The sequence below is a fragment of the Rhinopithecus roxellana genome, chromosome 8 (assembly GCF_007565055.1).
Source record: "Rhinopithecus roxellana isolate Shanxi Qingling chromosome 8, ASM756505v1, whole genome shotgun sequence".
Taxonomy (NCBI): Eukaryota; Metazoa; Chordata; class Mammalia; order Primates; family Cercopithecidae; genus Rhinopithecus; species Rhinopithecus roxellana.
Window position 1 is genome coordinate 37,924,223 of NC_044556.1, and position 72,089 is coordinate 37,996,311.

The 72,089-nt window shown below is 40.6% G+C and overlaps 2 pseudogenes; one reads left to right on the plus strand and one right to left on the minus strand.

Annotated features, from left to right (window-relative positions):
• The first annotated feature begins 25,186 nt into the window (after nt 1-25,186).
• LOC104669069 lies at nt 25,187-25,826 on the plus strand (annotated as a pseudogene).
• Nucleotides 25,827-52,439: 26,613 nt separating this feature from the next.
• Nucleotides 52,440-53,327, minus strand: LOC104665943 (annotated as a pseudogene).
• Between the last annotated feature and the right edge of the window lie 18,762 nt (nt 53,328-72,089).

Consider the following 72,089-nt stretch of genomic DNA (forward strand, 5'->3'; position numbering starts at 1 on the left):
ATTGTAACGCATTAGCATGTTAAAAGACACTCCCACAGCACCGTGATGGCAATGTCAGGAAGTTACCCTATATGGTCTAAAAGAGGGAGGAACTCTCAGTTCTGGGAATTGCTCAGCTTTTTCCCAGAAAACTCATAAATAATCCTCCCCTTGTTTAGTATATAATCAAGAAATAACTATAAGTATTATCAGCCAAGAAGCCCAAGCTGCTGTTCTGCCTATGGAGTAGCCCTTCTTTTATTCCTTTACATTCTTAGTAAAGTTGCTTTCACTTTATTCTGTGGCCTTGCCCCGAATTCTTTCTCGAGCAAGGTCCAAGAATCCTCTCTTGGGGGTCCGGATCTGGAAACCTTTCTTGTAACATTATAGCTTAAACACGAATCAAAGATGCTCTAGAAGTCTAAGTCTTTACACTATGCATGAATCTCTTCTATAAGACTCTTAATAGTAGTTACTCTCTTCCATATGACAGGACCTTCTTAATCATGTTGTCAGGGCCAAACAAAAACTTCCACTTCACCCTCTGAAGGTTTGTCAAAAAATCAACTGAAATAAGGCAGATTAATTGGAGAAAAGACATACAAATTTATTAATGTGCATGCAGGGGAGAGTCACAGAATAATTGCCTAATATCCCAACGAGTCTCAAATACTTATATAGCTTTATTTCAGAGTGGAGGGGGAAGATGGGGAATATAGATAACTCTGTTGAAAGGCAATAAATGATTACTAGGGAGAATGAATGGGTCTAGCAACAGAGATTAACTTGTAAATGTTTCTCTTTGGAAATTGAGTCTAAGAGAGGGACATTATCTTGTGAATGCATCTGTTCAGGTGTGATTACCTTCTTGGTCTTCTTTTCTGTAATAGATAATGAGAAAACCTGAAGAGGAAGGAAAAACAGTGTTCTCTTTGGCAGGTCCCTTCAGTTTTTATGTAGACAGGGGAATAATCTCCTCTAGAATCTGTTGATTTCTAAGGGCCTTTAATTTAAAACACTCATTACACCAGGGAGTCATATTTTAGAATGAAGTTTTCTGTGCTCCTTCAATGTTCCTACAGTTTATTTCCTTTTCTGGCTCAGCCTTAGTATTCTTACCATTCTTGAAAATGTCACACACTTCAGATCATCAGCCTCCTGGACACTAGACCTTGATCATTTTGTGAATATCACTCTTCAGGTATGACATCCTGAATTGCATATCATAACCCTCTACATTGGACTGATAAATGAAATCTAGGGAACTATCAATCACCTTTCTTATTACAGAAAATGTTCTTTATTCAGCCTAGGATTGAATTAACTTTCTTGATAGTTTTGATAATTGATGACAAATATTACTCTTGCATGCAAACAAAAAAAGAATCATGTTTTTTACATAGGTATTATCTGTTTTACTACTTCTGGTTTTCTCCAGTCTTTTTGGCAGAAATGAAACAGAAATATGTGGCACAGATTTAAGGAATTCATGAAAGGAGGGCAGCAGCTCAGTGCAGTCTCTGCATTTATTTTGATTTACAAAAAAGGAAAGATATCCTTTGTAAAGTAGTTACGTTAAGGCAGCCAGCCAGTAAAGGGTCCTAGAGGACAAAAGATGTGTAAAAAACAGAGACCACAATTTGATTCACATAGCCTAGGAAATATATTAATGCAGATAGTCATTTGAAAGTTTCAAAGTGAATTCCTGAACTGTTAAAATATTGCAATGACCAAAAATAAAACTGTATTTTTCAAAACAAACCTGAATTTTGAAAACAAGCCATTTGTGTTTGGTTCCAAAAGAAGTTTAATTACAGGGGGGCTACTTGTTTTAACAGCCGGATGCTAATGATTGCATTAGGACAATGATAATACATGTAAATGCAATAAAGTCATCCTTTATAGCAAGAATAGAACTAACCTCACCTGAAATTGGGGCATCTAGCTGAGTATATCAGGATTCTTCTGGTTGCAGAACCTATTCAGACTTTTTTGTCAGACAGAGGTTTCATCTGCCTGCAGGAAGTGTTCCTGGACCTAACCAAGGGTCAGCCTACTTATTCTCGTGGCTCTATAATGAGATGCAGATGAACTGGGAAAGAAGAGGGTTTATTTCCGTAACCAGCTTCAGGGAGAAGGCTGGGAAAATATTGCCAGACCAGCTCAAAATTACAAAGTTTTCCAAAGCTTACATACCTTCTAAGCTATATGTCTACACATAAGTGTGCATTCATCTAAAGACATAAGTAACTTCTTCTAATCTGTAACTAAGGTCTGAGTCCTGAAGATCCTCTTCCAGAGCCTCAGTAAATTTACTTAATCTAGATGGGTCCAGGTGCCAGGAGTGATTACCCTTATCTTGTCTCCTGCTAAATCATGGAGGTTTGGGGAGTTCCTAATAAAATTTGTTTGTGGAGGTCTGGGGAGTTTCTTCAGACCCCCAGTAAAATTTGTTTAATCCTAAATGGTCCTGGTAAGAATTCCTTTGTTATCTTGTCATGCTTCAAGGCCCATGATGGCCTGGGCGAGACTCTTGGTGGGCCTTTATTACTCGTTCCAGCCTCTATGTAAAGGCACTCGTTCTCTCAGGCTTAAATATTTAACCTAACCATTCAGTCAGTGCTGAAACAGTTGTTATGGAGTCCTGCCTGTTCAGCTTTTTTGAGACCTGGTCTGTCACAGAAGGGCCCCAGAGTTGCCCATTGAGCTGCTTTGCAAGTTGGCATCCATTTCTTTTGCAATGTGATACAGTCATCCTATAGGTTGACATCTCTACACCCAGAGATCTGAGGCTCACAAAGTAATTTCTGGAAGGTTCTCCCATTGGTCCATCTTAGTGATAAGAACAGGAGACAGAAAAATTTCAGGCAGAAAAGGGCAGGGTCCCTGGCCAGGACCCCAACCACAGGCCTAGAACCGCAGACCAAAGTCAGAACTTTACATCCCTGTTTTCCCACTTGAATGTTGCCTTTTCCAAAACCACCCCACACCCCATCCTGTACCCATAAAAACCCCAGGCTCCACTGGCACAGAGCAGAGAAGGAGAGAAGAGGAGAAGCAGCTGGACATCAAAGATTGCAGTTTGACATCAGACAGAAGCAGCTTCACTTCAGAGGGACAACTTGACATTGGGACATCAGGGGAAGAATACCTTCTTCCTACTCCATCCCCTTTCCAGCTTCCTCTCTCACTGAGAGTCACTTCCGTCAGCACTAAAATCCTCCACATTTACTATCCTTGAATTTGTGCAACCTGGTTTTTCCTGGACACCAGACAAGAGCTTGGGATACAGAAAACTGTCACGCTAACCCTCTGCCCTCGTGAAAAGGCAGAGGTTCCACTGAGCTGTTAAACATTGAAACTGTCTACAGACAGCAAAGCTAAAAGAGCACTATAACACACTCCCTCTGGTGGCTACATGGAGTTTTGCTCCTGCCAGTACCCCAAAGCGCTGACTCCAGCTTCTGCGCCTGCTCACCTGCATGCGCCCCCTCCCACGAGGAGTTGAGAGCTGCGGGCTGAGTAAGTGAGGCACCCCTGTCACAAGGCTTGAGAAGGAATCGAGGAAGATTTCCTGTTTCATTACGCTCTGTTCATGCCTATCTCTGGACAAGCAACTATGGCCAGGGAAAAGGGGTGATATAATATGCTCAGAAGAGAGGAAGCTACTCTTTTGGCCATTTTGAACAATAGCCAATTCACCACACAGGACAATTAATGGTTTAGAATTTTTCTTCTTTTATTTTTTTCTTTCTGTAGAGACAGTATCTCATTATGTTGCTCAAGCTGGTCTCAAACTCTTGGACTCAAGCAATCATCCTGCCTCAGCCTCCCAAAGTGCTGGGATTATAGGCATGAGCCAATATGCCCCAACTAGAATTTCATTTTTATTCATTAAAAATACACCAAATGGTTTTTATATTACAGTAAAATCACTCTCTATTTCAAATGATTATTCCATGTATTTTATGTGCAAAAGTAAGAGCTGCCATATTGTCTTTAAGGGTCTGCAGGTATAGAAAGGACTCATTGCTTTTTATGAGCACTTCTCTCCCATTCACACCTCCAAGAGTTATTGCTTCTTGGCAATCCTCCATTAAGCCTTTGATTAAATTCAAGGTAATTAGATTATTAATGCTTTAGTCATGTACTGGTTGGCCTATCCCCCTACCCCTCTCCATTCTTTTAATCACTGCTCTATTCATTCACCCAACAAATATTTAATGAGTGCCTATTATATGCCAATTCTATAGATACTAAACATATATAGAGATAAATAAAGCATGATCTCTGCATTTAAGGGCTATATCAAAGATGGGACATCAGACAAATAAACAGATTATTACAATACTGTGTAGGAACCAAGGGAAAATTTCCCCTTCATTCTCTGAAAGTTCACTGAAAATCAACCGACAAAGGGGAGCCTAATATGAGAAAAAGCACACAAATCTATTAACATGTCATAGGCAGTTTACAAAATAAGATATCTTAAAAAGGCAAATGATTGACCCATTTATGCCATGTTGAGGTTACAGAAATAATAGGTGTTTGGATCATGGGAAAACAAATTACAGGAGAGGGAGAAGAGGAGGCCTGGCTAGCAAAGGTGGTCTTGTTCTGTAGATGAAACCTCACAGGCCTCAGCCCTCAGAAAGAATATATGGTAAATGTTTATTTTAGGCTTTTAAAGGTGTCAGACTCTTGGCCAATCTTTCCTAGATCTCAGACAAAGGCTGGCTGCATCAATGTAGATTCTCTACAGATGCAAATCACTCCCTCAAAACACAGTTTTACAGAGCTGCATCTGTTTGCAGACCCTCTGAATGTTACAGGTAATTAGGCATGAGCGGGGCAGGAGAGGGTTCTCCTCCACCCACCAGGAATGTCAGGTGATGATTCAACAATTAGCACATTGCCTCTCTACAAATGATAATTTGGCAGCAGGCACCAGGGAGAAGCAAAAATAACTTCCAATAAAATCTCAGGTGTTGGGTGAATGAGTCCAGACATGTAGATTAAGAGACAAAATGGCGGAGCATGACTTTCCGGGGGAAGTCCCCCAGAAAAGAGAAGAAAGCCTGAGATGTGCGTGTGTACAGCCTCCTGAATACACTGCGCGTGCTCACTTCCCAAGCATAAAGAGGGCACTCCGCACGCGGGCAGTCCACCCTAAGGGAAGAATCATGGGAAAAGGGGATGTGAGAAACAAGTGGTGGGCCAGTCTATAAAGTCCTGGGATCAAGGTTAAACACCACACTTGACCTCGATGCCTGGTTGGGTCTCTTGCAAGTGTATATTTCTTTCTTTCCTGTTCTAAGGTCTTTCTAAACAAACTTCCACTCCTCCTCTGAAATTTGCCTTGGTCTCTTTTTCTGGCTATTCCCCTCAGTCAAATTCTTTCTTCTGAGGAGGCAAGAATTGAGGTTGCTGCAGACTCATATGGATTCACTGTCGGTAAGTCAGATACCTGCCACCGGTAACATTTCGTGCCAAGAGACTCAGATATTTGTCACCAGTAACATAAACAGCCATTTCAAAGTATGTCAAAGTAGTGTATCTTGAGGAGAAGTATAATATTCTCCTTCAACTATATGATAAGTGCTGTGATAGATCTTTTCTATTTTTCACTAGCCTCTGGGCCACAAGGAACAATCTATCCCTTTGCATCTCAGAATGCTTGCTCATCCTACCCAGTTAGAAATTAAATAATTCAAACTTAAAATAATTCAAATATAAAGCTGTTGGAACTTTACATTATTCTGAGCCTTGGGAAGAATGTGGCTATGCGGCCTGAATCACGTACTCAGCAGCTACAATTTCTGCCTTTTATTTCTGTAAATAATTAGGAAGAACAAGTGGCACAAGAGATAAGACCCCTTCATATTATTGCCCTTCCTTATGGAGCAATAAAGTAATCTTCCTCAGAATCTAGAATCTGCAACCAATCAAATTGCTGTGGTGTATGCATTGATCTTATATGGGAAATGCAATCTTGCTGGAACTTCTCTGTCTGCCTATATAAGTGAAACCTTAACTTCTCCACTTCTCTACTCCAAATGACTGCTGACCCCATTCATTTGGAGTTGGTGTTTCCAAGTGACCATCCTCAAGCTTTGCACTAGAAACAACTCCATTCTGAATCATATCTTTTTTTCCAAACAGGATCTCACTCTGTTGCCTAGGCTGGAGTGCAGTGGTGTAATCACAGCTCACTTCAGCCTTGACTTCCCAGACTCAAGTGATCCGCCCACCTCGGCCTCTTGAGTAGCTGGGACTACAGGTGCCTGCCACCACATTCAGCTAATTTTAAATTTTTTCTGTAAAGATGGGGTCTCACTATGTTGCCCAGGTTTGTTTTGAACTCTTGGGCTCAAGCAGTCCTTCCACCTTGGCCTCCCAAAGTGCTGGGATTACAGGTACAAGCCACCACACCTGGCCCCAATCATATTCTTTGAATTTCATTATTTAAGGTTGACACCAGTGATGTCTACATCTTTTCAAGCAGAGACTAACTTCTATTCACAATTACAGATAAGGATTTAAGGTGAAAACACCCTTGAGGACTAAGCGTTTTTAATTCACACTGACGTAAAATGACTGATCTTATATCCTTTCTTGTAAGCAAGTTCCCCCACCCCTGCTCCCTGCCTGCTGTCTGAAGTAAAACCAGGAGTCCTCTGTGAAATTACCACTAACCAGGCACCATCTTAACGTGTTGTTAAACATCATCTGTTTTCCTCTGGGTACCAGCAGTCACTGAGTTCTTTCTCACTGAAAAAGCGAAGTTGCGGATTTCATCCACTTGCTTTTATGAGTCCTTTGGCTCTTCTAGGCTTTCTTTTTTTGTTTTAACCAGCCCACAAACCAAAGTGAGTATCTGTTAATATTTCCCCAGACCACTGTTCAAGGAAATGAACCACTTGACATTAATCATGATTGCAGAACTCCTTGACTGACAGTCTTCTCTCAGAATTCATGAGGCTACAGTGCCTGTGGATCACTACTGTGCAAACTTTGCTAGCCAAGATACTCCCTGAGGAGTTTGTGAGTGGTTTGTTAGCAAGTCATGTCCCTCAAAGGCTCTGATTCAGTGGGTCTGGGGAAGAACCCAGAAATCTGCAGTGTTACCAAACCTACCGGCTGATTCTGGAGCAGGTGTTCCAAGGAACAAATTTCAAAAAACCTTGCAATATAGAGGCTTTTTTCTTATTAACGGGCTAAATTTAAGTGTTTAATTAATGGAGTAAATTCATTCATTCATTCAAGTACTTATCAAGCACTCTCTATGTGCCTCCTAACTTGATTTTTTATTTCTAATTATGTTTAATTTAAATTCCATTGTCAAGTTTCACTTTTCTTAGGAGAGTTGCCAAGGGTGAGGCTTGTAAGAGACAAAGTGGAATTGGCTGCAACAGTGGTCACTCCAGCTGCAGGCAAGGAGGCAGGAGGGATGACATCCAGGCAGTTGGAAACCATCTGGTAGGAAGCAAACCCAATGATGACCCTCACCTAAGGAACTTGGCTATTTGTCTAAGCCTCCAGAGGGAGTGATCCCTGGCCTCATAATGTGCTGAGGCAATTTCAAGAGTTATGAGAGGATGAAGATTTCAACATGTGTGATCAGAAAGATGAATACGATCTTTGTTTGGGCAGCTAGCAAGCCTTCTTCTGTTTTCTTTGCTATTATACTATGACTAACAATTGGGTGTTTGGCTTTCGTTATAACTTGAAAATTGTTGTGATCCATGTGAAGTAATGTCTTGTGAATATTCCACATGGATGCAGCCCCTATATCGTCAGATCTCTCCAGGTATTTCTGAAAGATTCCAATCCCTCAGCTTAAACACAAGTTCGGTTTTAGGGCCAACCGCCAGATGGAGGAGTTAGATGTACATTCCATCAAAGAGGCCCTAGCCAGCCACCCCAAAGTTTGGAGCATGCGAGTGAGGCAGTCTGGAACTTTTGTGTGGTTGGTTTCATTTTTTTAGTTTTCTTTTTGGGACTGGTGGTAGAATTTTACAAAGACTTGGTGGGGGAAGATGGGAAGAGAGCTGTCCCAGAAAGGAAGATTTTATACTCCATACCATCTTCTGACTTTCCCTTTTTAAATGGTCTTGTGATTTGTCTCCAGAGAAGAATTGGGTAAGTCAAAACCATGAGTGTGTGTGTGTGTGTGTGTGTGTGTGTGTGTGTGTGTGATCACTGTGTTTGTGAGGGGAGGCAACATATGAGTGAGTGGGAGGTAGCATTCCCAAATCTGCTGTATTAGTCTGTTTTCATGCGATGATAAAGGGATACCCGAAACTGGGAAGAAAGAGGTTTAATTGGACTTACAGTTCCACATGGTTGGGGAGGCCTCAGAATCATGGCGGGAGGTTAAAGGCACTTCTTACACGGTGGCAGCAAGAGAAAATGAGGAAGAAGCAAAAGTGGAAACCCCTGATAAACCCATCAGATCTCCTGAGACTTATTCACTATCAGGAGAATAGCATGGGAAAGACCAGCTCCCATAATTCAATTACCTCCCCCTGGGTCTCTCCCACAACATGTGGTAATTCTGGGACATACAATTCAAGTTGAGATTTGGTGGGGGACACAGCCAAACCATATCATCTACCATCAGGTGCCCCATCCACCGTCCGTAGTACAGAATGTACCTTGTGTTTGGCTTGCCTTCTGTAACTCTGGAATGTTCAGAGTCCTCCTTCTTGAAGTAGATGGAGAAAAATGATTTTAGCTGGGATAAAGGAAAATGACAGACAACAAAAATCCAGGCAGGAAAGGGAATCCTCATGGGTGATGCAGTCTCACCCAGCTGCTAAGCAGTAGAGCTTGTGTTCTTCCCACCCCACCATAATAAATGGGGATGCCCATGAGGACACGCCACCCGCACAGGAAGGTGGCACATACAACGGCTCAGTCCTAGGCCCTTCAGGCAAATGGGTATTCAGACACGTAGGCTCTGCCTTCTGAGAAGTTTTGCCCATGAGTACCCTCCACCTTCACTCCTTCCACTGCCATTCCAATCATTAGCACAACTCAGGAGAAGTTCTCACTCCCAGGGAAGTTCTCTGGCAGCCTCACTTCACAGCCTCACTAATATGGATTTGCAAGGCAGAACCAGCTTCCTGGGCATGACCTGCAAGGTGCCACAGGGTCTTACACTTAGAAGGGCCTTGTGCTTGGTTCAATGCTCCACTATCACCATCTTGAAATTCTTAATAATTTTTTAACATGCAAATTGCATCAGCAGGGCTGCTTGCTGGGTCAGGAGGATGCTTCAGGCTCTGTGAAGATCTTCAGTGCAGGGAGCGAGGGGGTCTTCCCATCTTGTCCCCCATAGAATAGGTCTGTGAATCTCTATTAGCTTTGTTTCTCATCATCTGTCTTCTCCGTTCCTATAGAAACACAACCTAGAAAGCAGAGGGGCAGCTTTGTTGAAATTTATTACTGGTTCTGGTAAAATTAGGCAGCGGGAGTGGAGGGATGGAGGAAAATAGTGAGTGTTGGACTGAATGAACCTTAATTAGGAGAAGTGACAAGAAATGACCCTGTGAACAGGCCTCAAACACAGGGGTGAGTACTGCTCAGCAGGGCAGAGGCCAGCCGCCTATGGGATGAGCCCTGTCTGCCCACCTTTACTAACAGACTCTCCTTCCCCTGCTCAGCACAGGCCCTGGCCCGGGTCCCAGGGACATCAGGGACCCGGGGCTTGTCCTCACCTGGCTTGTCTAGGTTTGAGGTGCTGCTCGGGATGAGCCTTTGCTGCTGCCCCGAACACTGCCTGCCAGCACCCCAGCCCACCGCCCTGATCTCATCACCCCGGAAAAGAGCAAGCTCGTCAAATAGGAGAGTGCTTGGGGTCTTCGCCAGTAACTAGCACTGGCTGCTGTTTATGAGCATCTGTTATGCACAAAGCAATGGAGCATTCTCACATTTAATCCTCAACACAGTGCTGTCAGGTAAGTTATATTATCCTCCTCATTTCACACATGAGAAAGCTGACGTTTAGAGGGCATATATAACTTTCTAGGGTTGAGAGAGCTTATGTTGGAATTCAGGTTTTTCTGACAACAGAAAACAGTTACACTCAGCTGAACTTAATTGTGAATGAACTGAATTGATTTTTCCCCATTAGATTTTACTGTCTCTCTAATATCTACCCTTCTTATGGGGACTTTATGGCTGATAAGAATCCCATATCAGTTACAGGTACATAAACATGTGTGTCAGTCGCGTGCCTCCTCTGCCTCCCTGTGACATGTGCAGGGGGCCATAGTTTTATCCCCTGTGAGCCTGAGAGATCAGGAGAAGAAAGTCTCCTTGTCCCTTGTCTCTTCAAATGGTGCTCACACCTGGTTAGTGAGAACCCTTAGTGATGGTGACAGCGATGATGACGACTAACATTTATTAAGCACACTTCACCAGCATCTTCTCATTGAATACTCACAAGAACCCTGGGAGGTAGACACTGTCATCACATCCATTTTCAGATGATGAAACTGAGGAATGGAGACATTAAGTGCCAAGTTCATACAGCTAGACATGGCGGGTGTCATATATTGATTTATTTAACAAACATTCTAGATCAGGAGGGTACAGAATATGCAAGAGAATCTCAGCCGAGGGGCGGGTCTGTGCGAAGCGTGTGGTAGGACACAGCACAACCTATTAAAGGAGCTGAAGGAAGGCCAGTGAGGCTGGAACGGACAGAAGGGTAGGGGCCTAAAGCCAGACAAGCCCGAAGAGAAAACGGGCTGCCTTGAGAGGCCTTTGAGAACTTTGGTCTTTATCCTTAGATCAATGGAAAGCCATCGGTGAGTTTGAAGCAAAGTGATAGGAACCAGATCGTAGTTTAAGAAGATCATACTGAGTGCTGTGTGGAGAACACATGGAAGAGAGGCAAGATTGGAGATGAGTGACCACATAGCCAGCTATTTTAGAAGCCCAGAAGAAACATAGCAGTGGTTTGGGGGTAGTGGTGAATATGGAAAAAATGAAAAACTTGAGAGGGAGTAAAAAGATGAAACCATAGGACTTGACTGTGATTGAATGCGAGTAGAAGGAAAGGGAAGGACTTGTTTTTATTTTTATTTTTTAGAGATGGGGGGGGGTCTCACTATGTTATCCAGGCTGGCCTTGAACTCTTGGTCTCAAGAGATCCTCCCGCCTCAGCCTCTTGCATAACTGGGACTGAGGGAACATACCACTATACCCAGTTACTTTCAAGGATTTCAATTCAGGTCTGTTAGTCTCCAAATAGTATACTTTTAACCACTACCCCTTAAGAATTTGGTCATTCAGGATTAAGCTTAGCTGCATAACCAGAAACTCCAAATAATAAAAGTTTAAATTAGACACAAATTTATTTTCCATTCACATGAAGAAGTTCAGAAGCAGTCAGGTTGTGGCTAGTGAATTCTATTAGGGGTTCAGGCATCGTCAACATTGTTGCTTTGTCCCCCTTAGCAATTCTATCTCCATTCCAGCCAGCAGGAGTAAGGACGAGGAGAGAGGGCATGTTTCTTCCCTTTGAGGGCATGTTTTAGAAGACACACACCAAACTTCTACTTGCATGTCATTTGCCATAACTTAGTCAAGGCCATACTGGCTGCATGGGAAGCTAAAAAATGTGACCTTTGTTTTGGGCGGTGAAGCGACCAGCTTAAAATTAAGAAATTGATTATTAAAAAGGGGAAAATGGATATCAGGGTACAATTAGCAAGCTGAACTACAACTGTTAGGTGTAAGTCTGCAATGCTAAGCCACATAGTAAATGATGAAAAGTCAAAAGTAGAGACTTGAATATATGATGCAAATTTTTCTAGGTCGCTATTTGATGCATAGTTTAATGTTTCATTTCTGCCCAGTTGTTAAACTCTTTGCTAGATTAACAATACTCATCTCGAATGTAAAATGGTATAGCCACTATGGAAGACAGTTTGGTGGTTCCTCAAAAAGTTAAATCTAGAATTGCCCTATGACCCAGCAATTTCACTCCTAGATATATACCCAGGGCAGCTGAAAATATATGTTCACACAAAAATGTGTACGCAAATACTCATAGCGGCATTATTCAAAATAGACAAAAATGGAAACAGCCCAAATGTCCATCAACCGAGGCATGGATAAACAAAATGTGATAAGTCCGTACAATGAAATATTCTGCAATAAAAAGGAATGAAGTACTGATACATGCTAAGACATAAATGGACCTTGAAAGCATTATGCTAAGTGAAAGGGGCCAGACATAATGGCCACATATTGTGTGATTCCATTTACATAAAATGTCTAGAATAGGGAAATCCACAGAGACAGAAAGTAGAGTAGCGATTGCCAGGGAATGGTGGGAAGGAGGCACAAGGGTGAGGTTTCTTTTTGGAATGATAAAAACATTCTAGAAGTAGACAGTGGTGTTGATTGCACAACATAATGAGGATACTAGAAAGCACTAAAGTGGACACTTTAAAATGGTGATTTTCGGCCAGGCGTGGTGGCTCACGTCTGGAATCCCAACACTTTGGGATGGTGAGGCGGGCGGATCACTTGAGGTCACGAGTTCAAAACCAGCCTGGCCAGCATGGTGAAACTCCATCTCTACTAAAAAAAATATATTAAAAAATTTAGCCTGGCATGGTTGCGGGTGCCTGTAATCCTAGCTACTCGGGAGGCTGAGGCAGGAGAATTGCTTGAACACAGGAGGCAGAGGTTGCAGTGAGCCAAGACTGTGCCATTGCGCTCCAGCCTAGGTGACAAGGGCAAAACTCCATCTCAAAAATAAATTAATTAATTAACATAAAACAAAATGTTGATTTTCGGATATGTAAATTATATCTCAATTTAAAAAAAATTATCTTTGGTTCCATATGTAGTTCTTTAAAAAGGCAAAAAAAAATAAATAAATAAAAATCCTGATAAACGTTATGTGTATGTGTGGCCGGAGGCAGGTGTTTTATACACATAATGGTTTGGTTAATTCTGATGTTTGTAAATAACAGATTAATTCCAACTTTCGCTTAATGTCCTCAGAATCGTATTTTAGCTGTAGGAAGCCAAACCATTTACAATTTTTGCTTGTATTTTGAATTTTTCCTAAGGATGCCTGTTATGGTCTGAATGCCTGTGTCCCCCCAAATTCACATTTTGAAACCCTGCCCCTTAATGTGACGATAGCAGGAGGCGGAGTCTCTGGGAGGTGATTAGGATAAGATGAAGTCATGAGGGCACAGCCCACCTGAGTGGAAGTAATATCTCCCTAAGAGACTTTGTTTCCTCTCTCTGCCATGTGAGGACACAGACCAACCCTGGGACAGTGCTGGAGGGAAATGCAAAGGCAGCAGGATCCCCGGGAGCCGTTATGGAGGCTGCTTGTCCCATGGAGACAGCAGAAAGCAGGCTTGACAGACCCAGAAACTGGAAATTCAGAGTGATGGTTGCCAAAGTGCTGTCACTCAGCCAAACAGGGACCTGGCTCAAATGCTGCAAAGCGAAGGCCGTATCTGCTCCGCAGGAGCCACAGGCCAGAGGACCAGCTGTTGGTGCTCCTCTGGGACTATCACGCAGGACAGCAGGCACAGGTGAAAGGCGTCAGACCCGGAATGAGACCTCTCTGAGTGCCCCCTGCCCCTCACTCCCTCCATGAGCCTGGAGAAGTCTTGTTCCCTCTTCAAGCCCCCTTTTGTAAAACAGACAAGGTAACTGGGCCAGTGTTTTTCCATCTGGGTGCTCTGGGCCTCCAGGGATCTGAGGATGGAGGACCAAGGTAAGCTGTAGTTTCATCAGGTCTCTTTGGAGTTCATTTGAGAAAAAAATAAATAAAAGTGTACTGCTGATCATTGATAACAAAAAGACAGGGCAAGCTTGAAGGCCACGGTACTATGTGATGCTGACGCAACCTCTGTCTTCGCTTTGAATACTCTGATCTCAAACTCAGGAAAGCCGTGGCTGTGGGATCACTCTTAGTCACGGTGAAGGTATGCGAAGAATCTGCAGTTATGTTCCATCGCGTGGTTTGCTAGCCAGGGGGAAATTACCCCTGTATCAGATGCCACAATAATTGTCATTCGATCATTTTCTTGTTGCCCAGAAGGGGAGTAATCAGAAAGGAAGGGTGGTGTCGGCGGTGTTGACATGGGGCCAACATATCTGGATGGAAAGTGAAATCTCAGTCAATCTTCCAGGCTCAAAGCCCAAGCAGAGAGGCCCCGGGAAGGAGCACAGGGCTGGGAGTGAGTGTGGGGCTGAGAAAGGGCTGTGCCAGGAGGCCTCTCCTCTCCACATTCCTCACCTGCAATCCCTCACAAGATGACCAAGACAACCTAGTGAAACTGTCTTGCTTGGAATATGCATAAGAGAGGAAGTGCCCTAGCCACAGAAGGCTGTAATACACTAGAGGGCAGTGGCCCCCAAGACCACAGGGAGGAAAAGTCCCATGGAATGTGGGCCGCCTTTCCCTGACTCCCTCTGACCATTCCCGGGGGGAAATGCAGGCCCGGGGTTGCCAGATTTTCTCATTTTCCAGGAGAAGCCAGAAACTCAGGGTTTTTTTTGTTTGTTTGTTTTTGTTTTTTGAGGCGGAGTCTCGCTCTGTCGCCCGGGCTGGAGTGTAGTGGCCGGATCTCAGCTCACTGCAAGCTCCGCCTCCCAGGTTTACGTCATTTTCCTGCCTCAGCCTCCCGAGTAGCTGGGACTACAGGCGCCCGCCACCTCGCCCGGCTAGTTTTTTGTATTTTTAGTAGAGACGGGGTTTCACCGTGTTAGCCAGGATGGTCTGGATCTCCTGACCTCGTGATCCGCCTGTCTCGGCCTCCCAAAGTGCTGGGATTACAGGCTTGAGCCACCGCGCCCGGCCGAAACTCAGGTTTTTATGTGACATTTTCCGGTTTTTAAAATACTTTGCAAATCAAACAAAACATTTTGCTAGGCCAGAACTGATCCATTAGCCATCAGTCTACAATCCCTGAATTCCAAATGAGTGACTGCATTTTAATGAAAACACCAAGAAAATTAGGTAAAAATGTTCATTCTCCTGAGAATTTGGCCCCTGGGAGCACATTATTTATTCAACCATCAAGTGCCTACTGTGTGCCAGGTACAAACAGAATGCTAGAAGTTTTCTATGTTCTCATCCCTTCTCTGACCATAACTCTGTTTCATTCATGAAGTTTTCTGTATATGGGAAAGTGGGAAGGAAAGAAATAGAAGGGAAGAAAAATATTGGCCTGGAATAAAAGTTTAGCAAGGTATCATTCCAATGTGGAGGGTAAAATTGTGTCTCCAAGTCCACTGTCTTAATACACTGAGCAACTAGCACAAAGCTGGCCACCTGGTTGTTGAAAGACACAGCAACAATTGTAGCATATGTTGGTCACCCATTACCTGCCAGACTCAGCGGTGTTATTATGTTACTGGGCTGTGAATTTTAGTCCTCATTATACTTCTATGATTCAGGGACTTCCTTTTATCACAGAAGGAAACTGAGGTCTAAACAGACTAAGTAACTTGCCCAAGTTCATAGAGCTCTCAAGCTGTAGGCCTTAGATCTTAATCAAGGTGTGCCTGACTCCAGAATACACATCTTCACATTGTACTGAATGAATGAATATGAAGAGTGAGTGGATGAGTGAGCTGAGGCCCTGCTCCCTCTCCCCATCATCTTTCACCCTCCATTCCCACCCTGCCCTCCCAACTCATGTGCTGGTTCTGAGACTGAAAGATCAGAATTACATTTTTGCAGATTTCCCAAAGGAACATTGAGGCCATCACTCCCCTTAGTGCCTCAGGACACTAAGCTGGCTGGGGCATTACCAACTGCCTTGGCCCTTCAGGAGCTGTCAATGTCTACATATCCACTTAGCTTCCTTCCTGTCACATTGATACACTCAGCATCATTTGCCTCTAAAATATGGTGTGTGAAGGGGAAAGAGAAAGCAGCATGTTTTACAGATCAAGAAGTTTTCTTATTTACCAGTGTGCTAGTTTCTGTTATTTTTTTCTGTACCCTAGTGTATAATCAGAGCTCATAAAAGTGCTACTGTGTGGGAGGTCTACATTTCCTCTCGATTAAGCATCCCCAGATGTTCATAGATCCTGACACTTCATGCCTCCTGCCTGCTTTGGTTCACCTTCCAGCCTCACGGCTCCTCTTTGCTTCAGTTGAGGAGCTCAGCATGTCCCACTCTGTGGTTCACTAATCAGTCATCATTCCCCAACATCGCAACTCAATGTCTGCCTATAAGTCTGTTTCCCCTTGATGTGGTCAGGTGTCTGTTGTCTGCTCATATTCAGAAATCCCTCTTTTATGAGAACCTGACTCCCAACTGCAGATGGATTTCCTTGCTGCTTTTGGAAATCACTGATAGCACTTCCTCCTTGGTGCAATCAGAGGAGTCCCTGTGTGGTACATGCTGACCCAGTGGCTAGACAGGGGTTCATCAAACATTTTTATACATTGCAGTTGGCAAACTCTCAATTTCAGGATATGCTGTGATGAAGCAAGGAAACACCGTGGTCCTCCAGATATGTCTGATGGTCTATGTTTGCAAAGTATCATACCCAAAGGATGCTCGGGATGGCCCAAGTAGGGGTTCTTTGCTTTTCCCGTGAATCCACTCAAGGACCAGCTCCGCAGGCTTACGGTTCTGGCCTGAGGGCTTTGACCTTTATAATCTTGGAAAGGACAATGCAAGGGTTTGGGATGATCCAAGACTTGGAGTCTGCAGAACTGGGATCGAATTCTCACTCTGACGTGTTCTAGTTCTGTGATATAAAGAAAATCACTGAATTTCAGGGCTTCATTTTCCTTACTTATGAAATGGGAATAACAAGGACAACAATTACTTCACAAAATTATTGTGAGAATTAAATAAGTGAGCATGCGTGGATGTATTTGGAACAGAGCAAGCTTTTATCAAATATTAAATGAATTTCTGAAGTGAAACAAATGAAGATGTCCTCTTTCATTTTCCCTTCTCACCATTAGGGAGAGAAATAGCATCACCTCAGGTGAGGGGCCTGCACCCAAACTCAAGAACCACTCTGTTGGCACTATGGTGGGACTCAGGCCATCCTAGTCCTAGTTTCTTGACTCTACCTAGCTAAGAAGTCTGGTGTCATTTCTTTACTCCTTTATTTTAAAATTTTATTATAAAAATTTTTAAACATAGAGAAAAGTAAAATGAATGACATAATGAAGAATCTACCAGCTAGTTCCAATTATTAGCACTCTGGCATATTATAATATGAATGCATATATATGTATGTATAATATGTACATGTGTATACACACACACATATCTATTTGCTAAACTGTTGCAGACATGTTTCTTCATTCCCAAATACTTCATCAAGCATCTCTAAAAGTTGTCATTATTTATATGATTACAGCAATATTATGTGGTGACCACATTAATAGTTCCTTAATATCGTTTATTATCTAGTTCATGTTAATACTTCCCCAATTATTTCCAGAATGTGTATTGTAACATTTTTAGGAATGGGGATCCAATCAAAGATGGATTGGTTGTTAAATCTTTCAAAATCCGTAACAGACCACTTCTCCCACTCCCAGCCTACTGCCACACACTTTGTTTGCTTTCATACTAAATTCGACCCCAGGGCTATGACAGTGATTCATCAGCTGGCATCAGCTGGCACTTGAGCTGGCTTCTCAAACTGGCTTGGATTGACAGAGCACAGCAGTGTGTGAAAGAGGACTGTCAAAGGCAGCAGCATAGGTAGAGACACAGAAGGAGGCAGACCTGGAGTGTGTATAGGACACTCTGAACCATTCCGTCTAATTAGAGGGCGGGAATGTCCTACTGATACAACCCGTCATGGTGGAAAATACAAACTTGTAGTCCATTTCCAGAAAGACCTAACTTGTTGTCAACCATGGATATACTACGTATCCAGAAGTCAGAACAAATATTTCTTCACTGTTCCTTGGAGTAGAGCTGCCTTTTCCTCAAAGAGTTACTGGGAGGTCTCTTTCCCCTCTAGTCTTCCTCCTTCCTGTTGGACTCCTCAGCCTCTAGGACCTTGGCTTAACTTCACTGCTACCTTCTTAACCTTGGTTGCCAAGCCCTATGTCCCTGGAGCTATGCTTTCATTAAAGAGCAGCCTCTACCAGGCAAACCGGTATCTCTCCGAGGAAACCGATTGCCCCTCATAGCTTTGATTCCTTATCATGCTAAAATGCACTAAGGATGAGGATGGTGAGAGGCAAGAGGGGTGAAGGGAGCAAAGAACCCTGCACTGATAAGTGAGACAAGCAGAATTCTCAAGTGGTAGAAAGTGGGTTTGGAAGCATAGGTTGAATTTGGTCACCAAGAATTTCTGAGAAAGGGAAAGACCTAGTATGAACACTTGAAATGTGTCAATCTTGGAGTGAAACATAAAGTAGGCTGGAAAGAAGTAAGTCAATGTGGGGAGATTACTGTGGAGAGGCTAGCTGGGAAGTGGTAGGTAGCTGTGAAAGCATGAATACCCACTATCCAAAGAGAGAATGCTGAGATAGAGAACACTGCTAAGGGTGACTCTTTAGGGCACACACACAAACTGGGAGGTCAAAAGAAGCACCGAGGAGAAGGTAGAACCAACTCATTCTGAGAGGGAGGAGGAGAACCAGCCCATCCCTGTATAACAGAAGCAAGTGAAGAGATTTTCCAAAAGGAAAGATTGGTCACAGTATCCCATGATGAACTGCTATTGTAGAGATAAGACCTGAGCAAGCTACTTTGAATGGGGTGTCCAACAGGTAACTTCCTTCAGGCCACCACTGGCCCATTGGCATCTGTCTTTCTTTCTGGGGTCCTCCTCTGCCAGCCATACTCATCTCTCCACTGAACTCTGGGTCCCATCCCCTTCTGCCCCCTCGCTCAATCAGTCTCCCCTCTCCTGTGTTAATCCTCAGCCAATAAAGAGGCCCAAGACTCTTCTATCTTAAAAATGCAAACCAACCAACCTCCCTCAATCTTACATCTGCATCCAAATCTTGTCTTCACTCTCTATTATGCCACATTCAAGCTCTTTGAGGAACTTACCTGTGTCCATTTCATCTCCTTTCATTCCTTCCTTACTGCTGTCCCTTTCATCAATGCTATCCTCATTAGGTTCACTGATGCTCTCCATACTTTCCAGTCCAACAGGCAATTTTCTATCTGTATCTTATCTGGCCCTGTAAGTCATTTGATAATATTAATTAATTTCTTTTGCTTATGATCTCCTCCGGCCTTGCTTCCAAAACAACACTTCTTCCTATTTCTCCTCACGCCTCTCTGTGTGTTCCCTCTCCATCTTCTCTGCCTTGAAATATGTTGGACTCCTCAGCCTCTAGGGCCTTGGTTTCACTTCACTACCACCTTCTTCATCTTTCTTGCCAAGCCCCATGTCCCTGGAGCTATGCTTTCATTAGAGAGCATAGCCTTGAGGTCTGTCCTCAGTCCTCTTCTCTCTTTATGCAGTACAGCCCTCTTGGGCACCCTCTCTATAGGCCCATGTGGCCACCACCATCTTTATGCTGATGAGCCCCAGATCATGTCTCCATCTCCAGGCCTCTCCCCTGGGTGGAATCTAATTGTCTACCAGACAATTCAGTTTTTATTCAGCTAACACTTATATACTATGTGGCAGGTACTGTTCTAAGCACTTTATAAAATATTAGCTTACTCAGTGCCCTATTTGCTGGAATTTGAAAGTTTGTCCTCTTCCAAATGCGTGTTGAAACTTAATTGCCATTGCAACAGTATTAAGAGGTTGGACCTTTAAGAGGTTATTAGGCCATGTGGGCTCTGCCATCATGAACGGATTAATGCTGTTATCAAGGGAGAGGGTTTATTATTGTGGGAGTGGATCTAAAAAAGGAACATTCCCTATCATTCTTTTTTTTTTCTTTTTTTGGAGGTATGCAGCATCTTTTGCCAGTTGTCAGCAACTTGCTATTGGACTTCTCAGCCTCCAAAACTAGGAGCCAATAAACTTCTGTTCTTCATAAATCACTCAGTCTCAGGTATTCTGTTATCGCAGCACAAAATGGACTAAGACAACATTCAAAGTGGAAAATTGCCGTCACCAAATAATGAACGCACCCCCTTTCCATCAAACCTCCTTCTCCTCACTCCCCTTTGAGGTTGGTCTTAGAGAGAGGCATCTACCACTCATGCAATGCTCCAGCCAGAAATGAGTGGCTCCTCCTAGACACATCTTTCCTGAACCACCCATTCCTTCACCCCCTCTGCTCCACAGTCAGCAAGTCCCAAGACCTGCTTATTCCTCCTCTTTCTTACCCACCCCTCCCACATCCACTGCCACTGGTTTGATTCTGCCCCTCACCACACCTGACCTGGATTCTCACAACAACTATCTGGAGTCTCCTGCCTCTGATTCTTTCCAAATGCTTTCTTCTTTTTTTGGAGACTGAGTCTTGCTCTGTCACCCAGGCTGGAGCACAGTGGCGTGATCACAGCTCACTGCAGCCTCAACTTCCCAGGCTCTAGTGATTCTCCCACCTCAGCCTCCTGAGTAGCTGGGAACATAGGCACACACCACCATGCCTGACTAATTTTTGTATTTTTGGTAGAGTCAGGGTTTCACCATGTTGTCCAGGCTGGTTCCGAACTTCTGAGATCAAGTGATCCACCCGCCTCAGCCTCCCAAAGTGCTGGGATTACAGGCAAGAGCCACCACACCCAACCTCCAAATACTTTCTTCTAAAATACATTCTGATCCTGTCTCCACCTGTACTCTCTGCTCTCCTGCTTAAAGTCTTCCTATTTCTTCCCCAGATTACAGAATGAATAAAACTCAAAGTCACAGGAAATAAGATGGGAAAGTCCAGGGAAGCTCCCAGATGGCTATCTCATGCTTCTGCACTTTCCTACTAAGCCCTTCACCTCTTCTCTTTATAACAATCACAGACTCCTCCCAAAGTGAATTTTTCTCTCAGAAGCCTTCTTTATTGCTTTGACCAACCCCATTGGTACTTTCACAGCACACATTATGTATTTATCTATTGTTGCGTGTATTGTTCTGTCCTTCCATTGTTTATTTGCTGGTCTCATCCACCAGCTGCAAACTTCTTAAGAGGAAGGACTGAGCCGTATTGAACTGTGACTCTCTAGTACTTCAGAAGCTTCTGTTGAATGAATGAATTAATGACAATAAAATTGTGTGATATTATAATTGAATAACTGACTGTTCAAGGGTCTGTGATCTAGGATCAGTCCACTTCATTTAAAATCCTATTTCAACTGTCATTTACAAGATCTGTTCATTTGGGCACATATCTTAATGCCCTATGGCTCAGTTTTCTTGTCTATACAATTAGGATTAATAAGATAACCCATAGGTTCACTGTGGTAATTAGATACTCTATAAATTATTAGTAAAATATCTAACATGTGAGTACTTAATAAATGTTTGCTATTACCATTTTTAAATTGGAAATCAATTACTTTTCAGGTGCTTGGAAGTACTTTTTTAAAATGCAGATTGACTATTCTTCCTGCAAAAGTTGTTATGAATTTTAATACTTTCTATAAATTGTCTTCATTTTTGTTAATTTGCAGTATTAAAATTTGATCTATAGCAAGGAAAAGCTCAGCTCAGCTCTTGGCATAATTATCGCAATTTCCAAAAAAACAGGAGATGAGTTAATGAGATGATCTTACCCTGTTGGAGGTCCCAGATTCAGATGACTGAGGGATATAATCTTTCATTCCAGGAACGAAGGGAGGAGGTGGGAATCTTGCCACTCACTTATGTTTACTGCTGTTTCCTGAGTCAGAAGAAGCTTGAAGATCAAGGTGTACACTCCAGAGACCTACTAAATGTGTTCACCCTGCTCCCCAGCACATTTCGGGCACAACCCTTTCTTTCACTGGTTGGAAAGAGTATGAAGTTGCAAGGGTGTTTAATATTTGTGAATGCGATGTTAGGAATACTGCAGATCACTTAAATATCCTCTGAGACTAAATACAAATAATTTCTGATTCAGCCACAGATTTGAAATATAATACAGGTGAGGAATAACCCCCTCAAGCATACGGGAAGCCTGACTGCAGAATTTTGAAAGCCTGTCTTGGCTACTGAGAGATCATTTCAACAAATAATTAACCAGTATCACAAACTTAGTTGAAAAACCACTGATCAGTTCAATTTTTTCTATTAGTACCCCTTTACCTGCATGAACATTTATGTTTGGACCCAATCCAGCTGTTGCTACTACCAGATGGTTTATAGATGCATGCTGAGACACATCTAAGAAGTAACATCTGGAAATCTTTGAATCGCATTCTTCTTGCTAAAATATCCCTGGGGGAATAGGGGCCTCAAAATAGAGAAAAATCCAAACCTTTAATGGTTCTTGTGAAGGGTGTGAGATATTAGAGTTTTTCTGTCTTAATTAAAACTTCCAGAGAACAAAACAGAAATCGACCTAAAATTCTAATTGAAAAAGCATTAATTCTATGTGTAAATGAGTATCACCTCTTCAATTGTATTATTAATGTGTCATTCTTCATCTTTATGAGATTAAAGATTATGAGGGCATCATCTTTAATACAAGTTTATAAAAACATTCAACCACTTGAAAGATGTGTGTTCAAAATCCTTTGTCTAGCAGTGGTGACAGATTTGCACTGCCCCTTCATGGGTATGTCTGCACCAAGGGACCTGGAACAATCTCCCTGGATTGTTGCAAGGTTTAGTGAGATAATGTACATGAAAGAACTTGCAAAATGAAGAGGACTTTATAAACTGTAAAGGTCCACATCAACACAGACTGCTTGGACCAGAACTCACAGTACAGAAAAGAGTAGAGCAAAGCAAAAATGATTTACTCAGGCAGGTACAAAACCACAATTCAGGGTTTACAAACCAGTGCTCAAACTACCAAAGTAATATATTGGCTTGCATCATAGACCTGTTGTGGGGGGTGAAGGTGGGTGTAGTTTTTGTTGTTGTTGTTGTTGTTTTTCATTTTACAGCAGTTTTATTTTTTCAGACAACTCGAACAGAGTACAGAGTCCCCATGGACTTCCCCTCCCTCTCTTCCCCTGCCACCTCAGCAGTTTCCACTAGTAACATCTCCCGTTATTGTAGTACATTTGTTACAATAAACAAATCAATATTGATATATTATTAGCTAAATTATTAGTTTCCATTATTAACTAATTTGATACATTATTAATTATAATCTAGATATTGATATATTATTAACTGAAGTCCACAGTTTACACTAGGTTTCTCTTCCTGTTATATAGTTCTCTAGATTTCATCTAAACTTTGAAATTACTCCATGTAAGGCTGGGCGCAGTGGCTCACACCTGTAATCCTGGCACATCAGGAGGCCGAGGTGGGAGGATCACCTGAGATCAGGAATTTGAGATCAGCCTGACCAACATGGAGAAACCCTGTCTCTACTAAAAACACAAAATTAGTCAGGCGTGGTGGCACATGCCTGTAATCCCAGCTACTTGGGAAGCTGAGGCAGGAGAATCGCTTGAACCCGGGTGGAGGTTGTGGTGAGCTGAGATCGTGCCATTGCACTCCAGCCTGGGCAACAAGAGGGAAACTCCATCTCAAAAAAAAAAAAAAAGAAAAGAAAAGAAAAGAAATTACTCCATATAGAATGTTATTCAAATTTGGGACTTCCTTCTCTATTTGTGGGTTTCAGATTTTCTGAGGCTGCAGAATTTTTACAGAGGATCCATAGATCCTATGCAAAGCTAGCCTTTAGGGTAGACTGGACAATGTGCTTTTACTGGGCCCTGGAAAAAATATTTATTAATGAATGAGTGAAAAAGCAATTCACTTACTCATTTATACACTGCTATATTTCAAATTTTGTAAATGCCATTATATTTCAGTTATCTATACTGTGTTACAAAACACACCACAACTTAATGGTTTAAAACAACGATTTTTTATTTCTCAGAATTCTCTGCATCTACTAAGTGGTTCTGCTGGTTTTGTCTGGGATTATTCACGTAACTGCATTCAGTCAGCAGAGAAGCTGGTGACTGGGCTGATGGCTTATCCTCAAGGAGACTAGATCAGCTTCCTCACATAATGGCAGCCAGGTTCCAAAGCAAACCCCAGTGCGCAAGTACTTATCAAGTCACTACTTGTGTCAGGTTTACTGATGTCCCCTTGGTCACAGTGCTAACAGAGTCAAGTCCAGAATTAATGTGGCAAGAAATTGAACCAGGAGGTTTGATTTTCTGTGGACAAACAGTGTAACAATCTACATACAATGTTGTAATTAATTAATTTGTAAATTCATGTAAAGGAGTTATTGAGGCTGGGCGTTGTGGCTCACACCTGTAATCCCACCACTTTGGGAGGCCGAGGTGGGCAGGTGGATCACTTGAGGTCAGGAGTTAGAGACCAGCCTGGCCAACATGGTGAAACCCGTCTCTACTAAAAATACAAAAATTAGCTGGGTGTGGTGCTGCACGCCTATAATCCCAGCTACTTGGGAAGCCGAGGCAGGAGAATCATATGAACACGGAAGGTGGGGGTTGCAGTGAGCTGAGATCGGGCCACTGCACTTCAGCCTGGGTGACAGAGCGAGACCCTGTCTCAAAAAAAAAAAAAAAAAAAAAAAAGGAGTTACTGAATCCCTAATAGGTTTTCATCAGAAGTTTTATCAATCATCAGAATTTTCATTAAAACTTCAGATACTCTTCTGAGAATCCATTAAATTGTCTGGCATTGTAAAGAGATCTCTGTAGTTAAAAGGGATGGGAACCTCTAAATAAATGCACCATCTGCTAGGAATTTAAAATATTTGGTCTTGTTGATGTTTGGGATGAGATTTGACATATTTGGCAAATGCTGCTTTAATGTTTATTATGTTTTCCGCCTTACTTAGGATCATGAGTATTAAATAAAGAATGTTTAAAAAGGTAATTTATTACTGCTCCTTTGCTAGAAGAATAAAATGGGGAATTTGTTATTTCTCATCCAAGGCAGACTATGTCACCTGAATGTGTCAGGCCCACCCCTGGCTCCTATGGCTTTAATGTGGCAGACATGAAGGATAAAGCACCCAGTCAGGAACCTACGGCGGCAGTCAGCTGGGAGTATAGGGGCAGCCCTGGAGTAGCGGTTGTGGCAGTGCACATGGACGCAGCTGCAGTGGCTGTGGGGCTGACTACTAACGTTCCTGGTGATGCAATGTAGAATTTCATAAGAACACATAGATGGAAGGAAAAAAACCTATGGTGACCGTGAAGGCCCTGATGCCATGTATGTCAAATTGATATCGTCTGTTGGTCACAAAGTTATTGTATAAAGAGAATACGCAGTAACATCAATAACAATAAAGGCTATGTTGAGTGAACCAGATCAGTTTGCTGAAAATGAAATCAGTGAGGTCGGTTTTAGAGAAATCTCTTCACAAGTGCTATCAAAAGTATGCACGTAAGCTGCATGCTCTGGCTCAAGCCTATAATCACAGCAGTCTGGGAGACCTAGGTGGGAGGATTGCTTGAGCCTAGTTCAAGACCAGCCTGGGCCACAGAGTGAGACCCCATCTCTCCAAAAAACATTAAAAATCAGCTGGGTGCAGTGGCATACACCTGTAGTCCCAGCTACTTAGGAGGCTGAGGTGGAAGTATCCCTTGAGCCCAGGAATTCAAGGTTGCAGTGAACTATGATCACAACACTGCACTCTAGAGTGGGTAACAGAGCAAGACCTTGTCTTTAAAAAAAAAAAAAAAGTACGAATATATTTTACATACAATGTTCACTACACTAACAGCTCCACAGAGATTCTCAGATTCGCAACTGCACCTCAGATTGCACCAGAATTGCTGATGACTGTGAACTTCCTAGATTGTTAAATAAATTATAATAATTTTTAAAAGTACCAAAAGTTAACCTTTGAACAATGCAACAGTGCAGAAAGCTGGCAACCAACAAATATAAAATCCCTACTTTAAAACGCTGTTTTAAATTATGAAACCAAGAATATAAAATGATGTAACATAAAGTTTCTTTTTTTTTTTTTTTTTTGAGACGGAGTCTCGCTCTGTTGCCCGGGCTAGAGTGCAATGGCCGGATCTCAGCTCACTGCAAGCTCCGCCTCCCGGGTTTACACCATTCTCCTGCCTCAGCCTCCCGAGTAGCTGGGACTACAGGCGCCCGCCACCTCGCCCGGCTAGTTTTTTTGTATTTTTTAGTAGAGACGGGGTTTCACGGTGTTAGCCAGGATGGTCTCGATCTCCTGACCTCGTGATCCGCCCGTCTCGGCCTCCCAAAGTGCTGGGATTACAGGCTTGAGCCACTGCGCCCGGCTATAAAGTTTCTTTATCTTCATATCTGCTTTCTAAAGTGCCAGACAATGACTGTAAAATGAGAAGGGCATCAATCGGTAACAGAACAGGCAAGGGAAATAGAGGGTGAGTAAATTGTTACATTGACCAAGAATCTAATAATCTTCTTGTTCACAAGGGTGAAATCAAAAGTAGGAATTTAAGTTTCCTGGTGAGTTGGATACCATTCCATCTTCATTGGTGATAACGAGTCAGTACTCTGGGCAATCAATGATCTCACCAGGTGGGCAGACTCAGAAGGAGGAGCCTTAGTTCCTCTCTAAGGGAGCCTCCCTGCAAGGATCTACACTACACAAGTGATTAAAAGGCAATTCATTGGCTCGTGGCCACCTGCTGACACCATAGTTCCAGCAGACTCTGACAGCCTGCTGGAGAATTGCATTAGTTGTTGTTTGTCCCCATCTTTATTGATGCCTCCCTGGGGTGTCTGTACCCCAACCCCACAGTTTTCTAGCTGGGCCTGATGTTTCTCTTTAGACATTTCTAGCAGACCATTTTCTCAGTTTATCCTACGTGGCTTAGCAATTCTCTCTAATGTCCTTTTTGTTTCATAGTTCTTTTCATTAATTTACTCAACGTGCATTGAATGGCAGGTGTGTTCAAGGCTCCATGCTAGAGGAGTTATACAGTGGAAATGCAGTTGGTTAAGAGAGAGATATCAACAAATAGTTCTCAAAAAAGTAGTGCATGCTAATCTAGGAGGACAGGTATCCGGACAGTGTTGGCCAACCCAGCTTTCTCCCTTGTCACTTACAGAATGCAGTGTCCTGGGATGAAGAGGAACTGTCCAGAACAACCCAAACTTTGCCCTTGTTCCTACTAGAACAGGATGTTCTGGAATCCTTGTGTTCGGTGAGCCCAGAAATGCTCAGGGTATAAAACCCATGGCAGGGTGATTGCAGGGTCTCCCAGCTGCAGAGTGACATGGAACACAGGCAGACAACTAGAAAGTTGTATTGAGCCTTGCTGGACCAAATCCTTGGTTTCCTTTTTTTCTTTTTTCTTTTTTTTTCTGTTTATCTGTCAGTAACAAATCTGCTTTGACTAACTTGGTGAGCATGGATTCTGTCTCACTGGACTAGACCTACAAACCTTTGCAGTAATAAATGTTCCAAGTGGTAGAATGAAGGGTCAGAGGAAAGAACTATTCCATTATGCTCCTCCTTCGGTTAACACTGTTTTCCAACTTCCTTCAAGAGCTCCTTTTCCTTTTTGCCGGTACTCACTTTCCACTGTCTCTCTTCTTACTCACTAGGTAATGCATCTATTCATTTGGCTTTAACACCTAATTCCCAGCCCCTACCATTCTCCTTAAACTCCCACCCGTATTTTCAACTATCTGTTAGATGTTGCTACTGAAAGTTTCTAGGTCTTCTCTTATGCAGTATGTCTAAAACCAAATTTATTTTTCTGGTACTTACAGATCCTCCTGTATTCCCAGACTCCAACAATGGCTACAAGCTAGAAACCTTAAGTAGTTTTGATACATCCTATGCCTGGACTCCTAAACCTAATGCTTTGCCAAATGTGGTTGTTTTTACCTTGGTTTTAAACTTTTTGTTTAAACTAATACCTTGGTTTTTAACTTTTTGTTTAAACCAATACCTTGGTTTTACCCCTTAAACTCTTCATCTTATCCCCTTACTGAATTATCTGGTTTTTCTTTTTCAGAACCGTTATACCAACCTGTTAACTGGACTCCCGACCTCCATTTCTTTCTTCTCAAACTATCCTCCACTGATACTAGAGTGATCACTTTAATATATAAAGTGATCATGTCACTTCCCTGTTTCAGAACCTCATTATTGCACAGAGTAAAGCCCAGATTTTTAGCATGCCAGAGAAGGCTTTCATAATCTGGTCTAATTGGTGATACATAAATACCCACCCCCACCCCAACACACACACATACACACATACATGTTAACTCTTCCAAAAGCATCCTAGCTTCTTAGGGAGAAAAACTTGTCAAATATTTGAAAATGAAGAAAAGTAATCACTAGCAGTGTCTTCCATGAAACGCTGGCCTTGTCTAGTAGGGCCTTCAGGGATGATCTGATTCTATAGGGTTGTATGCCTTTGATTGCCTAACTAGGCTATCTTACAGTTCTGTACAAGTAGAGATTAAATTGTAGAAAATTGATAGTAATAAAAATATCTCTTCCCAAATGTTCACTCTCTCTGTCTTAGCTAGGACATCTATCTTCTCCTGCCCCTGGGACATAGGCATGCCTGGTTCTCTGGCCCTCAAACTCAGACCAAGGCTTACACTATTTGCTTCCATGGTTCTTAGGTTTTGGGGCTCAGAATAAATTATACTGCCAGCTTTCCTGGCCTTCCAGCTTATAGACAACAGATTGTGGGAATTCTCAGGCCCATACTCACTCCTTAAATCTTCTGCTAAAGTCTTCTATTTGTCAAACCCAACCAGAAGCCAGAGGACAAGAGACCCCAAGTAGTGTGCTACGTAATGACATCCTGCCTGATGCACCATGAGGGGAAAAGCCAGCTGGTAAAGGCCACCCACAGAGATAAGCAGAGGAAAGCCGACAAAGCCTGGGCCCCTGATGACATCATCTGGTTGCTGCTTCATCGCATCATCCCAGAACCATGTTCTACAGCCTTCTCGTCAGTCCCAGTGCGATAGATGTCTACATATATAAATATGTAACATATATAGACAGATGTTTGCATATATATGTAATATATATGTTACACACATGTGAGTGTGTGTGTGTGCTTCACCACATCACATGGTGAAAGCAGGAGCAAGCAAGAGAGAGTTGGGGAGGGAAGGTGCCACATTCTTTTAAATGACCAGATCTCATAAGAACTCCCTATTGCAAAGACAGCATCAACCCATGAAGGATCCACCCCTTCATATATATATTTTTATATATAGGCCACCAGTGCCATACTCACCTTCCAGGGACCTGGGAATCGATCTGCTCCACCTGATGCAGCTGGCACCAACGTCCACACACATTAGCCATGGGCCTAGGGACTGGCTCACCCCACTCACCACTGCCCCACTCACCACTGTCCACCACTGTGGACACTGAAAACAGGGGCCTGAGAACAGCCTTTTCTACCCATTGCTGCCACCACTGGTGCCTGAGGATCAGCCCACCTAATATTCCCATGCCCAGAAAAGCTTCATCATAACCTTCACTAACGACTGCAGTGCAAGCCACTGAGGAACTCCCAAATTTCACGAATGCTAATTATCACTGAAGAAATCACATGGAAATTACACTACTGCACATGTGCAAAATCAACGCTGAAGCACCCTGGCTGACCAACACCATAGATAAATCTATAAGTAAAAAATCTTCCCTATGAAAGCCAATTTATAAAATTGGAAGAAGTGACTGTTAGGCCAGATGCACAGACATCAGTGTAAAGACACAAATGTTAAAAACTAAGAAAGCATGGCACATCCAAAGGAACACAATAATTCTCCAGTAACAGATCTCAAAGGAAAGTTAGGAAATGCCTGAAAAATAATACAAAATAATAATATTAAAGAAACTCAGTGGGATACAAGAGAACACAGATAAATAATACAAAGAAATCCAGAAAATAATTCATGATCTGAATGAGAAATTCAAAAAGATATAGATATTATTGAAAAGAAACAAACATCAATCTTAAAACAGAAGAAATCAGTGAATGCAATAAAAAACTACAACTGAGAGCATAAACAACAGACTCGCTCAAACAGAGGAAAGAATTTTTGAACTCAAAAACAGGTCTTCTGAAGTAATCTAGTCAGACCACCCCATTTAAAAAAAAAAAAAAAAAAAACGGAAAAGAAATAAAAGAAGAAAAGTAAGTAATAAAAAAGAAAAAAAGGACTGAAAAGGCCGCATGACATATAGGACACCATAAAGTAACCAAATATTCAAATTCTGAGAGTTCCAGAAGGAGAAGATAGAGGCAATGACATAGAAAACCTATTTAACAAAATAATAGCTGAAAACTTACTGATATCATTTGGATGATTGTCCCCTCCAAATCTCATGTTGAAATGTAATCCTCAGTGTCAAAGGTGGGGCCTAGGAGGTATTTGCCTTATGGCTTGGTGTTGTCTTTGTAATAGTGAGTTCCCACAAGACCTGGTCATTTAAAATGTGTGGCGCCTTCCTCACAGCTCTCCCTCTCCTGCTTCTGCTTTCGCCATGTGACATGCCTGTTCTCCCTTTGCATTCAGCCATGATTGTAAGCTTCCTGAGACCTCCCTAGAAGCCAAGAAGACACCAGCACCATGCTTCTTGTAGTTCCTGCTGAACTGTGAGACAGTTAAAACTCTTTTCTTTATATATTACCCAGTCTCAGGTATTTCTTTTTTCTTTATATTTTTTCAGACAGGGTCTCACTCTGTCACCCAGGCTGGTGTGCAGTGGCACAATCTCAGCTTACTGCAACCTCCACCTCCTGGGTTCAAGCAATTCTCGTGCATCAGCATCTCGAGTAGCTGGGACTACAGGCACGCACCACCACACCAAGCTAATTTTGGTATTTTATAATTCAGTTGCCTAGAATGGTCTCGAACTCCTCAGCTCAGGCAATCCATCCACTGTGGCCTCCCAAAGTGCTAGGATTACAGGTGTGAGCCACTGTTCCCGGCCTCAGGTATTTCTTTACAGCAATGCAAGGACAGCCTAACACAATGAGTGAGTTCTTGTTCTGAGTTCACACAAGATCTGATTGTTTAAAAGAGTGTAGCACCTCCCCCTCTCCTTGCTCTCGTTTTTGCCTTGTGACATGCTGGTTCCCTTTTCACCTTCAGCCATGATTGTTAGTTTCCTGACAGCCTCATCAGAAGTAAATGCTGGCACTACGCTTTCTGTACAGTCTGCAGAACTGTGAGCCAATTAAACCTCTTTTTGTTATAAATTTTACAGTCTCAGGTATTCCTTTATAGTAACAAAAGAATGGACTAACACTCTTTCCAAGTCTTGCAAGACAAGTAGACATTCAGATATAGGAAGCTCAAAGATGACAAAATAGATTCAACCCAGGAAGTTCTTTTCAAGGCACATTATAGTCAAACTGTCAAAAGTCCAAGAGAAAGAAATAATTCAAAAGTCAGAAAGAGAATAGCATCAAGTCACATATAACAGAATCTCCATCAGGCTAACATCATATTTCTCAACAGAAACTTTACAGGCTAGTAAAAAATGTTATGCTATATTAAAAGAGCTAAAATAGCCTTTCCCAGAGAAGTAAAAACTGAGAAATTATCATCACTAGACTGATCCTACAAGAAATGCTTAAGGAGTCCTATATCTAGAAGTGAAAGGATGATATCTACCATCATGAAAACACATGAAAGTATAAATCTCACTGGTACAGCAGATATACAAATGAGAACAGAAAGGAGTCAAACATTACCACTACAGTAAACCACCAGACTGCAATAGTAAGCAATAAGAGACAAAGAAAGGAATAAAGGATCTACAAAACAACCCCAAAACAATTAACAAAATGACAGAAATAAGTCCTCACCTATCAATGACAACTTTGAACATGAACAGATTAAATTCCCCACTTACAATTTGTAGACTGGCTGGACAGATTAAAAACATAACCCAATTATATGCTACCTATAAGAAACTCACTTCACCTGTAAAGACACATATAAACTAAAAGTGAAGAAATGGAAAAAGATTTTCACACAAATGGAAATTCAAAATGAGCAGAAGGGGCTATACTCCCACCAGATAAAATAGACTTTAAGTAAAAAACTGTAAAAAGAGACAAAAAGGTCATTATTTAATGATAAAGAGATCAATTCAGCAAAAGGATATAATAGTTCTAAATATATATCTTTTATATTTTTTGTACATTTTGTACGTGTATATTTTTGTAAATTTATTTACATATAAATGCATGCATATTTATAAATATATATATATACACATACACACACACACACACACACACACATATATATATATATATATATATATATATATATATATATATATATATATATATATCTGAACTTGGAGCACCCAGATACATAAAGAAGCAAATACTATTAAGTCTAAAGGGAGATAGACTACAATACAATAACATTTGGGGACTTAAACATTTCACTCTTGGCATTGTACAGATCACCTAGATAGAAAATCAACAAAAACATTGGACATAAACTGCACTTTAGAAAAACGGACCCAACAGACATTTACAGAACATTTTATAAAACAAATGCAGAATGTACATTCTCAGCAGCACATGGAACATTCTTCAGTGTAGACCATATGTTAGGCCATAAAACCAGTTGCAACAAATTTTTAAAACTTGAAATTATATCAAGTATCTTATTTGGCCACAGTGAAATAAAACCAGAAATAAATAACAAGAGGAACTTGGAAAACTGTACAAGTACATGGAAATGAATCAATATGCTCCCAAATGACTATGGAGTCAATGAAGAAATTAAGAAGTAAATCAAAAGTATTCTTGAAACAAATGAAAACGAAAATACAATATACCCATATCCCATAGGTATAGGATACAGTAAAAGCAGTGCCTAGAGAGATGTTTATGGCAATAAATGCCCACATCAAAAGAGTAGAACAATTTCAAATAAACAACCTAACAATGCACCTCAAGGATCTATTTATAGCCAAAATCATAACTGCTATGAAATAGCAACCATTTGACCCCTTCATAGAGAAGCACTCCCGAAGTCATAAGTTCAGCAAAGTACTAGGTCTCAATTTCTTCCTCCCAATGTTTTTTATACTGGATATCAGATGTTGTTAGTAGCTCTATAGAGTGCTGGGTACACATGTCCTCCGTCAAATTAAATTTAAAATTAAGCTGCCAAGTTGAAATTCCTGGAGGGTTTTCTACTTGCTCATTCATAAATGTCAGTCCTAGTTGAATTATCTTTAACAAGTCTACATTACACCGCAATAGTTGATACTGATAATCAGGATTGCTCCTGAATTCTCTAATAGGTCTTGCAACCACACCTGGAAACAGTCATGACATGAAACAGTCCTTTTATTTTTATTTTATTTCGAGCTACACACATGCTTATATATAGATTTTATCTCTGTTGAATCCTTTGAACGACAGACAGTACCTTCCCCCACCTTTCATGGCCCATTTTATTGTCCGCCTTTCAGTACTAAGTATGACCATTCCTATCTCAGATCTTAAGAAAAAGAAACACAGTCAGGTAAATTTGGCCTTAATTTAATATAATTTAATGGGGAAAGAGACATCGTATTGAATATTTTGATAAACTTTACCTACTTGAGTTTGGTTTATTTTTCCCTTTTCCTAAATTAACTAGAACTGACTGTAATTTATTTCCCTGTTTCATATCTCTCCATTCCATTCTACAGGCGTTTTAGCTATTTGAGTTGGTGAACCATCAATTTTGCACTTTAGAGAGTGATTCTGACTCAAAACCTCTGTTTTATCAGAAATTTTGTTTTCTCTTTATCTTAGCTGGAAAAAATGACCATCTGCCAACTTTACACAGTATTTACTTGTTTTTGACCCACAGAATATAGCCCATTCATTGTGCAACTGTCAATTCAGCAAAACCAAAAAAAGGAAAGACAAGAAACTACTGAGGAGCTTAATAACTGCTGTTTCTGTACATAGCATTGAATCTTCCAAGTGCTTCTAGTGTCTGTCAGTTTCTAATTGGCATGTGTAGGCTGCTCTGTGACTAAAGAATTTTCAAACCAGCTTTACACTCTTCAGGAAAAATTCTTTGTGATTGGATGTTTAGTATCTGTCAGGAAACTGGTACTCAAGATGTTGAAGCTACAGTTATTTTATGATAGCACACTTCCCTTGATCTGCTTACTTTTATTCCATCACTGTTTACCCTTTATTTTAATTCATTTTGTAGCCATACTTATGATGCTCTTGATTTATTGGTTACACAAATCAATTTTATTAAAATCCAAAGATAACAAGTCTTTAGGTATATTTTGTACCAAATTAAAGACAAAAATTGTGCTTTCATAGTTGCTACAAAGATAAATAATGAAGAAATTTGGTACAAAACAACAAAATACAATATATATGCATATCCATATATATATATATGGATATATATATATAGCTAATAAAATTACCTGAGGAGTGTAATGCTTGTTTTTTTAGTGTGTGTATATCTTTGCAATCTATTTTTTATATGTATTGACAAAAGAGATTGTGAAATATTTAGCCATGCAGAACATGTGACCAGACCAGAGCATGTGTAGGAAGACCTTTTGGTAATCATTAACTCTACCCTGAAATGATGGACTACAAGTTATGATGTGTGTTACCTACACTTCAATCGGTAATATTAGCAAATCTCCAAATGTTAGCCACATTGGTTTGTCTCCCTTGTACATTCTTTATTCATGATATTACAGTTCTGTAACTGGGTAATCCTTTTTAAATAAAAGATTATTTACAAAACAGAGAGTGTTATTTGTTTTTAGAGCTTTTGTAAATAAAGGCTTCAAATATATTTTCTTACAAAAAAAGTTAAAAAGTACAAAGGATTAATCAAATAAAAAATTGGTTTTTTTGAAAAGAAAAAAATTGATAAACCACTAGCTAGAGTAACAGAAAAAAAGAGAGAAGACTCAAATAAAAGCAGGAAAAAAGGAGACATTACAACTGATACCACAGAAATCTAAAAGACCATTAGAGACCATTATGAATAACTATACAATAACAAATTGGAAAACTTAGAGGAAATTGATAAATCGTTGGATACATAAAATCTACCAAGATTGAACCAGGATGAAATAGAAAACCTGAACAGACTAATAGGATTTAATAATATTGAATCAGTAATAAAATTATCCCACAATAACAAAAAAGCCCAGGACCAGACAGCTTTGCTGCTGAATTCTACCAAACTTATAAAGAAGAACTAACACCAATTCTTCTCAAACTATTCCAAAAATCTGAAGAATAGTAGGGAATTCTTCCTAAGTCATTCCATGAGGCTAGCATTAGCCTGATACTGAAACCAGATAAGGACATAATAAAAAATAAAACGACAGGCCAATACCTTTGATGAACACAGATGAAAAAACCGTTGACAAAATACTAGCAAACTGAATCCAACAACACATCAAAAAGATAATATACTATGACCAAGTGGGATTTATCCCAGAAATGCAAGGATGGTTCAATACACACAAATTTGTTGTGTGATACATCATATCAACAAACGAAGGACAGAAACAGAAACCTTATGATCATCTCAATAAAAACAGAAAAAGCATTTGATAAAATTCAACACCACTTCCTGATCAAAACTCTCAACAATTCAGGCATACAAGGAACCTACCTGCTATGGTTTTGTTTTGTGTCTCCACCCAAATTTCATGCCAAATTGTAATTCCCAATGTTAGGAGAAGTACCTGGTGGGAGGCGATTGGATCATAGGGGTGAATTTCCCCTTTGCTGTTTTCATGATAGTAAGTGAGATCCAGTTGTTTAGAAGTGTGTAGCACTTCCTTGTTCACTCTCTCCCTCTCCTGCTCTGCCATGGTAAGAGGTACTTGCTTTCCCTTTGCCTTCCAACATGGCAGTAAATTTCTTGAGGCCACCCAGCCATCCTTCCTGTACAACCTGCAGAACTGACTCAATTAAACCTCTTTTCTTCATGGATTATCCAGTCTCAGGTAGTTCTTTATAGCAGTGTGAGAACAGACTAACACTACTTCAACCTAATAAAGGCCATATATAACAAATCCACAGCTAACATCATACTGAATGGTGGGGCTGGGACTTGGGAGGCTAATGTGGAAGAATTGCTTGAACCCAGGGGTTTGAGGCTGCAGTGAGCTATGATAACATCACTGCCCTCTATCCTGGGTGACTGAGCAAGTGAGATCTTGTCTCCAAAAAGAAGAAGAGATACAAAATATCTCTTCTTCAGATATATGAAAATATGCCCCAAAATATTAATCATCAGGGAAATGCAAATCAAAACCACAATGAGATATTATTTCACCCCAGTTAGAATGATTATTATTACAAAGACAAAAAAAAAATAACAAATGCTCATGAGGATGTGGAAAAAAGGGAACTCTCATACACTGTTGATAGGAATGTAAATTGATACAGCCATAATGGAAAAAATATGGAAGTTTCCTAAAAAACTAAAAATGAACTGCCCTATGATCCAGCAATCCCACTACTGGGTATTTATCTAAAGGAAAGGAAGTCAGTGTATCAAAGGAATACCTGCACACCCATGTTTATTTCGGCACTGTTCACAATAGCTAAGATAGAGAATCAGTGTTCAAGTGTCCATCAATAGATAAATGGATAATGTGATCTATACATAAGAAAATACTACTCATCCATAATAAAAGTTTGAAATCCTGTCATTTGCAACATGGACAGAACTAGAGATCATTATGTTAAGAGAAATAAGCCAAGAACAGAAAGACAGACATTGTATGCACTCATTCAAAAGTTGATCTTATGGAGGTAGAGAGTAGAATGATGGTTTCCAAAGGCTGGAAAAAGTGGTAGGGAGATGAAGAGAGGTTGTTTAGGGGGTACAAACATATGGTCAGAGAGAAGTAATAAATTATTAGTGCTTGGTAGCACAAAATGGTGACTATAGTTAACAACAGTTTATTTTATATTTCAAAATAGGGAGGAGAGGCTGGGCACGGTGGCTCACACTTGTAATCCCGACACTTTGGGAGGCCAAGGCAGGCAGATCACCCGAGGTCAGGAATTCAAGACCAGCCTGGCCAACACTAAAAATATAAAAATTATCTGGGCGTGGTCGTGCATGCCTGGAATCATAGCTATTTGGGAGGCTCAGGCCAAGATCGCTTGAACTCAGGTGGCAGAGGTTGCAGTGAGCTGAGATGGTGCCACTGCACTCCAGCCTGGGTGACAGAGCAAGACCTTGTCTTAAAAAAAAAAAAAATAGGGAGAAGATTTGAAATATTCTCAAGACAAACGAATGATAAATGTTTGAGGTGATGGATATTCTAAATACCTTAATTTGATCATTACACATTCATGCATATCTCAAATTATCACATGTACTCCATAAATATGTATAATTTTTATATATCAATAAAAAATAATGTTATCAGTGTAGTTTACCCTTTTTAAATTTTAATAAAAATTTCTTTAAGCAAACAAAAGTGTTTTCTTCCATAGCAGTAAAAATGATTCCTGCCTATAACTGTGTAAATGGATTTTGCCCCACAAAGGCTGTAAATCATTGGAGGTCAAATCTTGATTTAAACTGATTTTAATATCTTACCAGTTTCCTCTTTATTTAAAGAGTTATATAACGTGTTGATACATGTTTATTTTAAATTTCCATGAGAATCATGAATTTGCCATTCTGAGACTATCTTAGCACTTTCGGAGATCATCCACTAAGCTGCTCCAGTGACTCTCCTGAAGGTGTCAGGTGAATTGCACTGCATGAGACATGCACCCCATGGGCTGCCTAAGTCCAGGCACATCTTTTATTAGTTCTCAGAGTGGCTTCCAAGTGGCAATGGAACCTCAACTTCTCTGGTAAGCAAACTTTTAATATCAGCAGAAATTATGTTTTATTGTATGTCAGCTTAAACATAATTTTGAAGGTCTTAGAAAACATAGAACGAATATTAAAATGAGCAAATAAAAGGGAAATATTGGCTACAAGCATTGAGTACTAAGAATAATTTTATTTTCTTTTGATTCTTATTTTCATATGCAATAGAGCAGCTATATCTTTTGGTCATTTTTGCCACTTTGAGAAAGTGTAAAAGGATTGGGTGGTTGTAGAAAATTGTGCTTTGCCTATTCACAAGAGCAAAGACTTGGAACCAACCCAAATGTCCATCAATGACAGACTGGATTAAGAAAATGTGGCACATATACACCATGAAATACTATGCAGCCATAAAGGATGACTTCATGTCCTTTGTAGGGACATGGATGCAGCTGGAAACAATCATTCTCAGCAAACTATCACAAGAACAGAAAACCAAACACTGCATGTTCTCATTCATAGGTGGGAATTGAACAATGAGAACGCCTGGACACAGGAAGGGGAACATCACACACCGGGGCCTGTTGTGGGGTGGGGGGAGGGGGGAAGGATAGCATTAGGAGGTATACCTAATGTAAATGATGAGTTAATGGGTGCAGCACACCAACATGGCACATGTATACATATGTAACAAACTTGCATGTTGTGCACATGTACCCTAGAACTTAAAGTATAATAATAAGAAAAAAGAAAGTTGTGCTTTGTGTATTCAAGATCTTTGATGATCTGCTAAAATCCTTGTATATGACAGAATTTTCCCAATTTTCTACAAAATAGAAATTAATTATTTTGATTGAAAGTAATAATAATATAGGTGGCTAAAACTATATCAGAACAATAGTAACAAGGAAAATAACCTGTATGTTTATTTTTCAAATGAAAAGTAATAGTCCTAAAGTAACAGTTCCTTCCAGGCAGAGGAAGAAAGAGCATAATGAAGGACAAAGCTCAAGCAGAATGAACTGTATTTGCCTTGGTTTAAAGCATCTGAGTCTGAAAAGAAATTATGAACTCCACTAAAATTTTGACAAATTTTGATCAGTTTTGATGGACCTGCTTTCTTGGTTAATTGATTAATGATTTCATTAACAATGTGAAAGGTTATTAATTATCATCTCTGCAATCTGCCTACAGATAAAAAATTCCATGTCTTAGAATAATTTCCTGTGTTTTTGTTGACTTTATGATTATTAAAAAAAGTAGAAGTACTAAGTTTCTGTGGAGCTGTATTTTTTTTGGTCTATTTTTAAATATTTTATTATAATTAAGTTAAGTTGCTAAATGTTGCTCCTCAGTCACCCAAGACCCTCTCTACATCAAATGATCAATTCTCTTCCTACAACCTTCTTGAATTTGCTCTCCTAAGATCAGGCCCTACATTTAGAACAAATAAAAAGTAATATTTTCAGAATATTATTTATACCTAGAACTATTATTAAGATAACCCTGGGGCATGCCCAAGATGGCCAAATAGGAACAGCTCCAGTCTCCAGCTCCCAGCTTGAGCGACACAGAAGATGGGTGATTTCTGCATTTTCAACTGAGGTACTGGGTTCATCTCACTGGGGCGTGTCACACAGTTGGTGCTGGTCAGTGGGTGCAGCCCGACCAGCGAGAGCTGAAGCAGGGCGAGGCATCACCTCACCTGGGAAGCACAAAGGGGAAGGGAATTCCTTTTCCTAGCCATGGAAATTGAGACACACAACACCTGGAAAACTGGGTAACTCCCACCCTAATACTGCACTTTACCAAGGGTCTTAAAAAAACGGCACACCAGGAGATTATATCCCACACATGGCCCAGAGGGTCCTATGCCCACAGAGCCTCCCTCATTGCTAGCACAGCAGTCTGAGATCTAACTACAAGGTGGCAGCAAGGCTGGGGGAGGGGCGCCTGCCATTGCTGAGGCTTAAGTAACTTAAGAGGCTTAAACAAAGTCACCAGGAATCTCGAATTGGGTGGAGCCCACCACAGCTCAAGGAGGCCGGCCTGCCTCTGTAGACTCCTCCCCTGGGGACAGGGCATAGCTAAAAAAAAGCAGCAGAAACCTTGGCAGAGGTAATTGCCCCTGTCTGACAGCTTTGAAGAGAGCAGTGGATCTCCCAGCATGGAGGTTGAGATCTGAGAACAGACAGACTGCCTGCTCAAGTGGGTCCCTGACCCCTGAGTAGCCTAACTGGGAGACATCCCCTACTAGGTGCAGACTGGCACCTCACACCTCACACGGCAGGGTACACCCCTGAGATGAAGCTTCCAGAGCAAGAATCAGACAGCAACACTCGCTGTTCAGCAATATTCTATCTTCTGCAGCGTCTGCTGCTGATACCCAGGCAAACAGGGTCTGGAGTGGACCTCAACCAAACTCCAACAGACCTACAGCTGAGGGTCCTGACTGTTAGAAGGAAAACTAACAAACAGAAAGGACACCCACACCAAAACCCCATCAGTACGTCACCATCATCAAAGACCAAAGGCAGATAAAACCACAAAGATGGGGAAAAAGCAGTGCAGAAAAGCTGGAAATTCAAAAAATAAGAGCGCATCTCCCCCTCCAAAGGAACACAGCTCATTGCCAGCAACGGAACAAAACTGGACAGAGAATGACTTTGACAAGTTGAGAGAAGAAGGCTTCAGTTGATCAAACTTCTCAGAGCTAAAGGAGGAACTACATAACCAGCGCAAAGAAACTAAAAACCTTGAAAAAAGAATGGATGAATGGATGACTAGAATAATCAATGCAGAGAAGACCTTAAAAGAACTGATAGAGATGAAATCCATGACACGAGAACTACATGATAAATGCACAAGCTTCAGTAACCAACTCAATCAACTAGAAGAAAGAGTATCAGCGATTGAAGATCAAATGAATGAAATGAAGTGAGAAGAGAAGTGTAGAGGAAAAAAAAGTAAAAAGAAATGAACAAAGCCTCCAAGAAATATGGGATTATGTGAAAAGACCAAATTTACATCTGATTGGTGTGCCTGAAAGTGATGGGGAAAATGGAACCAAGTTGGAAAACACTGTGCAGGATATCATCCAGGAAAACTTCCCCAACCTAGTAAGACAGGCCAACATTCAAATTCGGGAAATACAGAAAACGCCACAGAGATACTCCTCAAGAAGAGGAACTCCAAGACACATAATTGTCAGATTCACCAAAGTTGAAATGAAGGAAAAAATGTTAAGGGGAGCCAGAGAGAAAGGTCGGGTTACCCACAAAGGAAAGCCCATCAGACTAACAGCAGATTTCTCTGCAGAAACTCTCCAAGCCAGAAGAGAGTAGGGGGCCAATATTCAACATTCTTAAAGAAAAGAATTTTCAACCCAGAATTTCAGATCCAGCCAAACTAAGTTTCATAAGTGAAGGAGAAATAAAATCCTTTACAGACAAGCAAATGCTTAGAGATTTTGTCACGACCAGGCCTGACCTACAAGAGATCCTGAAGGAAGCACTAAACATGGAAAGGAACAACAGGTACCAGCCATTGCAAAAACATGTCAAAATGTAAAGTCCATCAATGCTAGGAAGAAACTGCATCAACTAGCGAGCAAAATAACCAGCTAATATCATAATGACAGGATCAAGTTCACACATAACAATATCAACCTTAAATGTAAATGGACTAAATGGTCAAATTAAAAGACACAGACTGGCAAATTGGATAAATAGTTAAGACCCATCAGTTTGCTGTATTCAGGAGACGCATCTCACATGCAGAGATACACATAGGCTCAAAATAAAGGGATAGAGGAAGATTTACCAAACAAATGGAAAGCAAAAAAAGCAGGGATTGCAATCCTAGTCTCTGATAAAACAGACTTTAAATCATCAAAGATCAAAAGAGACAAAGAAGGCCATTACATAATGGTAAAGGGATCAATTCATCAGGAAGAGCTAACTATCCTAAATACATATGCACCCAATACAGGAGCACCCAGATTCATAAAGCAAGTCCTTAGAGACTTACAAAGAGACTTAGACTCCCATACAATAATAATGGGAGACTTCAACACCCCACTGTCAACATTAGACAGATCAACGAGACAGAAAGTTAACAAGGATATCCAGGAATTGAACTCAACTCTGCACCAAGCAGACCTAATACACATCTACAGAACTCTCCACCCCAAATCAACAGAATATACATTCTTCTCAGCACCACATCGCACTTATTCCAAAATTGACCACATAATTGGAAGTAAAGCACTCCTCAGCAAATGTAAAAGAACAGAAATTATAACAAACTGTCTCTCAGACCACAGTGCAATCAAATTAGAACTCAGGACTAAGAAACTCAATCAAAACTGCTCAACTGTATGGAAACTGAACAATCTGCTCCTGAATGACTACTGGGTACATAACGAAATGAAGGCAGAAATAAAGATGTTCTTTGAAACCAATGAGAACAAAGATACAACATACCAGAATCTCTGGGACACATTTAAAGCAGTGTGTAGAGGGAAATTTATAGCACTAAATGCCCACAAGAGAAAGCAGGAAAGATCTAAAATTGACACCCTAACATCACAATTAAAAGAACTAGAGAAGCAAGAGCAAACACATTCAAAAGCTAGCAGAAGGCAAGAAATAACAGATCAGAGCAGAACTGAAGGAGACAGAGACACAAGAAACCCTCCAAAAAATAAATGAATCCAGGAGCTGCTTTTTTGAAAAGTTCAACAAAATTGATAGACTGCTAGCAAGACTAATAAAGAAGAAAAGAGAGAAGAATCAAATAGATGCAATAAAAAATGATAAAGGGGATATCACCACTGACCCCATAGAAATACAAACTACCACCAAAGAATACTATAAACAGCTCTACACAAATAAACTAGAAAACCTAGAAGAAATGGATAATTTCCTGGACACTTATACTCTCCCAAGACTAAACCAGGAAGAAGTTGAATCCCTGAATAGACCCATAGCAGGCTCTGAAATTGAGGCAATAATTAATAGCCTACCAACCAAAAAAGTCCAGGAACAGATGGATTCACAGCCAAATTCAACCAGAGGTACAAGGAGGAGTTGGTACCATTCCTTCTGAAACTATTCCAATCAATAGAAAAAGAGGGAATCCTCCCTAACTCATTTTACGAGGCCAACATCATCCTGATACCAAAGTCTGACAGAGATACAACAATAAAAGAGAATTTCAGACCAATATCCCTGATGAACATCAATGCAAAAATCCTCAATAAAATACTGGCAATCATCCAGCAGCACATCAAAAAGCTTATCCACCATGATCAAGTGGGCTTCATCCCTGGGATGCAAGGCTGGTTCAACATACACAAATCAATAAACATAATCCAGCATATAAACAGAACCAAAGACAAAAACCACATGATTATCTCAATAGATGCAGAAAAGGCCTTCGACAAAATTCAACAGCCCTTCATGCTAAAAACTCTCAATAAATTCGGTATTGATGGAACGTATCTCAAAATAATAAGAGCTATTTATGACAAACCCACAGCCAATATCACACTGAATGGGCAAAAAATGGAAGCATTCCCTTTGAAAACTGGCACAAGACAGGGATGCCCTCTCTCACCACTCCTATTCAACATAGTGTTGGAAGTTCTGGCTAGAGCAATCAGGCAAGAGAAAGAAATTAAGGGTATTCAGTTAGGAAAAGAAGAAGTCAAATTGTCCCTGTTTGCAGATGACGTGATTGTATATTTAGAAAACCCCATTGTCTCAGCCCAAAATGTCCTTAAGCTGATAAACAACTTCAGCAAAGTCTCAGGATACAAAATCAATGTGCAAAAATCACAAGCATTCTTATATACCAGTAACAGACAAACAGAGAGCCAAATCATGAGTGAACTCCCATTCACAATTGCTAAAAAGAGAGTAAAATACCTAGGAATCCAACTTACAAGGGATGTGAGGACCTCTTCATGGAGAACTACAAACCACTGCTCAGTGAAATAAAAGAGGACACAACAAATGGAAGAACATACTATGCTCATGGATAGGAAGAATCAGTATTGTGAAAATGGCCATACTGCCCAAGGTAATTTATAGATTCAATGACATCCCCATTAAGCTACCAATGACTTTCTTCACAGAATTGGAAAAAACTGCTTTAAAGATCATATGGAACCAAAAAAGACCCTGCATTGCCAAGACAATCCTAAGCCAAAAGAACAAAGCTGGAGGCATCATGTTACCTGACTTCAAACTATACCGCAAGGCTACAGTAACCAAAACAGCATGGTACTGGTACCAAAACAGAGATATAGACCAATGGAACAGAACAGAGCCCTCAGAAATAATACCACACATCTACAGCCATCTGATCTTTGACAAACCTTACAAAAACAAGAAATGGGGAAAGGATTCCCTATTTAATAAATGGTGCTGGGAAAATTGGCTAGCCATAAGTAGAAAGCTGAAACTGGACCCTTTCCTTACTCCTTATATGAAAATTAATTCAAGTTGGATTAGAGACTTAAATGTTAGATCTAAAACCATAACAACCCTAGAAGAAAACCTAGGTAATACCATTCAGGACATAGGCATGGGCAAGGACTTCATGTCTAAAACACCAAAAGCAAAGGCAACAAAAGCCAAAATTGACAAATGCAATCTAAGTAAACTAAAGAACTTCTGCATGGCAAAAGAAACTACCATCAGAGTGAACAGGCAACCTACAGAATGGGAGAAAATTTTTGCAATCTACTCATCTGACAAAGGGCTAATATCCAGAACCTATAAAGAACTCAATCAAATTTACAAGAAAAAAAAAGCAACCCCATCAAAAAGTGGGCAAAGGATATGAGCAGACACTTCCCAAAAGATGACATTCATACAGCCAACAGACACAAGAAAAAATGCTCATCATCACTCGCCATCAGAGAAATGCAAATCAAAACCACAATGAGATACCATCTCACACCAGTTAGAACGGCAATCATTAAAAAATCAGGAAACAACAGGTGCTGGAGAGGATGCGGAGAAATAGGAACACTTTTACACTGTTGGTGGTACTGTAAACTAGTTCAACCATTGTGGAAAACAGTGTGGCGATTCCTCAAAGATCTAGAACTAGAAATACCATTTGACCCCGCCATCACATTACTGGGGATACACCCAAAGGATTATAAGTCATGCTGCTATAAAGACACATGCACACGTATACTTATTGTGGCACTATTCACAATAGCAAAGACTTGGAATCAACCCAAATGTCCATCAGTGACAGACTGGATTAAGAAAATGTGGCACATACACACCATGGAATATTATGCAGCCATAAAAAAGGATGAGTTCGTTTCCTTTGTAGGAGCATGGATGCAGCTGGAAACCATCATTCTCAGCAAACTATCACAAGAACAGAAAACCAAATACCACATGTTCTCACTCATAGGTGGGAATTGAACAATGAGATCACTTGGACACAGGAAGGGGAACATCACACACTGGGTCCTATTGTGGGGAGGGACGGGGGGGAAGGATAGCATTAGGAGATATACCTAATGTAAATGATGAGTTAATGGGTGCAGCACACCAACATGGCACAGGTATACATATGTAACAAACCTGCACGTTGTGCACATGTACCCTAGAACTTAAAGTATAATAATAATAATAATAAAATGCTGGTGAGGATGTGGAGAAAAGGGAACAGGTACACTGTTGGTGGGAATATAAATTAGTACAACCACTGTGGAGAACATTTGGAAGTTCCTCAAAAAGACTTAAATAGAGCTACTATATGATCCAGCAATATACTACTAGGTATATACCCCAAAGGAAGGAAATTAGTATATCAAAGAGTTATCTGTACTCCCATGTTTATTGCAGCAGTGTTCACAATAGCCAAGATTTGGAAGCAACCTAAGTGTCCATCAACATATGAATAAAGAAAATATGGTAGTTAATCACAATGGAGCACCATTCTGCCCAAAGAAAGAATGAGATCCTGTTATTTGCAATAACATGGTTGGAACTGGAGGTCATTATGTTAAATGAAATAAGCCAGGAACAGAAAGACAAACTTTGCATGTTCTCACTGATTTGTGGGAGGTAAAAATTAAAATAATTAAATTCATAGAGAGTATAAGGATGGTTACCAGAGGCTGCAAAGGGTAGTGGGGTAGGTGGGGGGGAAGTCGGGATGGTTAATGGGTACAAAAAAATAGAAAGAATGAATAAGGTCTAGTATTTGTTAGCATAACAGCGTGACTATAGTCAAAAATAAATGTACATTTAAAAATAACTAGAAGAGTATAATTGGATTGTTTGTAACACAAAGGATAAATGCTTGAGGTGGTGGATACATTTACCCTGATGTGATTATTATGCACTGCATGCCTGTATCAAAATACCTCATGTAACCCACACATATTTACACCTGTTGTATACACACAAAAATTAGAAACTAAAATTTAAAAATTTTAAAAACCAAAAAAAAAAAAAAAAAAGGATAACCCCAAGAGCCCATGGAAAATAGCCATAATTCTTTTATTTTACCTTATAACTAAGAGTGATGTTAGAAATAATTAGGTTCATTTGGCATGTTTCATATTTCTTAACAAGCTCAGCATTTATTGTAAGAGCTGCAGAGGAGCCTGGGTGAGATGCCTCACACCTGTAATCCCAGCACTTTGGGAGACTGAGGCAAGTAGATCACCTGAGGTCAGGAGTTCGACCACCCTGGCCAACACAGTGAAATCCCCTCTCTACTAAAAATACAAAAATTAGCCAGGCATGGTGGTGGATGCCTGTAGTCCTGGCTACTCAGGAGGCTGAGGCAGGAAAATCTCTTGAACCTGGAAGATGGAGGTTGCAGTGGGCTGCCGAGATCATGCCAGCCTGGGCAACAGAGCAGGACTCTGTCTCAAAAAAAAAAAAAAAAAAAAAAGTCGGGTGCAGTGGCTCATGCTTGTAATCCTAGCACTTTGGGAGGCCAAGGCGGGCAAATCACCTGAGGTCAGGAGTTCGAGACAAGCCTGGCCAACATGGTGAAATCCCATCTCTACCAAAAATACAAAAAAATTAGCCAGGTGTGGTGACTCATGCTTGCAATCCCAGCTACTTGGGAGGCTGAGGCAGGACAATCACTTGAACCCAGGAGGCAGAGGTTGTGGTGAGCTGAGATTGTGCCACTGCACTCCAGCCTGGGTGACAGTGCAAGACTCCGTCTCAAAAAAAAAAAAAAAAAAAAAAAAAAAACTGCAGAGGAAGAATTATTAAATCATAGAAAACACTTAGCCCTCCCTGAATTAAGTTTGAATAGGTGAAATATTGTTAACATAAATATTTCAAAAACAATATGCTTTATGTGAAGGTCCTGGAGATTTTTCAATGTGTTCACTATGTTTTTATCCTCAAGGAAAAATGTTGATCAAATGTATATAAAATAGTTATAGGCCAGGCATGGGACTCACACCTGTAATCCCAGCGCTTTGGGAGGCCAAGACAAGAGGATTACTTGAGTCCAGGAACTGAAGAACAGCCTGGGGAATATGGTGAGACACCATCTCTACCAAAAAATAATAATTAGCCAACCATGGTGGCTCACGCCTGTTTTCCCAGCTACTCAGGAGACTGAGGTGGGAAGATTGCTTGAGTACAGGAGGTTGAGACCACACTGAGCTGGGATTATGCCACTCCACTTCAACTTGGGTGACAGAGTGAGACCCTGTCTCAAAAAATTTTTAAAAAGTTCTGTATTGCAACCCAATGGGGAATTTTACTTTCCTTTCTTATGATATAATTGGCCTCATCCTTCTAGTGTTTCTCATCTATAAATAATGTTTGTTTTACTCTGATTCTTGCCAAACAGCTAAAAGGCTTTTAGAAACTCTGTTTTCAACTAAGGTAAGTTTCAGAGCCCTATGGAAAGGTTTGCATCAATAATTTTCAACTATTGATATTTGATATGGTTTGGCTCTGTCCCCACCCAAATCTCATCTGGTAGCTCCCATAATTGTCACCTGTTGTGGGAGGGACCCAGTGAGAGATAATTGAATCATAGGGGTGGGACTTTCCTGTGGTGTTCTCATGATAGTGAATAAGTCTCACGAGACCTGATAGTTTTAAAAACAGGAGTTTCTGTACACAAGCTCTCTCTCTTTGCCTGCCACCATCCATGTGAGATTTGAGTTGCTCCTCCTTGCCTTCTTCAAGGATTGTGAGGCCTCCCCAGCCATGTGGAACTGTAAGTCCATTAAACCTCTTTCTTTTCCCAGTCTTGGATATGTCTTTATCAGCAGCATGAAAACAGACTAATATAGTAAATTGGTACCAGGAGTGGGGTGGTGCTGAAAAGATTTCCAAAAATGTGGAAATGACTTTGGAACTGGGTAACACGCAGAGGTTGGAACAGTTTGGAGGAAGAGAGAAAAATGTGGAAAGTGTGGAACTTCCTAGAGACTCATTGAATGACTTTGACAAAAATGCTAATGGTGATATGAACAATATGGTCCAGGCTGGCGAGGTCTCAGATGGAAATGAGGAACCTGTTGGGAACTGGAGTAAAGGTGACTGTTGCTATGTTTTAGCAAAGAGACTGGTGGCATTTTGCCCCTGCCCCAGAGATTTGTGAAACTTTGAACTTGAGAGAGATGATTTCGGGTATCTGGCAGAAGAAATTTCTAAGCAGCAAAGCATTCGAGAGGTGACTTTGGGTGTTGTTAAAAACATTCAGTTTTATAAGGGAAGCAGAGCATTAAAGTTTGGAAAGTTCGCAGCCTGACGATGCAATAGAAAATAAAAACCCATTTTTTGAAGAGAAATTCAAGCCTGCTGCATAAATTTGCATAAGCAACGAGTTAATTAATGAATGTTAATCCCCAAGCAATGGGGAAAATGTCTCCAGGCATGTCAGAGGTCTTCACAGCAGCCCCTCCCATCACAGGCTTGGAGGCCTAGGAGAAAAAGATGGCTTCCCAGGCCGGGCCCAGGGTCCCTCTGTTGTGTGCAGTTTAGGGACTTGGTGATCTGCATTGCAGCCACTCCAGCTGTGACTAAACGGGGACAAGGTACAGCTCGGGCTGTTGCTTCAGAGGGTGGGAGCCCCAAGCCATGGCAGCTTCCATGTGGTGTTGAGCCTGCGAGGGCAAAGAAGTCAATAATTGAGGTTTGGGAACCTCCACCAAGATTTCAGAAGATGTATGGAAATGCCTGGATGCCCAGGCAAAAGTTTGTTGCAGTGGTTGGGCCCTCATGGAGAACCTCTGCTAGAACAGTATGGGAGGGAAATGTGGGGTCAGACCCCTCAAGCAGAGTCGCTACTGAGGCACCACCTAGTGGAGTTGCGAGAAGTGGGCCACCATCCCCCAGACCCCAGAATGGTAGATCCACTGACAGTTTGCACTGTGCACCTGGAAAAGCCGCAGACACTCAATGCCAACCCATGAAAGCAACAGGAGGAGGGCTATAACCTGCAAAGTCACATGGTCGAAGTCGCCCAAGACCTTGCAAAACCACCTCTTGCATCAGCATAGCCTGGATGTGAGATATGGAGTCAAAGGTGCTTTAAAATCTGACTGCCGGGTTGGTTTTTGGACTTGCATGGGGCCTGTAGTCCCTTTGTTTTGACTAATTCCTCTCATTTGGAATGGCTGTATTTACCCAATGCCTGTACCCCCACTGTATCTAGGAAGTAACTAACTTGCTTTTGATTTTACAGGTTCATAGGTGGAAGGCACTTGAGTTGTCTCAGAAGAGACTTTGGACTGTGGACTTGTGAGTTAATGCTGGAATGTGTTAAGACTTCGGGGCACTGTTGAGAAGGCATGATTGGTTTTTAAATGTGAGGACATGAGATTTGGGAGGGGCCGAGGCAGAATGATATGGTTTGACTCTGTGTCCCCACCAAAATCTCATCTTGTAGCTCCCATAATTCCCACATGTTGTGAGAGGGGCCTGGTAGGAGATAACTGAATCATAGGGTTGGCACTTTCCTGTGCTGTTCTCATAATACTGAATAAGTCTCACGAGATCTGATGGTTTAAAAAATGGGAGTTTCTGTGCACAAACTCTCTTCTCTTATCTGCCACCATATGAGATGTGTCTTTCGCCTTCTGCCATGATTGTGAGGCTCCTCAGCCACATGGATGGTACTGTGAGTCCATTAAACCTCTTTCTTCTTTAAATTGACCAGTCTTGGGTATGTCTTTATCAGCAGTATGAAAACAGAGTAATACAATATTTCAAAGAACAGATTCTTGAATACATAATTCCAAGATTACACTGCTTAGAGAACCTCAGACTCTACCAGTGGGCTAAGCAGAATTTCCATGGCTAGTTTTACTCAGGAAGCAAACAGCTTTATGAAGGCAAACTACTACTAATGGAAAGCCCAGTAGCAAAGAGTTAATGACATTATTACATTAAGTCTCCCTTTCTCCAGGTTTTTTTATCTTTACTGAATTTTTCATTTTGTTTTTGGCCAAACAAACTTTTTGATCAAAAAGTTATTCTCCACTGGTAGCAGCAATAATTGAGAATTTGGTTTTATGCACTCACAATTTGGGTTATTTTTCTAGATAGATGACTGACATCTATTCTCTTTTGAGAGAGATGACAATCCCATTTGACACCCTTTTCCTTTATTTGTCCACTTTTATCTGAAATCAACTAAGTATTTGGTGCACACTGAGAAGAAAAAGAGATTTTTTATATCTGTAATTGTGACATTTTTGTTTTTGTGCCTATTTTTTATTACTCTCTAGAAAGCATTTATTAACACTTAATTTTCTTTCTGTATTCTGGAAAATAAACATAATACACAAAATGCAACAAAATGCCCTCTTCCCATTTCAAATAAATATAATTTGCTCTTGCAAAAAGAGGTAATAATCTGTGTAATTCACCACAGTATATGTGTTAGTCCGTTTTCACACTGTTATTAGAAAAATACCTGAGACTGGGTAATGTATGAAGAAAAGAGGTTTAATTGACTCACAGTTTCACAGGCTTAACAGGAAGCATGGCTGGGAGGCCTCAGGAAACTTACAATCATGGCAGCAGGAGAAGGGGAAGCAAGCATGTCTTACCATAGCAGGGCAGGAGAGATAGAGTGCGTGAGGGTGTAAGTGCCACACACTTTAAAAAAAATAAAATGTTGTGAGAATTCACTCACTATCACAAGAACAAAAGGGAAGTCCAACCCCATGATTCAATCACCTCCCAGCAGGCTCTTCCTCCAACACGTGGGGATTACAACTTGACATAAGATCCGGGTGGGGGCATAGAGCCAAACCATATCAACACACTATCAGGGAAATAAGGATAATCTCTAGTTAAATGGTCACTTATTTTAATGACTCTCACAAGCATTTTTTTCTGGAGAAAAAGAACACCATTGTCTGTGGGATTATATTGACTTGGAGACTGTTGCTTCTTGTTTGGAGAAGGCAAATATAAACTCTTTTAAAAGGCATTTAGTGTCCACCAGGCACAGTGGTTCATACCTGTAATCCCAGCTCTTTGGGAAGCCAAGATGGGAGGATCACTTGTGGCCAGGAGTTTGAGATTACAGTGAGCTCTGATTTTTATGCCACTGCACTCTACCTGAGTGACAGAGGGAGACACTGTCTTTAAAAATATGTAATAAATTTAAAATGCATGTGTGTGTTTAGTGTCAAAAAGAATCTTAGTTTGGGAGAAAAATAGCATCCAGGTATTTGCTAAATCAACTAAATTGTGTGGTAACTTTCATGTTAATACTTCCTAGAGACCAGACCACATTCTGAATAATGATTCCTTGTGTATCACACTGGTAATTTTCAAAATTAGTGGTTAAGCATTTGAATTCACAGTTATGCATGTACTATTATATAAACCCAAAACAGAATTTTAAAGCTCCATTGACAGAAAAGGCTAAAAATAATGGTGCTATACAGGACAAATTTATCTTTTCTACAATTATTATTAACATTATAAGAACTGAAATCTATCGAATTATAAAGACTTCACACAGGCTTATAAATGCATATGTCCCTTCAAGACACTTCAAGACAATGTATTAGTTTGCTCTTACAAGTGGTAAGAATATTTTAGTAACCAGCAAAAATCACATGTAGGTATTCACATTCACCAATCTTAAAAGTTTTCTTTTGTGTAATCTATTCACACTCAAAAGCATATATCACCAAGTAATAGAAGTCATTATTACTGTTTGCCTTCTTATGTTAGCAGTTGATTGGTACTTTATATACTACCTGGTAGAAGTAAATCAACATTTATTGTAGTTCCAGTCCCACCATATGTGGCTTATTTACATGGATGCAGAAATGCTGATCAAACCATGCTACCTCAAAACATAACCGTATTCCGTAACAAATCTTACACAGGCTATAAAGTGGGTATTACATCTGTCCTAAGCATTATAAAGGGCATCAATTAGTGTCCAGCTGGTGACATAACATAATAACTTTTTTCTTCATTTATAAGAGTAGAAAATTATATGCCCAGGCATTCTTTTATAGCAACACGTTTATTTCTGCAAATTTCTGAAACAGTTAAGTGTGTACTCAAAAATTCACAAGTCCAATAAAACAAGTTTGTGGTTTCCTTCTTTGGCATTCTTAGTGTTTACTCCATTTCAAAGGGTGTATTAAAGTTGTTTGCCAAGGATATATGTTCAAAGATCCTTGACAGGCTTGGTTTCGACAGTTTTACTGAGTGACATGGGTTGCTGAGAGGAGCTTCAGGAATATCATATGGTCTGTCTCAGGCTCCCTTCTCTCATAATACAGAGCCCAGAGCTAAGTCGTGGTGAGAATCATGGCCAGGTTTGTGTCACTTTAATGGAAATTCCCAGAAACCTTAGCACCTGTGATTGTTTGGTTCCTTTCAAAAGGAAACATTTTTCTGCCCACAATCCTCTTGATAAAGGTCACTGAGATCTTCTTGGTGAGTTTGTTTGGAACATCCTGGGAATTCTCTAGCATAGCAGGATTCTGGGGGCTAGTCCGTCTCTGTCATTTCCAACTAGTCATTGAAACATACCACTCCACAACACTTAAACTCCCACAGAAAACCTCCCATCCATGAGTAAGCCACTGGTATCCAGGTAAGTCATATTTGCCATTCTGACTTTTAAAGTGACTACATCTAACCACTGTGCTGGAATCATACACTTCTGTTCATATGTCCAAATGCCACTAGCCAGATCTGCACAAAAAATGACAAGTAAACTTCCAAAGTACCACACAAGCAGCACAGGGTTTTTCCTCTGTTCCACAATATCCTGACATCCCCACAATAATAAGGAAAATAACAAATAGCAATCATGACCAGATGAGTTATAGGAAAGTAGGTCGAGATGACCTCTCCTCCACCTTGTTTCTGCAGTTAAAGTCAGAACATTATTAGGTAGTCCCTCATCTAAGCAAAAACTGCCAACATGCTGATGAACATTAACCAAAAAAGCAAATTGAAGGCAGAGAGCAGGCAGTGCATGGAATCTTCTCTGGCCATTACGAGCCCCAGGAGAGAAAAGCCCCCCTCGTCTCACCAGATTATATCCTCATTGTCAAAACAGCAGCAATCATCAGCCCTGGGCTTCATGCCCTACTTCAATCAGACAGTTGGGGTGCATGGCAGAGGCTCATGGGGGCAGGGAGGCTTCTCATGGATTTCTGTTTATTCTTGAAGGTATAAGTGCTCTGTGTGTCTTTATATGTCTAATTCAGAAAGGCCTTTATCTGTTGTTGTAAGAGTGTGCAATGATTTTCTATCTTTGGAAGGCTCAAGGTCTCCATGAGTTTGCAGTCAAGTCACTGGCCAGGGCTGCAGTCTCATATGAAATCTCAACTGGGGAAGAATCCACTACCAAACTCACTCATGTGGTTGTCAGATGGACTCAGTTCATCATGGACTATTAGGCAGTGGTCTTTAATTTCTCACTGGCTGTTGGCCAAAAGTCTCTCTCACTTTCTTGCTACATGAACCTCTCCATAGGGCAGGTCACAACATGGCAGAAGGCTTCCCTCAGAATGCGTGAGCCAGGGAGTGAGAGAGAGCACCCAAGAAGGAAGTCATAGTCTTTTTGAACATAATATCAGAAGTGACACCCCATCACTTCTGCCATACATGATTCATTAGAAGCAAGTCAATATATGAGCTCACACTCAAGAAAAGAACATTACACAAAGGTGTGAATACCAGCAGTCAGGATCACTGTTGATCATTAGAGGCTGCCTACCCCAGACCTCAAAGAGCATTTATATATGTGGATTATAACTGTCAGTATTATCCATATTGGAAATTAAAACTAAGACATTTTTAATATTCTCATTTATTGATTGATTCATTAAAGATAGCAATGATAAATCCATTGCACATTAACATAAATAACATTTTAGTATTATTATATTGTTTTTTGGCCTCATGGACTCCTGAGCGAGAACTGCTCTTTAAGTGTCAATTTGTTTCAGACTATGAAAGCACATAATGAAAGTCAAAACTTATAAAGTTAAATTTATTTGCTTTGGTTTAATATACTCACATATTAAATAAAAGCTATGAAATGTGTTAAAATTATAGCAAAATTCACTGAATGTTGATAGGTTTACTTCTTGTTTTACTAACAAATGCATTTATTTGCCTATAACATGAAAGACCTTTCCTTATCTTCTTTATAATCTACCTATATTAAAGGTTCTGGTTCTTACCAAAATAATTGTCTGAACTTTATATTGACTTTATCAAGACTTTTATTAAAAATAACAACAACAAAACGAAGATTCTTCACTTACAGAATAACTAAGTTGTTTTTCAATTCATGTCACCTTCTATGTTTACTTTTAAATGTTTTATTGTCTTTTTGATTAAATACTTAGCCAAGTACAGTTTCTCAGTTACCCGGGAGCCTATCTTAGCCCAGTGTCCAAATTTCCTCTTACAAATTCTTTTTGTGGCTAGTCAAAATTGGATTCTAAATATAGAAAAAAAAAAAAAAAAAACTTTCAGGATCTCTCTTATACCTAAAACTATTTTTCTAGTTCCTTGGAAAATCACAAAGATTTATTCTTTTAGCTTATAAAAAGAAAGGTATTAGAAATAATTAGATTTTTTTTTTTTTTTTTTTTTTTTTGAGATGGAGTCTTGCTCTATTGCCAGGCTGGAGTGCAGTGGCACAATCTCGGCTCACTGCAACCTCCTCCTCCCGGGTTCAAGTGATTCTCCTGTCTCAGCCTCCTGGGTAGCTGGGACTATAAGCATGCGCCCCCAAACCCAGCTAATTTTTTTTGTATTTTTGGTAGAGACGGGGTTTCACCAGGCTGGCCAGGATGGTCTTGGTCTCTTGACCTCATGATCCTCCCAAAGTGCTGAGCCACCATGCCCAGCCAGAAATAATTAGATTTATTTGATGTCCGTCTACTATAACAGTTACATGGAAAGAGTTGTCAAATCAGAAAAGACACCCAGTCTGCCCTAGGCTAAATTTGCATATGCAAATGCATAGGTAAAATGATATGCAAATGCATACATTTGCATAGGTAAAATGATGTTTGTATAAATATTTCGGGAATTATATATTATATGAGAACTTCCTGGATATTTCTCAATATTCCTTGCTACTGTAATAGAATTTTTTCTCTTTTTTATTGTTATTATACTTTAAGTTCTAAGGTACATGTGCGGAACTTGCAGGTTTGTTACATAGGTATACGTGTGCCATGTTGGTTTGCTGTACCCATCAACTTGTATTTACATTAGGTGTTTCTCCTAATGCTATCCCTCCCCCAGCCCCCATCCCATGACAGGTCCCAGTGCGTGATATTCCCCTCCCTGTGTCCATGTGTTCTCATTGTTCAACTCCCACTTATGAGTGAGAACAAGTGGTTTGGTTTTCGTCCTTGTGATATTTTACTGAGAATGATGGTTTCCATCTTCATCCATGTCCCTGCAAAGGACATGAACTCATCCCTTTTTATGGCTGCATAGTATTCCATGGTGTGTATGTGCCACATTTTCTTTATCCAGTCTATTATTGATGGACATTTGGGTTGGTTCCAAGTCTTTGCTATTGTGAATAGTGCTACAATAAACATATGTGTGCATGTGTCTTCATAGTCACATAATCCTTTGGGTATATACTCAGTAATGGCATTGCTGGGTCAAATGGTATTTCTATTTCTAGATCCTTGAGGAATTGCCACACTGTTTTCCACAATGGTTGAACTAATTTACACTCCCACCAACAGTGTAAAAGCATTCCTATTTCTCCAAATCCTCTCCAGCATCTGTTGTTTCCTGACTTTTTAATGATCACCATTCTAACTGGCATGAGATGGTATCTCATTGTGGTTTTGATTTGCATTTCTCTGATGACCACTGATGATGAGCATTTTTTGATATGTCTGTTGTCTGCATAAATGTCTTCTTTTGAGAAGTGTCTGTTCATACCCTTTGCCCACTTTTTGATGGAGTTGTTTATTTTTATATTGTAAATTTGTTTAAGTTCTTTGTAGATTCTAGATATTAGCCCTTTGTCAGATGGATAGATTGCAAAAATTTTCTTCCATTCTGTAGGGTGTCTGTTCATTCTGATGATAGTTTCTTTTGCTCTGAAGAAGCTCTTTAGGTTAATTAGATCTCATTTGTGAATTTTGGCTTTTGTTGCCATTGCTTTTGTTATTTTAGTCATGAAGTCTTTGCCCATGCCTATGTCCTGAATGGTATTGCCTAGGTTTTCTTCTTGGGTTTTTACAGTTTTAGGTCTTACATTTAAGTATTTAATCCATCTTGAATTAATTTTTGTATAAGGCGTAAGGAAGCAATCCAGTTTCAGGTTTCTACATTTGACTAGCCAGCTTTCCCAGCACCATTTATTAAATAGGGAATCCTTTCCCCATTGCTTGTTTTTGTCAGGTTTGTCAAAGATCAGATGGTTGTAGATGTGTGGCATTATGTCTGAGGCCTCTGTTCTGTTCCATTGGTCTATCTCTCTGTTTTGGTACCAGTACCATGCTGTTTTGGTTACAGTAGCCTTGTAGTATAGTTTGAAGTCAGGTAGCGTGGTGCCTCCAGCTTTGTTCTTTTTGCTTAGGATTGTCTTGGCTATGCTGGCTCTTTTTTGGTTCTATATGAAATTTAAAGTAGTTTTTTCCAAATCTGTGAAGAAAGTCAGTGGTAGCTTGATGTGAATAGCATTGAATCTATGAATTACCTTGGGCGGTATGGCCATTTCATGATATTGATTCTTCCTATCCATGAGCATGGAATGTTCTTCCATTTGTTTGTGTCCTCTTTTATTTCATTGAGCAGTGGTTTGTAGTTCTCCTTGAAGAGGCCCTTGTAAGTTGGATTCCTAGGTATTTTATTCTCTTTGTAGTAATTGTGAATGGGAGTTCACTCGTGATTTAGCTCTGTTTGTCTGTTTTTGGTGTATAGGAATGCTTGTGATTTTTGCACATTGATTTTGTATCCTGAGACTTTGCTGAAGTTGCTTAGCAGCTTAAAGAAATTTTGGGCTGAGATGATGGAGTTTTCTAAATATACAATCATGTCATCTGCAAACAAAGACAATTTGACTTCCTATTTTCCTAATTGAACACCTTTTATTGCTTTTTCTTGCCTGATTGCCCTGGCCAGAACTTCCAATACTATGTTGAATAGGAGTGGTGAGAGAGGGCATCCTTGTTTTGTGCCAATTTTCAAAGGGAATGCTTCTAGGTTTTGCCCATTTGGTATGATATTGGCTGTGTGTGTGTCATAAATAGCTCTTATTATTTTGAGATACATTCCATTAATACCTAGTTTATTGAGAGTTTTTAGCATGAAAGGCTGGTTGAATTTTGTCAAAAGCCTTTTCTGCATCTATTGAGATAATCATGTGTTTTTGTCATTGGTTCTGTTTATATGCTGGATTACGTTTATTGATTAGCGTATGTTGAACCAGTCTTGCATCCCAGCGATGAAGAAAACTTCATCATGGTGGACAAGCTTCTTGATGTGCTGCTGGATTCAGTTTGCCAGTATTTTACTGAGGATTTTCGCATCGATGCTCATCAGAGATATTGGCTTAAAATTCTCTTCTTTTGTTGTTGTTAGGTTTCTGCCAGCCTTTGATATCAGGACTCATAAAATAAGTTAAGGAGGATTCTCTCTTTTTCTATTGATTGGAGTTGTTTCAGAACGAATGGTATCAGCTCTTTTTCATACCTTGGGTAGAATTCAGCTATGAATCCATCTAATCCTGGACTTTTTTTGGTTGGTAGGCTATTGATTTTTGCCTCAATTTCTGAACCTGTTATTGGTCTATTCATAGATTCAACTTTTTCCTGGTTTAGTCTTGGGAGGGTGTATGTGTCCAGGAATTTATCCATTTCTCCTAGATTTTCTGGTTTATTTGCATAGAGATGTTAATAGTATCCTCTGATGGTAGTTTGTATTTCTGTGGGATCGGTGGTGACATCCCCTTTATCATCTTTTATTGCATCTATTTGATTCTTCTCTTTTCTTCTTTATTAGTCTTGCTAATGGTCTGTGTGTTTTGTTGATCTTTTCAAAAAACCAGCTCCTGGATTCATTGATCTTTTTAAGGGTTTTTTGTGTCTCTATCTCCTTCAAGTTCTGTTCTGATCTTAGTTATTTCTTGTCTTCTGCTAGCTTTTGGATTTTTTTGCTCTTGCTTCTCTAGCTCTTTTAATTGTGATGTTAGGGTGTCAACTTCAGATCTTTCCTCCTTTTTATGGTGGGCATTCAGTGCTATAAATTTCCCTCTACACACTGCTTTAAATGTGTCCCAGAGATTCTGGTACTTTGTGTCTTTCTTCTCATTGGTTTCAAAGACATCTTTATTTCTGCCTTATTTTCATTATTTACCTAGTAGTCATTCAGGAGCAGGTTGTTCAGTTTCCATGTAGTTGTGCAGTTTTCAGTGAGTTTCTTAATCCTGAGTTCTAATTTGATTGCACTGTGGTCTGAGAGACAGTTTGTTGTGATTTCTGTGCTTTTACATTTGCTGAGGAGTGTTTCACTCCCAATATTGTGGTCAATTTTATAATAAATGTGATGTGGTGCTGAGAAGGATGTATATTCTGTTGATTTGGAGTGGAGAGTTCTGTAGATGTCTATTAGGTCTGCTTGGTCCAGAGCTCAGTTCAAGTCCTGGATATCCTGGTTAATTTTCTGTCTCATTGATCTGCCTAATATTGACAGTGAGGTGTTAAAGTCTCCCAATATTATTGTGTGGGTGTCTAAGTCTCTTTGCAGGTCTCTAAGAACTTGCTTTGTGAATCTTGGTGCTCCTGTATTGGGTGCACATATGTTTAGGATAGTTAGCTCTTATTGTTTCACTGATCCCTTTAACATTATGTAACGACTTTCTTTGTCTCTTCTGATCTTTGTTGGTTTAAAGTCTGTTTTATCAGAGACCAGGATTGCAACCTCTGCTTTTTTTGCTTTCCATTTCCTTGGTAGATCTTCCTCCATCCCTTTGTTTTGAGCCTATGTGTGTCTTTGCATGTGAGATGGGTCTCCTGGATACAGCACACTGATGGGTCTTGACTCTTTATCCAATTTGCCAGTCTGTGTCTTTTAATTGGGGCATTTAGCCCATTTACATTTAAGATTAATATTGTTATGTGTGAATTATGATGCAAGCTTGTTAATTTGCCTCTTAATTAATGCAGTTTCTTCATAGCATCGATGGTCTTTACAATTTGGCATGTACTGGTTGTTCTTTTCCATGTTTAGTGCTTACTTCAGGAGCTCTTGTAAGGCAGTCTGGTGATGAAAAAAATCTCTCAGCATTTGCTTGTCTGTAAAGGATTTTATTTCTCCTTCATTTATTAAGCTTATTTTTGCTGGATATGAGATTCTGGATTGAAAATTCTTTTCTTTAAGAATGATGAATATTGGTCCCCAACCTCTTCTGGCTTGTAGGGTTTCTGCAGAGAGAGCCACTGTTAGTCTCATGGGCTTCCCTTTGTGGGTAACCTGACCTTTCTCTCTGGCAACCTTAACTTTATTTTTTTTTTTTTTGAGACAGAGTCTCACTCTGTTGCCCAGGCTGGAGTGCAGTGGCACAATCTCGGCTCACTGCAAGTTCCATCTCCTGGGTTCATGCCATTCTCCTGCCTCAGCCTCCCGAGTAGCTGGGACTACAGGTGCCCACCACCACACCCAGTTAATTTTTTTGTATTTTTTAGTAGATACAGGGTTTCACCATGTTAGCCAGGATGGTCTCGATCTCCTGACCTCATGATCCACCCACCTCAGCCTCCCAAAGTGCTGGGATTATAGGTGTGAGCCACCGTGGCCAGCCCTTGGCTGTCCTTAACATTTTTTCCTTCATTTCAGCCTTGGTGAATCTGATGATTATTTGTCTTGGGATTGTTCTTCTCAAGAAGTATCTTTGTGGTGTTCTCTGTATTTCCTGAATTTGAATGTTGGCCTGCCTTGCTAGATTGTGGAAATTCTCCTGAATAATATCCTGAAGAGTGTTTTCTAACTTGGTTCCATTCTCTCCGTCACTTTCAGGTACACCGATCAAACACAGATTTGGGCTTTTCATGTAGTCCCACATTTCTTGGAGGCTTTGTTTGTTTCTTCTCACTCTTTTTTCTCTAACCTTGTTTTTATGCTTTATTTCATTAATCTGATCTTCAATTACTGATATTCTTTCTTCTGCTTGGTCAAATCTGCTATTAAAGCCTGTGTATGCCTCATGAAGTTCTCCTACTGTGGTTTTCAACTCCATCAGGTCATTTAAGTTATTCTCTACAGTGGTTATTCTAGTTAGCAATTTGTCCAACCTTTTTTCAAGGTTTTTAGCTTCCTTGCAATGGGTTAGAACATGCTCCTTTAGCTCAGAGAGGTTTGTTATTATCGACTTTCTGAAACCTGCTTCTGTCAATTTGTCAAACTCATTCTCCATCCAGTTTTGTTCTCTTGCTGACAAAGAATTGTGTTCCTTTCCAGGAGAAGAGGGATTCTGGTTTTTGGAATTTTCAGCCTTTCTGCTTTGGTTTCTCCTCATCTTTGTTGTTTTTATCTACCTTTGGTCTTTGATGTTGGTGACCTATGGTTGGAGTTTTGGTGTGGATGTCCTTTTTGCTGATGTTGGTGCTATTCCTTTCTGTTTGTGAGTTTTCCTTCTAACAGACAGGTCCCTCAGCTGCAGGTCTGTTGGAGTTTGCTAGAGGTCCACTCCAGACCCTGTTTGCCTGGGGATCACCAGCAGAGGCTGCAGAACAGCAAAAGTTGCTGCCTGATCCTGCCTCTGGATGCTTTGTCCCAGAGGGGCACCTGCCTATATGAGGTGTCTGTCAGCCCCTACTGTGAGGTGTCTCCCAGTCAGGCTACATGGGCAGCAGGGACCCACTTGAAGAGGTAGTCTGTCTGTTATTGGAGTTTGAACGCTGTGCTGGGAGAACCATGCTCTCTTCAGAGCTGTCAGGCAGGGATGTTTAAGTCTGCAGAAGCTGTCTGCTGTCTTTCATTCAGATATGCCCTACCCCCAGAGGTAGAATCTAGAGAGGCAGTAGGGCTTGCTGAGCTGCAGTGGGCTCCACCCAGTTCAAGATTCCCTGCTGCTTTGTTTACACTGTGAGCATAGAACCACCTACTGAAGCCTCAGCAATCGCAGACACCCCTCCCCTCTCCAGCATCCGAGGTGGATCTCAGACTGCTGCACTAGCAGCAAGCAAGCCTCCGTGGGCTTGGGACTTGCTGAGCCAGGCACTGGAGGAAATCTCCTGGTCTGCCAGTTGTGAAGACCATGGGAAAAACACAGTATTTGAACAGGAGTGTACTGTTCCTCCAGGTACAGTCACTCATGGTTTCCCTTGGCTAGGAAAGGGAAATTCCCCTGACCTCTTGTGCTTCCCGGGTGAGGCAATGTCCCACACTGCTTCAGCTCACCCACTGTGGGCTGCACCCAGTGTCCAACCAGTCCCAATGAGATGAACCAGATACCTCAGTTGGGAATGCAGAAATCACCCATCTTCTGCATCGATCTCACTGTGAGCTGTAGACTGGAGCTATCCTATTCAGCCATCTTGGAAGTGACCTGTAATAGGATGTTTTACCCTCAGAATAACACCAATCAAAAGTTTAATGATATAGCTCTGCTGCCTTTTCCTATATTTATCAGAGTCCTGGAGGTAATTTGTCTGATATTAGGTCACCTTATCTGTAATAATTTTATATATTATTGAAATATTTAATTGGCCACAATCTTACTTCTTTAATTTGCATAAAGCATCTTCTAGGCCAGTGGCTTTCAAGTTAGGATGCAGATCAGACTTATTCTTGGAGTTTTATAAAAATATAAATGTCTAGCCCCGCCCCTACTTCATACTTACTGAATCTTTTTAATTAATATTCTCAGAAAAAAATGATGTCTCAGGATAATTATATGTTGACCTCAAGATTTTTAAAATCTTTACATGCCTTGAAACAACCAAATTTCCTCAACAGTTGCATTTTTTATTTTATGAAACATTCATCAGAACTTTTAGGTTTGAAAATTATTAGTTATAAAATAGACCAAGCACAGTGGTTCATGATTATAATTCCAGCACTTTGGGAGTATGAGATGGGCGAATCACTTGAGGTCAGGAATTGAAGACCAGCCTGGCCAACATGATGAAACCTCATCTCTACTAAAAACACAAAATTAGCCAGACATGGTGGCACATACCTATAAACCCAGCTACTTGGGAGGTTAAGTATGAGAATCACCTGAGTCTGGGAGGCAGAGGCTGCAGTGAGCTGAGATTGCACCACTGCACTCCAACCTGGGCAACAGAGTGAAATTCTGTCTCAAAAAAAAAAAAAAAAAAAGTTATAAAATAACTGCAGCCATTAAGCCTCTGTTATGCAAATGAATGGAGGCAACCCAAATGAAAACAAGCAAAGCCTATTTATCATGAGCTTGCTATAGCAAAGGAGTCAGCCACCATCACTTGCATTTTGACAGAGATTCAAAGGCAGAGGAGTGGGAGAGCTTTATATTGGGAAGAGGGAAGGCTTCAAGAGTGCCCTGACTAAAGGCTGTTGGCCTGGGGAAGTTGTAGGTGGGCCAGCTGGAAGTGAGGAATCCTGTGTGATTGGTCTGGGGAACATACTTGGCTTTCTCTGGTTGGTTCTAAAATTGGTAGCAGGGGAGAAAATTAGGGAAACTATCAGTTATGAATCAAGTTCTGGCCATTTGAGGACAGTTGTTTCCAGGGTTATCATTTGATTTCTTGGACTGGTTGCTACAGAAAGTAGGTTGGCTTCCCAGGCTGGTTGCTGCAGTCATGGGTCAGTTCCACTTGTACAGTTTGGTCCACAGAATTGCCTGTCTCATTGTCATTTACAGATAGCTTTTGTTTCATCCAGATACTTGCTTAAAGTTTCTGCTGAAAGCTACAGGTCAGCATTTGCTTCTTCAAAAAAGAACATCACAGTGCCTGCCTTGAGAAAAAGGACTATGTAAACTACGAATACGTCAAAGAATAGTCTTTTAGGTCCAAGATGCTGTGCTGACATTGCTTAGACAACTTTCATACCACAGCAGTGGGATGAGTCAGAATTTTCAGAATCATTTTTAGTCTAGAAATAGACAGCTTCTTGAAATCAGACTGCAAACACAAGATCTAACACAAAAATTAATTACATAATACTGAATAAACTGATGAAGGAAATTTTTTGATAACTGTTTATTTTTTATATTGTTGGTATTGTTTTAGTGGTCTTCCATATGTATATGTAGAATATATAGATATATAGATATAGATATAGATAGATATAGATAAGTATTCTATCTCTTCCTGAGCTTTCTGGATCCAAAAAAATTAATAAACTCAATATCTGTAAACTCAAGTAAAAATTTTAAAATGATATCTGATTATTCCTGAACCTCAGATCAGAAATTATAAATTCTGAGTCCCCTTGCTTTCTGTGGCAACATAATTATCTGCATAGGTTCTTACCAGGATATGATTGGATAAATTGTGCAGCATTAGCTGGAGTGTCACATTTGAAATAATCCTCACTGAATTCAGCATGATCAGCCACTTTTGAGGAACAAGGGTTGACTTCACTTATAGAGCTGGTGCATACAAATCCGCCCTGGGAATATGGTCCTTGTTTATAAGGTCCCATTCTCAAAGGCAGTAAGGAAGATCACTTCCTGGAAAGCCTGGGACCTTAAGAAGACAGGGATTTACTCAAATGTATAGGTGGAGAGAGTTTCTTGGGTTTGACTTTGTAGTGATAGAGAGAGGAGACAGCCAAGTGTCCCGTGTCCCCAGCACTGGTGAAAGCCTGCCTTAAACCCTAAAACAGCCTGAAGGCTGAAAAACCAGACTGCAGGTCTCAGATGAAGCCTGCCCTTTCCTGACTTATTAATGCCCACCTGAGCACTGGGAGGACAGGGTGGAGCCTCTGGAAGTTCATGCCATTTGCAGTGGGGAGGAGCCTGGCCTCTCCTGTTTCTGTGTAGCGACCTAAGATTCAATCTGTGAGGTGAGAAAGCTGCTAACAGAATTCTCTCTAGCGTTGTTGAGAGTAATTTTTTTTTTGCCCAATAAATCCCATTTTTCTCACCCTTATATGTGTCTGTGAGCCTAATCTTCCCTTGCTGTGTGACAAGAGCCTTGTTTTAGCTGAACTAAGGAGAAAGTTCTGCAACATTTTTGGCACCCAACATGGGACTTGAGGAAGGGGAAGTAATGTGCAAACCAAAAAATACTTTTTCCTTTCACATCTAAGCCGTTTTGTCCCTGGACTTCTTCTGAGGGTAGAGGAAATTATACCCCCACCACACATTGCTCCCAGGGGTAGGGAATGTTGGTCTTTTCCTTCTCTTTTTGGGATGGATGAGCGAACCAGTGGCTCCTCAACTCCCCTCTTAAGTTTTCTCCATGTTGGAGGAACCCATTGGCATACGAATAAGAGGTTCTTGCCCCAGGCATCTTTCCAACCCTGCACTTTAATTTCCTTTTCCTTTTCTCTACCCTATCAGCGGTTAACTTTTATGTGAGAGTTTTTTTTTCTTTTTAGAAAATGTTTTACTAGGCCAGGACCCCAACTATCACTGTTTATATTCTCTGTAAAGTTTTAATTTTGAAAAAGAATTTGTGAGGTTGGTCTTAAGCCGTAGCCAATCTGGTGTGCTTTGCATGACTTTTTCTATGGTCAGTAGCAAACTTTGCTGTAGGTTTTCATTTTGTTTTACATCCTTGAGAGCATGACCTGTAACTATGTAGCAATGTTTTGCTTAGCCTCCACCATTTCATAATGGTAGCTGGATTCACTTTTGGCTTAGGGTATGAGTCCTTTCTGGTTTGATATCTTTGCAACCTCTGTATTTGTTGCTTCTCTTCCCCTCCACCATGAACCACCTTGGATTTTCCTTTCTCTGAGCCTTTAATAAAGTTTGAAAGCCAGAATTATTGGTCACTTGGTGTGGCTAAAGTCAGGTAATAGGGGATTTAAATGGATTTTTTAAAGAGTGTTCAGCTTTATTAAAAGTGGATATGCAAGATATAGGTATATTTAAAAGACTTTTATCTTTTTCTTTACTTCAACCTTGTTTTGCTGGAAAAGATTTTTTTTTTTTTTTTTTTGGTTGACTGAATCATTTTTCTCCATTTTACTTTGCCACTTTTCATGCACACACAAAAAGAAAGAGACCTCTGCTTTTCTCATGAAACCCCAGGAATTAAAGGCAGATCAATCCCTCTCAAAATCTGTTTTTGACTCCAAGTTATGCTGTCTATTCAAAGGCCTTAAAAACAGAGTATTTTCCTAACCCTGTCTTTTAAAGGGCTCCACTCAGAGGCCAATAATCCAATTAGAAGATTGGCAAACAAAAAATCTTATGGCTGCTGGGTTTCCTTCTGCCTGTCTCTGTAGTTATATATGCGTTGTGTATATGATGTCTATAAAAAAGAGCTCTAATTAATTGGCCTAAAGGAATACAAGTGCTTGGATCAAATATTTTTTAAAGGGAAAATAAAAGTTCTGGTACCTTTTAGTTCACATGACTTTATTCTTTGAGAAATAAAAACAGCTTTAAAAATTATTGGTAAAATGTAGATATCATCAAAATGTAAATAAGTAAACTAAATTATGAGGGTAAAATACTAGGTTTGCTAAATGTTTTAAGGTTATAAACTGCCTTTAAGAATTTTCAACTTGCTGGTTTCACCATTGGTAAGGACTAGGACATATGGAATTAACCATGCCCTTAATTATGCTGGAAGGAGTCAAACCTTGGCTGCACCTAGCACACAATTTAAAAAACTTACCAGGTTTTACAGTAAAGTTAGAATTGCTAGGAGTTACCATTATAACATGTAATTGAAACTACTAGAAATAGATTTACATGTTAAGTGTGTAAGAACAGTAAGACGAGTTCTCAGTAAAAGATTATAAGAAGGCATGGAAATGTAAATTCTTACCTAGGGTTAAAGGCTTGCTTTTAATTAGATAATATAAAGCTGAATGTCTGAAACAAAATGATGGAAGGATTGTAAAATTTAATCTTGCAAAAAATTTCATGTGTGAACATATTGACTAAATTCAAAATGGTATTACATGGTTTTTCTGTAAATTGAGCATTGAAATAAAAGCACAACAAGGTAATCTGAAGGCATTAATCTGCTCTTTAAAAACTTGTAAAAGGTTATAAAAGGTTTTTGCTTTTTAAAACTTTGAGTCATTTTGGCAAAATAAATGGTAATCTGGAATTCTATTTCATAACAGCAAGTGTTTTAAACCTCTAACATATTTAACAGCCTTCCCGAAATCAAACTTCAGTTTCAAAATTGTCTTTCTTGATGCCTGGCTTTTGGATACTACAGAGGGCCCCTGAAGTATCCAGAAGAAAGGGAAACAAGATTATTGAACATGTTTAGTTACATGGGATTGCCAAAATAGTGTTCAATCTTCTTTCAGTTACATTTTGGTGAATAATACTAATGTTTTATAATCGTATGAGATTTTAAAAATTCTAATGTCTAAAGTATATGCTATCAATTATAATTAAGGTTGTTAAGTTACTGTAAACCACAGAGATAACCAAACTTCTTTGTCAATTTTGTTTCTAACTGTGACTACCCTGGACATTTTGTTATTCACAGACAATTGCTGTCTTGTTTTGATCCTTTTCAAAAATGGCTTATAATAATCTATAGGACTCTGACAGGTTCTCTTGAATACAGGTTTCTGATAAGTTTGGAGATTTTAACACGTGAATAAAGAAAAAACACACAGGATTCTTGAAGAGCTAAAATGTTCATGAATATCAAGCAAAACAAGAGTTAGCTAAATGGACTGAAATATAACACTGAAGCAATCTTTTTGACTTTTGTTTGGAATATTGCTAATCCTCGTCACATTTTTCAGAGTCAAGGAAACTTATTTTGAACTATTTATGGCTTTTAATAATTGAGTAAGCTATACTCCTGTGAACAAAATTTACAGCATATTTGTTTCTCTCTCTCTTTGCTTTGCTTCTCCACAATTTGGAAACTAGTTGTGCATATTATCAACTTATGGCAATATAGTTGTTTGCATCAGTACAATAACAATCTATTTTCCTTTGCAACTGAATGCAATTGGAGAAACTGGTTGTTTTACCAAGGCTTTAACTGGATAGGTATGCTTCCCTTTAAGGAGTCAAGTTCAACTTGTAGAGCCAATAAAAGCCCCTTGGGAAAACTGGCCTCATACCCTTGTCTATGCAGTCCCTGTACAGGGTTCCTGATCTGTGGTAAGTAAAGAATATCACTTTCTGACAGGCTCAGGAGCTCCAAGTTTATCTTGGGACCTTAAGAAAAGAGGATTACCCAACTCACAGGTACTTAAGGAAAAAAACTCATGGCTGGGCTTGGCTTTAAAAGGTCTTATCTGTGATTCCTTGTGGAATCAGAGTTTCATCAAAGCCAATCTAAAAGCCTTATGTATAAATAATTATTCTTGCTGCACTTTATACAAATAATCAGGCCAAGTATGACTAACTTCTATTTTGCAAAGAAGTCAGTCCTATCAGGATTTGTTTTTGTAACAAAAATGGGGACTGGAGAGAGAGAAATTATATTTCAAAACTTATCATACATTTGTCATTAGATTCTAGACTCCTTAGCTGTTTTTAAGTTTTTGCCTACATTTTAGACTAACTCTGCTTTTTCGTGTGAACCAACTAGCAATTTCTGGCTGCAGTTCAGAAAGAATAAAAGGGATGGATGATATAAAAATCTGGATCAATATTCTAGTTCTGAGTAATCATCCTGCAAATCCTCCCAGATGATGTGAATAAATAGGGTACCCATCACCTGGAGGTTTCCTTTTTGGGAAAGTAAGACCAAGGGTGCTAACCAAAGTCAGGCCCCATGCACCCAAATCTTAGCAAATCGTAGCAAGCATAACTATAGCCACCAGTTATCTGGGCATGTCACAAAACATCCTTTCCTCTTTCTTTTTGGAGGAGGACAGAATTCCACAGCTTCACCTTAGCATTCAGCTTATGATAAGGAGTCCATACAACCCTCCCAACTCCCCGCCACAAGACATATTTTTGTTCTGAACTCAATTCCAAGCTTTCAGTCAAAGCCCTAGAAATGAAAACTGGATCTGAGGGATCCAGAGGCAGACAATAATGGAGGTTAAAAGACAGAGTGCAGGTAAGTGTGACTGACTCCTGCCAATTAAGCCAAACTTCCCATTTCATGGATAAAGGTCACACTAGTGTCCATCACATAAATGAAATCTAGGGAATTCAAAGGCTACTGACAACAGGAGAGATTGGGTGTATGTGGGTAAGAGCAGATACCCCCACCCCATAGGTCTCCCGTTAACATGGGTGAAAGCTACTTTGACACCCATTGGTAGCACCCTGTCATGGTCACCAGGATGTGGTGATAAAAGGATGATGAAAAGAAAGAAGAATGCCTCATTTTCTCTCCCTCATGTACCCCAGGTATTCACCAGGAAAAGAAGGGAGCCAGGGATGCTTTGCTTCCCTTCTTCTAGATGAATAGCCATTCATCTTCAGTCTGTACCCCTTTTGAATGCATCCTGAACCCCTGGGACTCCTTTGAAAAAAAATTCTCCTTTTTCTCCTTTCTCCTCTTCCCTCTCTTCACTGATAAGTAACTGTATCTCCATACTATGGGACATTCCTTTGGATGCATCCTCCAAACTAGGAAAAGTTAATTTCCGAAACCTTAAACTGGTTAGAATTGGGCTATGGGAAGGGAACCCAGAAGCCTGACATGCCAGCAAAAAGGTAGTGTTTTTTTTTTTTTTTTTTTTTTTTTTTTTTCCAGTCAGGCTTTTGCCCCCTCCCCATCCCTGTACAAACTGGTAAAAGGCCTTGGAATTTTTGAGCTGTACTTAACCACCCCACTTGTTTCATTTTGATACATGTCTTCTAATATCCTGGTTTGTCTCTTCTCACCTTCAGGCCATCAAACTCCAAACAGTCATGCAATCAGAACCTTGGATGATGGCCCCTTCTGCCAGGGACCCTTAGATAGGCCTCTGAGGGAGATCTGACAGCTGTTTTCCCAAAACAGCACCCCCTGTCAGCAGGAAGCAGTTAAGATCAATCTTCATGCTTATCCTTATCCTTATTCTAACAGCAGTTAAATGTATTTCTTTAGAGGGGGTAATGATAGATAAAGGAGGCAGCCAAGGGTTCCCTGCACTCCCCAGCAAACCCCGCCTTCAAGCCTAAAATAGCCTGAAGGCTGAAAAACCAGATTGCCAGTTCTGGATGAAGCTCACCCTTTCCCGATTTATTCTTTCTGAATAATGCCCACCTGTGCACTAGGAGGGCAGGGTGGAACCTCAGGAAATTTGTGCCATTTGCAGTGGGGAGGAGCCTGGCCTCTCCTTTTCCTGTGTGGTGACCTGGGACTCAATCTATGAGACGGGAAACCTGCTAGCAGAACTCTGTCACTTTGCTGAGAGTTATTTTTCCTTTTCACCCAATAAATCCCATTTTCTCACCCTTCTATGTGTTCACAAGCTTAATCTTTCCTGGTCATGTGACAAGAGCCCAGTTTTAGCTGAACTAAGGAGAGAGTTCTGCAACAGTAGTACGCTGTTTCCTCTGCCTAAAATCTCTACTTAAACCTCTCCATCAGAAGGATTTCCACACCAAACCAAAACATTCTTCCAGATCCAGCTCAAATGCCTCCTCAGGTAAGCCTTCCCTTGTTCCTTCTCTATCCAGAAGACCTCTCCCTCCCAGATTCTCAATGCACTTGTATGTTTTTAGTTATCCTGAGAGGCTTAGTTATCCTGAGAGGTTTTAGTTATCCTGAGAGTTATCCTGAGAGACTCTTCCACCCAAGGGCAAAGAGCAACACATGACACAACACAGGAGCTGAAAATAGGATGACTGAATGAATGACCAAGTAATGAATGAATGACTAAGTGACAGATGAATGAATTAATGAAGAGATGGCTTGTGCTAAGAGGAGAGATAGCATTTGAATTGAGATTTCAAGGGGATCAGATTTTCAAAGTAGGAATAAGGTAGGTCAAGTTTAGGCTCTTGACAATGCTACCTCTTAGCCTCGTAGTATTGACCCACTCACAATCTGCTTGCTGGCAGGGAGATTGTCCCACTTCTCCCAAAAATAAGAATACGAAACCCTAGTACTACAAGCTTGGGAGGCAGATCTGGGCTGGAATCCTCCATCCCTTTCTCTTGGGTGAGTCAGCAAGTTTACCTAATCTCTCTTAGCCCTCAATTTTCCTTATCTATGGAGTGAGAAAAACAATATCCAAATTCTAGTTTGGCTGTTAGGATTTAAGTAGATAATGTCTGTAAAACATTTAGCTCTGTTACTGGCACAAAGTAAATGGTCGCTATTGTATTATTATCATCACTTCCTCCCTGGGATCCCCAGGGCCTATGATGTTAGTAAGTGAAAGAGCTGCCTGACCTGGTTGTTGTCCTTTGACACATTTTGAATCCCCAGTGGCTGCTTCTATTTGCCAAGGCTTTTACCTCTAGAGTTCAGGGCCCATGATTTGTGATTTTTCCCCAGCTAGGTATATGTGTTTTGGGGACCCTGAGGCCCTGGGTGTCCCAGGTCACTGCACCCAGCCTAGGAGTTTATTACTGGAGAAGGCTCTGTGGTGACCCCAGTGCTTTCTGTGTGTGGATTTTGGCAGGGCAGATGCTGCTGAGCCCAGGGAAGCTGGGCTGTGAGGCCTGGCCCCTCTTGGGTGGAACACAGCCTCCTTGTGTGTTAGAGAAGAGCTGGCCCACCCACCTAGAGAAAGTGAAGGGAAAGTTGGGCAGTCCCGAGTCCAGGCCAGACCAGAATTTATTGTGTGGGCTTCTCTTAACCCAAGAGGCTCCCTTAGAAAGGAGAAGAAGGGAGGGGAGAGGAGGAGCTACAAGCTAGGACTCTTCGACCCAAGCACCTGCTCCATGTCGGATTCTTTGGGACCCTCTACGGCAGGGCCTTTCATGATTTGAGAATGGCCCAGTTCTCTTCTGTCTCTTGAAGCTTCTGCTGCATTTTAAAGAAATGGATAAAAGCTATAATGGGATCATAAAAAGGGCAATTTATAAATTATTAATTAATGATTTGACAAAAAAATGTATAACTGAATAACCACATTTGAAGATAGTATAGGGCTCACATTTCAGGCTTTCTGGGCAGGGGAGACTCGGGCCCTCCTAGCCCTGCTCTTGCACACCTGGCTGTCTGATGTGGCCCTCCAGGTGCCGATGGATATGAGGGAATATGTGGTATGTCTGAGGGGAGCAGGCTGTGAATGTGAAAAGAAGGGAACTGGCTGTAGCAACACAAGGTGGGTGCCCCTGGATCTGGGTGTGAGGACTCAAGGACCCCAGTCCTTCCTTCCACAGCCTTCCCCAGCCTTGGAACCACTCCAGGCCTGTCTCCTGTTAGTTTGTAAGTGGTCATTTCCTTGACTCTGGGATCACAACCAAGTCCTGTTACTGCAGGACGGATTCCCACACTCTGCCCTGGGCCCCAGGAGTGCTGCCATCCCTGCCTGGACAGTGAGTTGCTTTCTGGGGCCCCGAATATGGGAAGAGCAAGACTGAAGCATAGGGACCTGAGGAAAGAGAGGGTAGCTAGAATAACTGTGAGGATTGTCTCAGGACATAGAAAGTCTCTGTGTCAGGAAAAGTAGAAGTGATGCCCCTTGGGCTTTGTTATGTGGATGGGTTGGGAGCAGATGGGTGGCCTCAGCCAGTCTAACCAGGCACAGAGCTGACCTTCTGCCTCTCAGACCCTATGG